This window comes from Lathyrus oleraceus, chromosome 6 (assembly GCF_024323335.1).
Source record: "Lathyrus oleraceus cultivar Zhongwan6 chromosome 6, CAAS_Psat_ZW6_1.0, whole genome shotgun sequence".
Lineage (NCBI taxonomy): Eukaryota > Viridiplantae > Streptophyta > Magnoliopsida > Fabales > Fabaceae > Lathyrus > Lathyrus oleraceus.
In genome coordinates this window covers 161,488,690-161,560,778 of record NC_066584.1, presented here as the reverse complement: position 1 = coordinate 161,560,778, position 72,089 = coordinate 161,488,690, and the positions used below count along the sequence as shown (strand labels likewise).

Genomic DNA, 72,089 nt, shown 5'->3' with positions numbered 1-72,089 from the left:
GTTTATCGACTGATGATCACATCTCATGGATCATGGATAAAGAGTTATCAAGTCTTAAACATAGGTATGAATATTAAGAGTAATATTTATACTGGATTGACCCTCTATGAGAATACTATATAGAATGTTATGCAAAGTTTCATAAGTTATTCTCATGGTGATAATGGTGTATACCACCCTTCGACCTAAAACCACTATGGACCCTAGATGTAGAGTCGAGTGCCTTATTGCTGATCAAACATTATCCGTAATTGGATGACCATAAAGACAGTTGATGGGTACTCCACGAAGCATGCTAAGGAGCATGAGTGACTGTCGCAACCTGAAAAATACAGTATGCGAAAAAGAGACAACCAGCGAAAGAAAATGACAGAAGAGTCGCCACCGTGCGTTATTCATCCCAAAGGAGGGAAAGGAAACGCTCGAAGTAAACCTGAAAAAGGAAAGGACAAGACGGGGTCTTGCAACCAAATCTTGGGTTCGGGAGTCGATTATGCGAAGGGAAGGTATTAGCACCCCTACGCATCCGTAGTACTCTACGGGATCCACTTTTGTAGTTCTTGTCTAAAGGGTGTGGGTTTATCTAATGTGTTATTTACTAAAAAAAAGGGTTAAATGAAAATGACTCGCGCGGATGTCGCATCCACTGCATACGTATCTCATCTGAATATGAGAATCAGAGTCTTCATAGCTCGGCTGACCTATAGGTTGGGGGGATGTGTGCTCGCTAAGACATCGCGTCTTATGCCTACGTATCTCATCTGGAATGAGAATCAGAGCAAGCCGTAGTTCGGCTAACTATGGGGTTATGGATTGGGTTTTGGATGAACGACGTCACTACGCAATCTACCGGATGCTCGACCTTTGGAGACTTACTCGCCTGTAGTAGAAGGAGTTAACGTGTTGCTTTGGGTTTTAGGGTTTGGGATGCTCAAGGGCAAAAAGGCAGTCCTTGACGAAGGAACTGCGCTACCTGCAGGGATACGAACACATACAAAACAAACATGTATAAAGTAAATGTGCCAACAAGGGGCTCAGAAGTAAATAAACAAAAGAAAACAAATGCCTCCTATCGAGGTCTTCCAGCTAAGAAAGCGATAAAATGCGGAAAAGAGGTAAAAGTACCACACGGATAAAGATCCGAAGTAACAGCAATTAAAGGAGTAAGAAACCCAGGGATCTCCCAAGCTAATGCCATCAAAGAAAGGTGAGTCAGTACAGGTAATCGAAATGAACCTCTAGGGGGTATCCCACAAATAAAGTGGGAAAACCACGCAAACCATCTCTGCAAGAGTCTGATGGGAGAGACCGATTGAAATCAAATGGCACGGCTGGGTTTGCAAGGCAATGTTAGGGTTTGCGTGAGATGAAAGTGTGTGAGTCAGATGGAATTTTTCAGAGCTGCCTGGGGGTTGCTCTGAGTTCTCTGTCAGGTTTCTCTTCAGGTTTTGTCCAGGGTTTTGTTCCAAGGAAACCTCAGAGTGTTTTTGCTTCTCTTCCTTTTTCTGTCTGATCTCCCTCTTTTATAACCTGTTTTTCATGGCTTTGTGGGCTCAAATGAGAGAGGTCCAAGTCCAAGTTTTTTCTATTTATATTTTATTTTATTTTATTTTATTTTATTTATTTATTTATTTGTAAAAAATTATTATTATTATTTCTTTTTTTTTTCGTTTTTTTTTTCGTTTTTTTTTTTTTTTTTTTTAAGTTTCTTGGATCTAATTCTGATTTACATGATGAAATACAATATGAAATGCTAAGTGAATGCATGAATGAGGAGGGCAAATTTTGGGGTGTTACAGCTGCCCCTATTCAATCATCAGCTAACCCGAGTAGGATGAAAGCGAACAACTTATCAGACAAACGGGGTGAGCTGTGATTGAATACCAAAGACAGACCGAAAATTTGCGCTCCGAGAACACCACACAAACGCGGAAATACACCGCGCTGTTTATTTTTCTTCCGATCCTCTGGCTGGATCTGAATCAGTCTTCTGGCTTAATCTGGAGTTTCGATCCTCTGGCCGAACCTATACTCAATTTAGTCCTCTGGTTGGATATTAATTTTGATCCTCGGGCTGGATACGATTTTGATCTTCTGGCTAGATCTTCTTCGATCTTCTGGCTAGATCTCCTTCGTTTCGATTCTCTGGCTGAATCTATTTTCTTTGATTCTCCGGCTGAATCTACTTCGATCTTCTGGCTAGATCTGAATTATTGCGATATTCGATCTTCTGGCTAGATCTTCTTTGTTTCGATTCTCTGGCTAAATCTACTTCGATCTTCTGGCTAGATCTGGATTGTTTTGATGATAAATTCCCATAATTAGGATCCCGCATCTGAGGCATGCGCTGGTTGACCCTCTTTTGAAATCTACACCCAACCTTCATATTAGATATGCAGCTTCGAGAATATTCCACTTTTGGGCTTCGTACATATTCTTCAGGCTAGAACATGTTGTAACGACTCCTCAATTAGACTTGGGCTTGCTGGGTAAATAAAGCTTGTAGGCGACTTCACTGGGGAATCTTCAAATTGAGCCTTAGGCTGGCTTACTGGAACACGATTCTCAGGCTGAATCTTCGAAATGACCCTCAGGCTGGATCACTAGAACACGATTCTCAGGCTGAATCTTCGAAATGACCCTCAGGCTGGATCACTGGAACACGATTCTCAGGCTGAATCTTCAAAACGACCCTCAGGCTGGATCACTGGAAAACGATTCTCAGGTTGAATCTTCAAAATGAACCTCAGGCCAGATCACTGGAAAAAACGATTCTCAGGCTGAATCTTCGAAATGACCCTCAGGCTGGATCACTGGAAAATGATTCTCAGGCTGAATCTTCAAAACGACCCTCAGGCTAGATCACTCACGCTTGATCCTCTGGCTGGATCTCATGACCTTGGTTGTAAAGTAATTCTTCAGTCTGCTTGGAAGAACCTGTTTATTAGCTTATGTGTATGCTTGATATGATATGCATGCAAATGAAAATGTTATGCATGGTCTAAAAAGAAATCTGCTTGGGGAAGCAAACTCCGGTAGGGAACAGATCGCTGTATCAATCCTTGAATGCTCTGTGGGGAATGATCCGTCCGCCGGGACCAATGAACCACCAAAAATAAATTGGCTGCTTGAAAAGTTGACCTTGCGGGGGGAGTATCAACTATGGAAACTTTGTTCGGCGAGGCTCTGTGAGGAGAGTCTGTGGGGAAAACACTTCCTGGGGAAATATCGTAGGAAACGACCTTTGCTGGGGATATGAACTTGCTAATCGCCCTCAAGCTGGAGATTAACAAATCTGTTAAAAATAATCTGCTGGGGAGTGAGATGAACACTGGGAACACCACCCTCTCATCTGTTGGTTATGCAACCACTCCGCTGTTGCTAAGAAGATACAGTCTGACATTGTCAACTCCGCTGGGGATATATAGTCTGGATACTGTCAACTCTGCTGGGGAACATGCTCTGCTGAGGAGAGACTTTGTCAACCGCTTGGGGATGAGGATTCATGACTTGGCATCCGGTTCCTGTGACCTGCAGCCAAAAATACACGTATGCCTCGGGGGAATTACTCGGTTTGAATTCACCGTCCGGGATTAAGCACATTCAAAGCAATTTTAAATGTTTTCCTGTGCAAATCATCTACAAAAGCCACCATTATGTTCATATGCAATATGTTTTATCAAAAATTCGGACATTTTTTCAAACAAACTGATAAATGAAAAATAAAGAGGCTCTTTAACTGAATTATTCGACTCTTACTGGGGAGAAAATTTGTGCCAGGAATAAGCGAGGGTATCAGGAAGCTGATCCCTAAAAAGAGGTGATCGCTATAAAAAGAGAACTATCCTAATGGCAATGGGGATACGGGGTCCTACCGAGTTTCGACTCTGCTATGGCTCGTATGTCCTCAAGACGCTCTGCTCATCTTGCTTTCTGAAGTGGATGATTAGTCGATCTTTAACCTTCGAAGATTTCCGGATTGAATGAAACGGTGATATAACACTGATGAACTCAGATCACAGTCATTCGCTTATTCCCTAACTTTTGCCTGGATCGCCCCCTTTTCGGGTTTTCAATCCACCGGGATACCCATTTTTTCCTGAGCCTCCCTTTGGGGTTTTCGACTCACCGGGTGTACGCTTTTTTTATATCCCTAATTTTTTCCCGAACCTCTTTATTCTTTTTTTTTGGTTCGTCGGGATGCCCTTTTTTTTCCTGGACTATTCTTTTTATCGTCCAACGGGTCTATTTTATGCGAAGTATTTTTTTAACTGCGTCTGAGTTAATAGGGGACGGGAATCCTTCGCCATCCATGGTTGTTAGCATCAAAGCTCCGCCATAGAAAATCCTTTTAACCACGTACGGACCCTCATAGTTCGGTGTCCATTTTCCCCTGTGATCTGTGTTGGGAGGAAGAAATCTTTTGAGTACTAATTCACCGAGTTACGTCAATTCTGGGTACGTAGTTCCAGCATAGCACCTTAATCATCGAAGACAAGGTAAACAAAGCATCAGCAAATTGGTTTTCTTCAAAAGAAAGTCAACAATCTTCTCGTGTAGTCTCTGTAAGGAGCCAGATGAGGCTGAGGTGTATACCATTTCCCGTTGGTTTGATTGATGACCAAAGCTGAATCCACGTATACATCCAGGGTTTTAATCTGTATATTGACGGCTTCCTCAAGTCTTAGGATACAAGCTTCGTATTCGGATTCATTGTTTGTGCAGGGAAAAGTTATTCTGGCACCAAATGGCATATGAACCCCCTTCCGGTGTGATCAACACTACACCAACTCCGTGACCATTGACGTGGACCGCCCCATCAAACATCATAACCCATTTGGATTCAGGGTCAGGCCCCTCCTCCGGGAGTGGTTCCTCTCAATCTTTCGATTTGAGAAACATGATGTCCTCATCAGGAAAGTCAAACCTCATAGGTTGGTAATCATCAATCGGTTGCTCTGCAAGATAGTCTGACAAGACACTTCCCTTAATGGCTTTTTGTGAAGTGTATTGGATGTCATACTCTGTCAGTATCATTTGTCACCTAGTAACCTTTCCGGTAAGTGTTGGCTTTTCAAAAATATACTTGACTGGATCCATTTTTGATATCAATAGAGTTGTGTGAGTCAACATATACTGTCTTAGTCGGAGAGCAGCCCATGCCAAAGCGCGACAAGTTTTCTCGAGCAATGAGTATCTTTGTTCACAGTCAGTAAACTTTTGCTAAGGTAGTATATTGCATTCTCTTTTCGACCTGACTCGTCATGCTGACCGAGCACACAACCCATTGACCTTTCTAACACAGTCAAGTACATGATCAACGGTCTTTCCTCTCGGCCTGTAGACTTGCCCCGATCTTGATCTCTTTCTTGTCGTCTGCGGTACTGATGTTGACGGTCTCAATCACCTCCTGATAAGGTGTAATAGCTCGGTCATCCTGTTTCAACAATCTGGCTAACCCTTCAGGCAATTCACAATCTTCCTCAACCCCTTCTTCGGCTTAAAAGATAGGATTGTCGAAGTCATACTTGGCCATAGCAGTGTCGTTAATAGTGAGATCCGGGTGGTCCGCTCTGCATGATGGAGGATCATGCTTTACCTTAGAATGAGAGATTTTTTTTTGGAAAGAAAGAAAAAACGAAAAAAGAAACATTGCCATTTTTTTTTGTAAAAGTAAAAAAACTGAAAGAAAGAGAACACAAAATTGTTTGCAAAAGCCGTCCTTTATTGATGATAAAAATAATTGCGAAATGTAACTAAATGGATGGCCCTACAAATGAGCCGTTACACCTTGGGCAAAGTGTAAGACTTTATTATGCATGTAATAAAGGAAAACAATAAAAATCACTCTTTCAGTAGAGTAACCCGGACGGTTTTTTCAGACGACCAATTGTCGAGCTTTTCTCCCGGGACACACGGGCGAATCCAGCTATCTAAGTCACAGTCGCTGTCAGCCTTGTCTTCATCTGCAGCATTGACGATGTGGGGAGAAACCAAACCCCCGCTGGAGAGAGTACCGGTTTCATTCTTCTGAGATCCCGGAGCATACCTCAATCCAAACTTGTCTTCTTTGATGACTGGCTCCACAAATTTGCCCCAGCCTTGGGCATTACCATCTTTAACCACTTCGACAGCTTGCTTGTATGAAGAGATAGAAGTCCCGACCTTCTCAAACTCAGGTGAAAAGACAGCTTCGGGCGCGACCTCATTGATGTTTATGGCTTCGAAGCCATGACACAGCATCTCGTGCATCTCGCCGTCCATCTCTACATACTTAAATGTAGACAGGTGGCTAACAAAAATATCCTCTTCACCACAGACAGTGACGACCTGACCTTCTAGTTCATATTTGAGCTTCTGGTGGAGGGTAGAAGTAACAACACCGACAACATGAATCCAGGGTCGACCTAGCAGACAGCTATAGGCAGGCTAGATATCCATCACATAAAAGGTACTCTTGAATACCTGCGGTCCAATCTTAACTGGCAACTCAACTTCGCCACAAACAGCTCGCTTAGAGCCATCAAAAGCCCTCACAACTAAGTTACTTGGCCTCAGGATGGTGTCATCGCAATCCAACTTCGTTAAGGCTTTCTTTGGAAGAACATTCAGAGAAGAGCCTGTATCAACCAAAACATGAGAAAGCATCACCCCTTTGCACTCCATTGTGATATGCAAGGCTTTGTTATGATTCCTGCCCTCAGATGTCAGGTCATTATCGATGAAACGTAGCCCCCAGCTAGCGTTTATATTGGAAACTACCGACTCCAGCTGGTGAACAGTTATCTCCGGTGGAACATAGGCCATATTCAGTACTTTCAACAAGGCTGCTCTGTGCGCCTCAGAGCACAGCAATAGTGAGAGAATGGAGATATTTGAGGGTGTCTGATTTAGCTGGTCGACTAACTTGTAGTCACTTTTCTTGATAATCCTCATAAACTCATCCACTTCTTTCTCGAATGCGGTCTTCGGAGGATCTTCCTCAGTAGTAACCTCTTCGGCGGCCATCTGTTTCCCTTTAGACTTGGCAGCTGCCTCGGCTTTAGTATTCGCGCGTAATGTTGATGGTGCAAATAGGCGTCCACTGCGAGTGAAGCCACCAACCCCTCCAACATTGTCTACATCGGAGCTACCAATGTCAATGTCTTCTTCGTTAGCTTTCTGCCCCTGGCAGTAGATATCAGCCCCATAGTGCCACGGGATAGCACTGTCTTTCTCATACGGAACGGGTCCTGGTATTGTGATGGTGATCGGACCAACCAAAGTCGGTTGAGGGCTGTCAGAGTAAATTGCAACTGGTGCTGAACTTTCGATGTTCACCGCTGCTGGTTCTGTACTTTCTGGGAAATATATTATTGTCGGAGCGAGTCTCTCGGGAACATATATTTCTTCAGGAGTGAAATAAAACGTCACCGTCGATACATCATTCTTCACTGGACGGGCCTGATCGAACTGAAGACAACCTTCATCTATCAGTTTTTTGAATACCCCTTCTCAAACTGTCACATCCGTTTTCGGCAGCTTGACAATTTCTGCATTCTTCCCCACAGCCCGGGAAAATCTTTCCTTTCAGAAGTCTGTCTTTAACCACCGATAGCGAAGTCTTCACCTTAGTCACATCAGAAACCAAATTCAAAGTTTCCCCACTATCAACAGTATTAATCCTCTGCCCGCCGTGAGCCAGCATCGGGTTCTGGATAACATTAGGCACCAGAGCAAACTTGATAGCCTGGGCATCTCTCAAATCTTGTACCTTTAACTGGAGAGCCTTGCAATTATCTGTAGTATGGCCAGGTGCGTTGGAGTGAAAAGCACATCTGGCGTTGACATCATAACCTCTAGGCAAATTATTGGGATCGATTGGTGGGGCCAGAGTTCTCAACGTAACCAAATTCATGTCAATCAGCTTGGGAAGTAATACTGAATAAGGCATTGGGATTGGCTCGATGACCCGGTCCGTCTGCCTTGGACGTTGTTGATAGTGTCTCTGCTGACCCGGATTACCTCCTTGTTGTTGATTGTTGTACCTGGGTTGTTGTTGCGGATGATATTGCGGTTGAGGAACAAGTGTTGGAATAGTGACTGCGGCCACTTGACCTTGATAATAATTAGGGCGTCCTCTACCCGTGCCTCTGCCGGCATACACAACGCTTGCCTCGCCTTCTTTTCTTCGCTGACCGTTACCAGCAAACGGTCTCTTGGGACCTGACGAGTTGGAAGCACTATTGTCTTGAATTCGGCCCATCTTCAACAGACTCTCGATTCTTTCTCCAGCAATTACTATCTCTGCAAAGTTGATTGACGGGCAAGCAGCCAATCTCTCAATATAATTGCCTTGAAGAGTGTTCATGAACATGTCCGCCATCTCCCTTTCAGACATAGGGGGTTGGACGGACGCAGCAATCTGTCTCCAACGCTGAGCTTACACTCTAAAGGTTTCCTTGGCAGTCTGATACATACCTTGCAACAAGGTCCGATTTGGAGCCATGTCCAAGTTGTATTGATATTTCTTGACAAAAGCCTCTGCCAAGTCTTTCCAGCTTTTGATGGTAGTACGAGACAAATGAGAATACCATTCACGAGAAGCTCTAGTTAGGCTGTCTTCAAAACAGTACATCCATAGCTTTTCATCTTCCGTGTGAGCTCCCAACCTTCCCAGATAAGATTGGAGATGAGTGCGTGGGCAAGAAGCCCCGTTGTATTTCTCAAAAGTAGGGGGTTTGAACTTGTGAGGAATCCTTACTCCCTGAACCAGACCAAGATTTGTGACATCAAAGCCTAAGGAATTTTGAGACTCCAAAGATTTGAGCTTCTCAGTAAGCTCATCCATACGGCGAGTGGTCTCGAGGGCCTCGTCGTGCAAAGAAAATTGATCATACTGATAATCTTCAGTAACGGGGCGCCCGTTAATCCGAATTCCTTGATTCACATTGTACCTTCCGCCAATACCATTTCCAACATTCCCTGTGTTGCCAACATTACCCGGGTTTCCATCAGCATTTGCGTTACCCGCGTTACCAGTGTTCACAGGGTTATCAGCATTCCCAGGGTTACTAGGGTTTCCCTCAGCATTTGGTATCTCCACCTCCGGATCGGGTCTCGGTTGCTCAACCAATTCCCTCAGCTTTTCCTGGCCTTCTGCCATACCAGTCATCAATGTCATGAACTGATCCATCCTTTCACGCATATCAGCCAGCTCTTTTTGTACTTGGTCCATCGTTAGCTGTGGACGATTTTCCTTTGTCGGGTACCTGTGGACTCGCATGGGACCAATAACGGCCTGATACAGGGAACAAACATTAGACACTGCGGTGGCACCTGCAAAACAGACAAGGGTTAATATGCATGGTATGCGATGCATTGCTTGTTCAGTTTTAAGGCACCCCCGTTTTGAAAGGGAATACCCTGCAAATGAATAAGCATGAGATGTTGGATGCAAATATGCAGATGATGTTATGCAATGCAAAGGCATGTCAATCAGAATTGACGGATCCGCTTGAATATCTGTCAAGTTGCACTGCTTGGAGAGAAATTCACTGAGGAATATAATACAAGACCAAAACTCTGCTCCAGAAAACCGGGTTGGTTGGAGGTTAAGGTTTCCTGAATTTAGCCCGCCCCTCACTGGTAGGTTCTAAGAACAGAAGTTCGTCAGCTTCAGCCCTTCAGTCGCGAATAATACGTTTACCACTGAAGGTTTGGTATTATTATGGGACAAAAGGCCTCCATTGACTCCCCTCAACAGGACATCCTAATAGCAAGTTCCCAGACTCGGGATCCTCGGATTGAGCAGCGAGAATGCACCCACCAGAGCTAACATAATCACGTCTCGGAGGAGAGGCCTCGACTGAGTTCTCGGGAAATGGTCACCAGAGTCAACGATTTCTAGAGGAACATCCTACCGTTACGGAACACCCGTAAGACATAATATATCCAAAAGAAACCTCGTCTGGGTGTGGTTCTTCACGAACGACTTAACGTAGCAACACGCCACGTAAGCCTCATGATTATCCACTATAAAACCTGTGTGTACACTCAAGCCTGGGTAATGGGCTTATCTCTCATAGAACACCCCATCCCAACAAACAAACAAACAGATCCAACAGATACAACAAATGCATGCAAGCAGGTAAGCAAATAAATGTACAAAAGCATGAACACCCAATAAACAAGAAATCACACTAGCTAGAAGGGACTCGCTTAGGGAAGATGGACCAGCAAGAGGTCAACTTCTTTCAATCCCCAGTAGAGTCACCAGCTGTCGCAACCTGAAAAATACAGTATGCGAAAAAGAGACAACCGGCGAAAGAAAATGACAGAAGATTCGCCACCGTGCGTTATTCATCCCAAAGGAGGGAAAGGAAACGCTCGAAGTAAACCTGAAAGAGGAAAGGACAAGACGGGGTCTTGCAACCAAATCTTGGGTTCAGGAGTCGATTATGCGAAGGGAAGGTATTAACACCCCTACGCATCCGTAGTACTCTACGGGATCCACTTTTGTAGTTCTTGTCTAAAGGGTGTGGGTTTATCTAATGTGTTATTTACTAAAAAAAAGGCTTAAATGAAAATGACTCGCGCGGATGTCGCATCCATTGCATACGTATCTCATCTGAATATGAGAATCAGAGTCTTCGTAGCTCGGCTGACCTATAGGTTGGGGGGATGTGTGCTCGCTAAGACATCGCGTCTTATGCCTACGTATCTCATCTGGAATGAGAATCAGAGCAAGCCGTAGTTCGGCTAACTATGGGGTTATAGATTGGGTTTTGGACGAACGACGTCACTACGCAATCTACCGGATGCTCGACCTTTGGAGACTTACTCGCCTGTAGTAGAAGGAGTTAACGTGTTGCTTTGGGTTTTAGAGTTTGGGATGCTCAAGGGCAAAAAGGCAGTCCTTGACGAAGGAACCGCGCTACCTGCAGGGATACGAACACATACAAAACAAACATGTATAAAGTAAATGTGCCAACAAGGGGCTCAGAAGTAAATAAACAAAAGAAAACAAATGCCTCCTATCGAGTTCTTCCAGCTAAGAAAGCGATAAAATGCGGAAAAGAGGTAAAAGTACCACACGGATAAAGATCCGAAGTAACAGCAATTAAAGGAGTAAGAAACCCAGGGATCTCCCAAGCTAATGCCATCAAAGAAAGGTGAGTCAGTACAGGTAATCGGAATGAACCTCCAGGGGGTATCCCACAAATAAAGTGGGAAAACCACGCAAACCATCTCTGCAAGAGTCTGATGGGAGAGACCGGTTGAAATCAAATGGCACGGCTGGGTTTGCAAGGCAATGTTAGGGTTTGCGTGAGATGAAAATGTGTGAGTCAGATTGAATTTTTCAGAGCTGCCTGGGGGTTGCTCTGAGTTCTCTGTCAGGTTTCTCTTCAGGTTTTGTCCAGGGTTTTGTTCAAAGGAAACCTCAGAGTGTCTTTGTTTCTCTTCCTTTTTCTGTCTGATCTCCCTCTTTTATAACCTGATTTTCATGGCTTTGTGGGCTCAAATAAGAGAGGTCCAAGTCCAAGTTTTTTCTATTATATTTTATTTATTTTTTTATTATTATTTTTATTTATTTATTTATTTTTTTGTAAAAAATTATTATTATTATTATTATTATTTTTTTAAAGTTTCTTGGATCTAATTCTTATTGACATGATGAAATGCAATATGAAATGCTAAATGAATGCATGAATGAGGAGGGCAAATTTTGGGGTGTTACAGTGACCTAGATGGAATTTGCCCATCCTGCGTAACAGGATAAATGTCTATGGGCCCAATATTGATCTGGACAAGGATGACACAGTCTATGCCTTATGTTCAATATAGACATAAGGGCAAAAGGGTAATTATACACATAATTATTATCACAGAAGGATTTGTCAGATCACATGACATTTTCGTGTCTTGGGTAGCAGTGATGTGTTGCTAGATACCACTCACTGTTTATTATGTTAAATACGTGATTTAATATAATTGCCAATGCCGCGAAAACCTATAGGGTCACACACAAAGGACGAATTGATGAGAGAAATAGTAATTAAGGAATACCGTAATGTACGGTGCCCTTAAGTGAATTATAAAACATTGTATGGTACAGTGTACTTAAGTAGAATACGAAATATGGTAAGGTACCACGCGCTTAAGTGATTTTGGCATATTATAAGATATGGGCCATATACACTTGAGTGGGCTTTTTAGCTTGCAGCCCACACAAGTGGTTCTGTAAATAGAACCCTTGTGTAAATGCATTGTCACACTTGCAATTTCGTTTCTCTCTCTCTCTCTCTCTCTCTCTCTCTCACTCAAAGCCTTCATTCGTAGCAGCTAGCACTGAGATTGAAGGAATCCGTTCGTGTGGACTAAATAGAGGCGTTGTCATCATTCAACGTTCGTGATCGCCACAAGAGGTAACGATTCTATCACTGATCATGCCCATTCATAAGGATCATTACAGGAGAAATTTTAAATTCCGCTGCGTTTTGGATCGCCCTTCTGCTTCAGTGGTATCAGAGCCACTTACGAAACCATGCATCTGATAGCTATTTATTTTCTGTATTAATACGATTAAAAGACAGAATGAATCAAAGAATAAACGAGTAATAAAATTAAGAATGATCAAGTTATATATATGATATAAGTAATCCTGATGCAAAATACGATATATATATGATATATTGTTTATGTTTCATTCATTCAAACACTTAATGGTTGTTTTCCTTTGAGCGATGAATGGTCGTTTGCTTCTTGATCCGACATTAGTATGGTGAAGCAATGACGTGTTCATCAATCATACTGAATCAACAATCGAGATGTGTTTGACGGTCTGAAATTGGTGCATTAGGGTTAATGACGGCACAAGGGTTGTGTTGTCAAAGAGTTATGCATTAGGGTTAATGACGGCACAAGGGTTGTGTTATGCATTAGGGTTAATGACGGCACAAGGGTTGTGTTGTCAAAAAGTTATGCGATTAGGGTTAATGATGGCACAAGGGTTGTGCTTTAAAGTGTCAAGTGTTGATGCGAAAAACGACGTCGATTGTAAATGAATTGTTCATTAAAATTTTCGGCCAGGGGCGCTGCCCCTTCAACCCTGCAAGGGGCGCTGCCCCCTTGACCCGTCCGCTGACCGGGCAGCAGAACACCCATTCCCGCTGACCGGGCAGCGGACCCCCGACTAACTCTGCGTAGTGTGATCGGTCGCCGAAATTTAATTTGGTTTTAATTAATTAAAAGAATTAAAATTAATAATAATAATGTTTTTGTTATTATTGTCTTATGGTGATCGGTTATGGCCTTAGTTTTCCTTCATTTTGTTTTGGGTTTTTAAAATACGACCTGCGTGTCGTGCCTCTCTTTTAATCTCATAATGTAACTTATTTTCTCATCTCACTCCCTCGTATGTAAAACGAGTTTCTTTTATGTAATGTAACGTTATGAAGAAAGAGAAGAAGTCAATATCAAAGGAGGACAACCTTGAAGATCTTGCTTGGAGAAGCTTAGATCGTTATTAGGTTAGCTTAGGTTCTCTCATTGGTTTGGGAGAACAATTGCGCTAGGGGTCATAACTGTTTCATTATGTATGTATGTTGATGCATGTGAATGTATGTTGATGCATGTGAGAGACGATTTATATGATAAATAAGTCGGTGAGATCAGAATAATTGCAAATTCCCTCAAATTAAATATTAAGTTTATGCTTTCCAAGTTTTAGCACTCATCAAGACTAGTATCGGATAATGTAGGTTTCTCCTACGCGAGGTGCATGTTCTATATTAGTAAGGTGCGATGGGATAATTGTAATATCCAATTGTTAAAACAATGGGTCAAACTTAACTAAACAAATTATAATAAGATTATATATGTTTAGAAGCAAGAGTTGGAAATGATCCATGTGATGGATTGGAATAAGGAGTTATTCACCCAACTAAAATATTCGAGAGTTGTATTAGATACAATTGGAAGGAGTTCCTACCTAAATAACCTAGTTTTGTGTAATCCGCCTACGCGGACTTAAAACAAAGTGAAATATGGATCTCGACCCACTAGAAAATCTTCCAACTGGATTTTTCGAATCAAATGGTGAAGTTCATTTGTTTTGAGTAAAATAGTGGGAGCATATTTAATTAAAAGCCTAATTAAATATGTTATTGATACTTATATTTTCATTATTTTCATGTAGATTACCATGACAACAAACACCTCTAACAACATTTTGCAATCAATCCTTGACAAGGAAAAATTATCTGGGACAAATTTTCTAGATTGGCACCGAAATCTGAGGATTGTCCTCAAACATGATAAAAAGCTGTATGTCTTGGAGAAACCTGTTCCTGAAGAGGAACCTCCTAGTTCTGCACCTAAGGCAGAAAGAGATGCTTATAAGAAGCATGTCGATGATGCCAATGAAACTGCTTGTCTCATGCTAGCTACCATGAACTCAGAGTTGCAAAAGCAACATGAGAACATGGCAGCGTTCGATATGATCGAACACCTGAAGATGCTCTATCAAGAGCAAGCAAGGCATGAAAGGTTTGAAGTTTCAAAAGATCTTTTTCAAGGCAAGTTAGCTGAGGGAGCCCCTGTAGGTCCCCATGTGCTCAAGATGATTGGGTATGTAGAAAACCTTGAGAGGTTAGGTTTTCCCCTCGGAAAGGAACTTGCGACTGATTTGATCTTGCAAGCGTTGCCAGATAGATTCAGTCAGTTTGTCCTAAATTTCAATATGAATGATATGGACAAATCTCTTCCTGAACTGCTAGCCATGTTAAGAACTGCTGAGTAGAATCTGAAGTCAAAAGGGAAGTCCATTCTGATGATCGGAAATGGAAAGAGACAGAACAAAAGGCCCACCAAGCAGGGTGATAAAGGGAAAGGCAAGGAAGTTTCCAAACCCAAACCCACTGTTGCTGCTTTGAAGCCTAGTGGAGGCATAGCAAAATAAGGTACCTGCTTCCATTGCGGTAAGACCGGACACTGGAAGGGAAACTGCCCAAAGTACCTGGAAGATAAGAAGAATGGAGTAGAGACTTCAACTTCAGGTATTTTTGTTATTGAAATTAATTTATCTACTTCTGCATCATGGGTATTAGATACTGGATGCGGTTCTCACATTTGTACCAATGTGCAGGGACTAAAAAGGAGCAGAGATTTGGCAAAAGGTGAAGTCGACCTACGAGTTGGCAATGGAGCAAAGGTTGCTGCTTTAGCTGTAGGAACTTATGTATTGACTTTACCTAGTGGTTTAATAATTCAGTTAGAGAATTGTTATTATGTACCTGCATTTAGCAGGAATATTATTTCCGTTTCTTGTTTGGACAAGTTTGGTTTTTCATTTATAATAAAGAATAATTGTTGCTCAATTTATTTGAATGATATATTCTATGCTACTGCACAAATGAACAATGGACTATATGTCCTTGATCTTGAAATGCCTATTTATAACATTAATACTAAAAGGATGAAACCTAATGATTTAAATCCAACTTACCTTTGGCATTGTCGATTAGGCCACATAAATGAGAAACGAATTTCCAAACTCCATAAAGATGGACTGTTGGACTCTTTTGATTATGAATCATATGAGACATGCAAATCTTGTTTAATTGGAAAGATGACAAAGTCTCCATTCACAGGAAAAGGTGAAAGAGCTAATGATCTTTTGGCCCTCATACATACTGATGTATGTGGACCACTGAACATACCAGCCAGAGGAGGTTTTCAGTACTTCATCACATTTACTGATGATTTCAGTAGATATGGTTATGTGTATTTAATGAAACACAAATCAGAGTCCTTTGAAAAGTTTAAGGAATTCAAAAATGAAGTACAAAACCAACTAGGTAAGAATATTAAAACTCTTCGACCAGATCGAGGTGGTGAGTATTTAAGCCTAGAGTTTGATGACCATCTGAAAGAGTGTCGGATCCTATCCCAACTTACTCCTCCTGGAACACCCCAATGGAATGGTGTATCTGAGAGAAGAAATCGAACCCTGTTAGACATGTTCCGATCCATGATGAGTCACACCGATCCTCCAAACTCCTTTTAGGGACATGCACTATTGACAACAGCTTACACACTTAACCGTCTTCCATCCAAAAAGGTTGAGAAGACACCATATGAGATATGGAGTGGTAAGAAACCACATATGTCTTACATGAAGATTTGGGGTTGCGTAGTTTATGTGAAACAACAAATTTCAACTAAGCTTGAGCCCAAATCTGACAAATGGTTATTTGTGGGGTATCCTAAAGAAACAAGAGGGTATTACTTCTACAATCCTTCTGAGGGCAAAGTGTTTGTCGCTCGAACTGGAGTTTTCCTAGAAAAGGATTTTATTTCCAAAGGAATCAGTGGGAGGAAAGTAGAGCTTGAAGAAATTCAAGAATCACAAAGCATAGATACACCTATGGAGGAATTAGAGCAGGAAACAAAAGTAGTTGTGGAAGAGCAACCTGCTCAAGTAGAACAAGACCAGCGTAGGTCAAGCAGGATACGTCACATACCTGAGAGATATGGATATCTCATAACTGATCAAGGTGATGTATTAGTCATGGATCAAGATGAGCCTGTGACCTACCAAGAGGCCATAACTGGTCCCGAGTATGAGAAGTGGCTAGAAGCTATGAAATCTGAAATGGATTCCATGTACACAAACAATGTTTGGACCTTGGTAGAGCCTCCTGTAGGAGTTAACCCTATAGGATGCAAGTGGGTCTTCAAAAAGAAGACTGACATGGATGGTAAGGTACATACCTAAAAGGCAAGACTGGTTGCAAAAGGATATAAACAAATTCATGGGGTTGACTATGATGAAACCTTTTCACCAGTTGCAATGCTTAAATCTGTTCAGATTTTACTTGCTATCGCTGCATATCATGATTATGAAATATGGCAGATGGATGTCAAAACTGCTTTCCTTAATGGGAATCTTCTTAAGGATGTGTACATGACACAGCCTGAAGGATTTGACATACCAGAAGAAGCCCAAAAGATATGTAAGTTACAAAGATCAATCTATGGATTGAAGCAAGCCTCCAGAAGCTGGAATCTTCGTTTTGATGAAACGGTAACACAATATGGATTCATCAAGAACAAAGATGAGCCTTGTGTCTACAAGAAGGTTAGTGGGAGCATGATCATTTTCCTGGTATTATATGTATATGACATATTACTCATTGGAAACGATGTCCCTACCATGCAACAAGTAAAGTCTTGGTTGGGGAAATGCTTTTCTATGAAGGACTTAGGTGAAGCAGCCTATATATTAGGAATCAGAATCTATAGAAATAGATCACAAAAACTGCTTGGGCTAAGTTAGAGTCCGTATATATTAATATGCATGATTCCAAGAAAGGATTCATACCTATGCAATATGGCATGTGTCTATCAAAAACACAATCCCCTTCAACTAAGGAAGAAAGGGATCGCATGATTCCAAGAAAGGATTCATACCTATGCAATATGGCATGTGTCTATCAAAAACACAATCCCCTTCAACTAAGGAAGAAAGGGATCGCATGAATAAGATTCCATATGCATCTGCAATAGGATCTATCATGTATGCCATGTTATGTACTCGACCAGACGTCTCATATGCTTTAAGTGCCACGAGTAGGTATCAATCTGATCCTGGTGATGCCCATTGGGTAGCTGTCAAGAATATCCTTAAGTATTTGAGAAGGACTAAGGACTCATTCTTGATATATGGAGGTCAGGAAGAGTTGGTTGTAATTGGATACATCGATGCTAGCTTCCAGACAGATAAGGATGACTTTAGATCGCAATCTGGTTATGTGTTTTGCTTAAACGGTGGCGCTGTGAGTTGGAAAAGTTCAAAGCAAGATACAGTTGCTGATTCTACAACCGAGGCCGGGTATATTGCTGCCTCAAGTGCAACAAAGGAAGCTGTTTGGATAAAAAAGTTCATTAGTGAACTTGACATAGTTCCTAGCATTGTAGATCCCATTGGTCTCTATTGTGATAACAATGGTGCTATCGCACAACCTAAGGAGCCTAGATCTCACCAACGATCCAAACACATACTTAGGCGTTATCACCTCATTCGAGAGATAATAGATAGAGGAGATGTGAAAATATGCAGAGTACCTACACTTGACAATACTGCTGACCCACTGACAAAGCCTCTTGCGCAGCAGAAGCATGATGGCCATACTAGATCTATGGGCATTAGGGGTATGCCTGATTGGCTCTAGTGCTAGTGGGAGATTGTTGGTGTAAGTCCTAAAGGCCAATACTTTTGGTACTTTTATCAAATTATTAATAATAAAAGGCTTTTTCTTTATTATGTTTGTTTAATAAAGTCCCTAGAATAGCTAGTCCGTTTAATGTATCAAGTATGACTTAATCATGAGATCACATTAAACATAAGGACACTATTCTTAAAGTATCCGTAGTCAAGCTTTATTGTGAAGTGGGATAACATTAAAGCATGAAGACTATTATGTTTATAGATTGATGATCACATCTCATGGATCGTGGATAAAGAGTTATAGAGTCTTAAACATAGGTATGAATATTAAGAGTAATATTTATACTGGATTGACCCGCTATGAGAATACTATATAGAATGTTATGCAAAGTGTCATAAGTTATTCTCATGGTGATAATGGTGTATACCACCCTTTGACCTGAAACCACTATGGACCCTAGATGTAGAGTCGAGTGCCTTATTGCTGATCAAACATTATCTGTAATTGGATGACCATAAAGACAGTTGATGGGTACTCCACGAAGCATGCTAAGGGACATGAGTGACCTAGATGGAATTTGCCCATCCTGCGTAACAGGATAAATGTCTATGGGCCCAATATTGATCTGGACAGGGATGACACAGTCTATGCCTTGTGTTCAATATAGACATAAGGGCAAAAGGGTAATTATACACATAATTATTATCACAGAAGGATTTGTCAGATCACATGACATTTTCGTGTCTTGGGTAGCAGTGATGTGTTGCTAGATATCGTTCACTGTTTATTATGTTAAATACATGATTTAATATAATTGCCAATGCCGCGAAAACCTATAGGGTCACACACAAAGGACAGATTGATGAGAGATACAGTAATTAAGGAATACCGTAATGTACGGTGCCCTTAAGTGAATTATAAAACATCATAAGGTACGGTGTACTTAAGTAGAATATGAAATATGGTAAGGTACCACGCGCTTAAGTGATTTTGGCATATTATAAGATATGGGCCATATATACTTGAGTGGGCTTTTTAGCTTGCAGCCCACACAAGTGGTTCTATAAATAGAACCCTTGTGTAGAAGCATTGTCACACTTGCAATTTCGTTCCTCTCTCTCTCTCTCTCTCTCTCTCTCTCTAACTCAAAGCCTTCATTCGTAGCAGCTAGCGCTGAGATTGAAGGAATCCGTTCGTGTGGACTGAGTAGAGGCGTTGTCATCGTTCAACATTCGTGATCGCCACAAGAGGTAACGATTATATCACTGATCATGCCCATTCGTAAGGATCATTAAAGGAGAAATTTTAAATTCCGCTGCATTTCGGATCGCCCTTTTCCTTCAGCTACATGGGAGAAGATCTATACCCGAGTTTGAGTATACACATGGGATAGACTCGTGGATAGTCATGTCAACCTGCGTTTCGCGCATTTGGTTGGCAGGAGATCCACACCCAGACGAGATTCACTTAGAATTACTTTTATCCTACGAGAATTCGCTAAGGTAGGGTATTTTCATCTTGGAATGATGATTGTGGGAGACCTTCTAGGGGTTACCTTTTGAAGACTAGTAGATATCTGTGAAAGGGATATGGGTTTTTCTGCAGGAAACCAAGACCATACATACGTTGATTCTCATGTATATGTCAGACCTTTGATGTAAGAACAAAGTTGGTTCTACAATATATCTCTAAGATTTTGATGATAACAAAGGATGAAACAAAAATGGTACTCTAACGAGATTTTTTCTTATTGTGCAGGACTCTGAGCACTTACGCAGGATTCTGACCATACATCAGATACAAAACTATGTCAGCTGCAAAATATTCTATGATCAGATTCCACTCAGAAAGGATACGTCCAAAAGGTTCTGACTCTGACCATTGTAGATACCAGCATAACACTTAGAAGTCAGAAGCTCCGTTAAAAGATTACTGAATCCAGACCCTGATACTTAAGAAGTCTAGAGCACTGAGAAGCTCTGATGAAGTTCGACATAATCATCCTCTGAAGACAAACTCTGATATATCAAGACTCTGATACAGACTCAACAGTCCAGAATGCGTAACCGAAAAGAATCTCAGTATGGAAAGAAAGTATTTAAAGAAAGGAATAATGAGGTGGACAAAATGGTTTTAGATAGAAACAAAGAGAATAATGACATTAATTATTCTTCAACAAGAAAGATTTTGTCATCACTCCAATGGTCCTTCACAACAACTATATAAAGGACATATTACCTCACTAGAGAGTACACCTGAGACACCCAGAAATTTCATTCATTCTCTCTCTTTTTCACGAGCTGCTGCTCTTACGTGAAAAGTTATTGCTCTCATACTTTCTGTAATACCTGCTTTTTATTAGAATCACTTTACATTACAATTTACTTTTGCTTAAAGTATTTCCTTAAGTGACTCTGCGCAGTCTGAATACTTGAGAGGGCTAAGAGATTATTCTCTTAGACGATTGATTGTGTAATCTTTCAAGATTAGTGGATTAAGTCCTTGTTAAAGGCGAAATCACCTTGGCCGGGTGGACTGGAATAACTTTGAATTTCAAGCGAACCAGTATAAAATTCTGTGTGTGTTTTGATTTCTGAAAAAAGTTTTTATTTCCAAAACAATTCAAACCCCCTTTCTTGTTTTTCTCAACCTTCAGTTGGTATCAGAGCTTCGGCTCTGTTATTGATTTTCTAATCAAACACTTAACAGTGTAGAGAGATCCAGCGTGAGAAAAACTATGGCCAACACCAACGAAAGAAATAGTTACAACACTAAACCTCCAATCTTTGATGGAGAAAAATTTGATTATTGGAAAGACAGAATTGAAAGTTTCTTTCTGGGCTACGAAGTTGATATCTGGGATATTGTCACAATTGGCTACACACCACCTGTGACAGACGCTGGAGCTGCTATTCCCAGAAGCAGAATGTCAGACGATCAAAAGCGTGAATTCAAGAACCATCACAAAGCCAGAACGATACTACTCAATGCTATTTCCTACAATGAATATGAAAAGACCACCAACAGGGGAACAACTAAAGAAATACTTGACTCCCTGAGGATGACTCACGAAGGAAATTCTCAAGTCAAAGAAACAAAGGCTATGACTTTAATCCAGAAATATGAAGCCTTCAAAATGGAGGGCGATGAAGCGGTAGAGGTAATGTTTTCTAGATTTCAAACTTTAATTGCAGGACTCAAAGTGCTAGATAAAGGATATACAATTGCGGATCACGTCAAAAAGATTGTTAGAAGCTTGCCAAAGAAATGGAGACCCATGGTCACAACCTTAAAGTTATCTAAAGATCTGAATAGTATCAGCCTTGAGGAACTCGTTAGTTCACTCAGATGCCACGAGGTAGAAATGGAGGAAGATGGACCTAAAAAGAAGATCAAGTCTGTATCACTAAAGTCCAGATCTGAAAGACGCAAACCAGATAGAAACAAAGTCTTCCAGGCTGAAGAAGAAGACAATGATGACTCTAAAAAGGAAGACTCTGACGACGAAGAAGAATTATCCCTTTTAACCAGAAGAGTAAAAAAACTCTGGAGAAAAAGGAATAATAACTTCAGAAGACCAAGACCCAAGGGAGATCGATCAGAATCAACTTCCAGAGGTAAATCTAACAAAGATATAACATGCTATGAATGTAAGGAAATAGGTCTACAGAAACGAATGTCCCAAGTTGAAGAAAGAAAGCTCTATAAGAGAAAATTTCAAGAAAAATTATTTCAGAACCAAAAAGGGACTGATGGCCACCTGAGACGATAGTGGATCTGATTCCTCATAATCAAACTCTGAAGAACAGGCAAATGTTGCACTCATGGATACCACCTCCAGAAACACATCAGATGGAGAATCTGAATATGAAGAGGTATTTTCTAATCTTTCTCGCTTTGACCTTGAATAATGCCTTTCTGAAACTCTAAACTCATACCAGAAACTTAAACAAAAATTTAAAGCTGTAAAAGAGGTTCTTGAAGAAACCATCGAAGAATGTGGTAAACTTGAGATGACAGTTTCAAATCTAAAAGATGAAAATCGAACCTTCATATTAGAAAGAGACTCCACAAATAAACAATGTTTAAAACTTGAAGAAGCGTTATCTCAAGCTCCACAAACTTCGAACACAGTAATTTATGAATATGAAAAATCTTTTCTAAAGTTTCTGAGGAATGGGATAGAGAGAAGAAGAATGACATCCATGATCTATGGAGTTAGTCAGAATAATAAAAGAGGAATTGGGTATGACCCTAGTGACGATAAATCTTCCACAAATGACAAACCTAAATCTCCGTTTTCTTATCCCTACACACATACACAAGCACAACGTTTTGATAATGCTAGAAAACCCAAAGTTTTAAGAAACTCTGGGAAAACTAATCATAAAGGACCCAAAAGATTCTGGGTACCAAAGGATAAGATTGTTTATGTTGCAGATATCTTATGTAGCAGAGTTAAGACACCAACCATGGTACCTGGACTCTGGTTGCTCGTGACACATGACGGGAAGAAAGTATATGTTCCAAAGCCTGGAACTTAAAGATGTTGGCTTTGTAGGTTTAAGAGGAAATCATAAAGGAAGAATCAGAGGCTTCGAAACTATTGGTAATGGAACTTTTCCCTCTATATCTGATGTTCTCTATGTAGAAGGATTAATGCATAACCTGTTATCAATAAGTCAATTAAGTGATAACGGCTATGATGTAATCTTCAATCAAAAAAACATGTAAAGCAATTAATCAGAACAATGGAACAATCCTATTCACTGGCAAGAGGAAAAACAATATTTACAAAATAAATCTTTCAGACTTAAAAGAACAAAATGTAAAATGTCCGATGTCTGTTCATGAAGAGAAATGGGTATGGCATAGACGCTTGGGCCACATTAGCATGAGAAAACTATCTCAGCTAAATAAACTCGAGTTAGTCAGAGGTCTACCCAAGCTGAAGTTTTCTTCAGGTGCTCTATGCGAGGCATGTCAGAAAGGGAAATTTTCCAAAACATATTTTAAAAAGAAAAATAGTGTTTCCACCTCTAAGCCTCTAGAACTTCTTCACATTGATCTGTTTGGACTTGTTAAAACAACATCAGTCAACGGAAAGAAATATGGACTAGTTATTGTTGATGATTTTAGCCACTGGACATGGGTAAAATTCCTAAAGCACAAGAGTGAGTCTCACTCTGTATTCACTAGCTTCTGTTCCAAAGTGCAAAATGAATTTGACTCTAAAATCATCAGAGTCAGAAGTGATCATGGTGGAGAATTTGAAAATAAATTTTTTGAGGAACTATTTAATTCTAATGGAATATCCCATGATTTCTCCTGTCCTAAAACTCCATAACAAAATGGAGTTGTAGAAAGGAAGCATAGGACACTCCAAGAGATGGCCAGAACTGATGGAGAATTGTCATCCAAGGCGCAGCGGAATTTAAAATTTTCTCCTTCAATGATCCTTACGAATGGGCATGATCAATGATAGAATCGTTACCTCTTGTGGCGATCACGAACGTTGAACGATGACAACGTCTCTACTCAGTCCACACGAATGAATTCCTTCAATCTCAGTGCTAGCTAGTACGAATGAAGGCTTTGAGTGAGAGAGAGAGGGAAACGAAATTCCAAGTCTTCACTTGAGTTTTAGTCTGAGTGACAATGCTTCTACCCAAGGGTTCTATTTATAGAACCACTTGTGTGGGCTTCAAGCTAAAAAGCCCACTTAAGTGTATTTTGGCCCATATCTTATAATATGCCCAAAATCACTTAAGCGTGTGGTACCTTACCATATTTCGTATTCCACTTAAGTGCACCGTACCTTACGGTGTTCCTTAGTTACTCTATTTCTCATCAATCTGTCCTTTGTGTGTGACCCTGTAGGTTTTTGCGGCGTTGGCAATTATATTAAATCACGTATTTAACATAATAAACAATGAGCGATATCTAGAAACACATCACTGCTACCCAAGCCACGAAAATGTCATGTGATCTGACAAGTCCTTCTGTGATAATAATTATGTGTATAATTACCCCTTTGCCCTTATGTCTATATTGAACACAAGGTATAGACCGTGTCATCCTTGTCCAGTTCAATATTGGGCCCATAGACATTTATCCTGTTACACAGGATGGGCAAATTCCATCTAGGACACTCATGTCCCTCAGCATGCTTTGTGGAGTACCCATCAACTGTCTTTATGGTTATCCAGTTACGGACAACATTGGATCAGCAACAAAGCACTCGACTCTACATCTAGGATCCATAGTGGTTTCAGGTCGAAGAGTGGTATAGACCATTATCACCATGAGAATAACTTATGACACTTTGCATAACTTTCTATATAGTATTCTCATAGCGGGTCAATCCGGTATAAATATTACTCTTAATATTCATACCTATGTTTAAGACTTGATAACTCTTTATCCATGATCCATGAGATGTGATCATCAGTCTACAAACATAATAGTCTTAATGCTTTAATGTTATCCCACTTCAGAATAAAGCTCGACTACGAATACTTTAAGAATAATGTCCTTATGTTTAATGTGATCTCATGATTAAGTCATACTTGATACATTAAATGGACTAGCTATTCTAGGGACTTTATTAATCAAACATAATAAAGAAAAAGCCTTTTATTAATTAATAAATAATTCGATATGAGTACCAAAAGTATTGGCCTCTAGGGCTTACACCAACAAGAACCATGATAAATGAAACAAATTTGGCTAAGCACTTTTGGGCTGAAGCAGTAAATACAGTATATTATATTCAGAATAGAATCTCTATAAGACCTATTCTGGAGAAGACTCCCTATGAACTGTGTAAGGGATGAAAACCCAACATTTCTTATTTTCATCCTTTTAGATGCTCTTGCTTTATTCTGAATACTAAAGAACATCTGAACAAGTTTGATTCGAAAGCACAAAAAGGTATTATGTTAGGATACTCAGAACGCTCTAAAGGCTACAGAGTATACAACACAGAAACCAAAATTATGGAAGAATCAATTCATGTTTGATTTGATGATAAGCTTGACCCTAAAAAGTCAAAGCTAGTTGAGAAACTTGCAGATCTGGAGATTACTCTTGCAGGTTCTGACGAAAAGACCAAAGCACCAGAAGTATCTGATAAACAAAGTCCAGATGCAACTAAAGCCTCAACTATCCAGAAGAAATCAAGAAGTCGCCCCAACATCTCTGAAGATTTGATTCTGGGAAACAAGGATGGACCTATCCGAACTAGGTCAACATTCAAGGTACCTGAAGAAATTCCTCTAGGACTAGTATCTCTGATTGAGCATACTTCTTGTGATGAGGCACTTCAACATGGCGACTGGGTTCTAGCTATGAAAGAAGAGCTAGATCAATTCTCAAAGAATGACGTCTGGGATCTTGTTCCAAAGCCTAAAGGCACTCACATTATTAGAACCAGATGGGTGTTCAAAAACAAACTGAACGAAAAAGGCGAAGTTGTCAGAAATAAAGCTCGACTGGTGGCACAAGGGTACAGTCAACAAGAAGGCATTGACTACAACGAAACCTTTGCCCCAGTCGCCAGGTTAGAATCTATCCGCTTACTTGTTTCATTTGCTGTAAATCATTCAATCAAACTATATCAAATGGATGTCAAAAGTGAATTTCTTAATGGTTACATATCAGAAGAAGTGTATGTCAATCAACCTCCAGGTTTTGAAAACTCAAATTGTCCAGAACATGTTTTTAAACTTAAGAAATCATTATACGGTTTAAAACAAGCTCCTAGAGCTTGGTATGAAAAACTAAGCAATTTTCTTCTGGAACATGACTTTATTAGAGGAAAAGTTGACTCTACACTCTTCTGTAAAAACATTAGTAATAACCTCATGATATGCCAAATATATGTTGATGACATTATTTTTGGTTCAGCTAATCCTTCTGTATGTCAAGAATTCTCTGAGCTAATGCAGGCAAAATTTGAAATGAGCTTAATGCAAGAACTAAAGTTCTTTCTAGGAATTCAAATCAATCAAACTTCAGAAGCTACCTATGTTCATCAAAGTAAATACATTAAAGACATTTTGAAGAAATTCGAAATGACGGAATGTAAACCTGCTAAGACACCTATGCATCCAACTTGCATTCTAGAAAAAGAAGAAGCTAGCCAGAAGGTTTGTCAGAAGCTCTATCGTGGTATGATAGGCTCTCTTCTCTATCTGACCGCTACACGTCCTGATATTCTGTTTAGTGTATGTTTCTGTTCCATATTCCAATCAGATCCTAGAGAATCTCATTTAACGGCTGTTAAAAGAATACTCAGGTATCTGAAAGGAACCCCTAACATGGGCCTGATGTATGAGAAAACATTAGAGTATAGACTTTCTGGTTACTGTGATGCAGATTACGCAGGGGACATAATGGAACGTAAAAGTACATCTGGGAACTGTCAGTTCTTGGGAAAGAATCTGATATCTTGGGCTAGCAAAAGGCAATCAACCATAGCTCTGTCCACTGCAGAAGCAAAATATATTTCAGCATCACTATGCACTACTTAGATGCTCTGGATGAAGAATCAACTAGAAGATCTTCAAATCTTTGAGAGTAACATTCCTATCTTCTGTGACAATACTGCTTCCATCTATTTAAGTAAGAATCTTACTTTTCAATCCAGAGCTAAGCACATAGAAATAAAAAATCATTTCATTAGAGACTATGTTCAGAAAGGGGTAGTAACATTAAATTTTATTGATACAAACCATCAATGGGATGATATTTTTACCAAACCCCTTGCTGAAGATAGATTCTCTTTTATCTTTAAAAATCTAAACATTCAAAATTGTCCAGAATGATATGTGCCTCTGAGATAGCGAAATAAGACTCTGAAGTAAGCAGCTGGATTCTGTATCTGACTCTGATGCTACTATCAGTCAGAAGTCATATGAGTTAAAAATCTCTAGGAACCAACCCTTTGGTATTCCTGAAGATCAGATAAAGTAACACGTGGTACATCTTGCGTCTAACCTTGGAACTTCTAGACAAATGTCTAGCAGTAATCAAGAAATAGACTCTTGATATCTCCTCGAGCAGTGTGCTGATTTTGGGATTAGACATCATTATGGGTTGTAATCGTTCTCCTCTATAACGTGCTTCATTTAATTTTCTATCTGTTAAACTCAATATTTCTGTGTCGTTTTGCATGCGCCCTAATAGTGTATGTATGCATTTCACAATCTACACTTGCACACTTTCACACTCACGAACTCATAAACCCCCTCTCTCTATCTCTCTCTCTCTCTCTCTCTCTCTCTCTCTCTCGTGCTTCACCTCCTTCAAGGGTTTTTCTGTAGTTTTCACCAAGTTCTTCAACATTCATCATCATATTCAACCTCTCTTCATGGATTCTCAACAACAGTCAGTGTACAATTTCTCCCAACAGATGAACTCAACAGAGCAAGCACCTAATTCTAGTTAACAAACCCCTGCAACCACCGGCGTCGTCTCAACTCCAATCTACAAGGAACCTCACATTCTTGATCGTGAGCCCCACATTCATCTAGCAACTCCATTTGATAAGTTGGAAGTTCTTTGTGAAACTTTGGTGGATTTTGATAACATGAAGTGCAATGGCGTCGACCTCACTGAAGAACTGAAAAAGCAAGGGTGGGAAAATTACTTTCAATGCCTCTATGGCCCCGTGTACACGAATCTGGTGAAGGAGTTCTGGCGTTTCGCAGACTCTGATGATCACTACATTGTCTCCTACGTTCTAGGAGCCAAGATAGTCATCATCGAGAAATTGGTTGCTTCTCTTCTGAACATGGAGAAGACAGGAGGAAGACGCATCTACAACATCAACCCTAGGGCAAAGTACTTGTCCCAGGAGATAAACCCTACCATCTTCCAACAGAATGCTGAAGGCAAGCATTCCAAGAATAAGGAACTACATCAGAACCTCCAGGTCGGGCTGAAGATTATCTTAGGCACCATCCATCATCGTCCAGCTTCAAACTCCTCTGATTACATCAACAAAGATCATAAGTGCATCCTGTACTGCATTAATAAGGGGTTGAAGCTTTGCCTACCTGCACTCCTATTCAAGTACCTCAGAGATTCTGTTAAAGACACCAGAAACAACATCACTACAACAAACAAGACCTTAGACAGCGCTTTTTTTAGCCTTAGACAGCGCTTTAAAGCGCTGTCTAAACCTCCGCTGCTAAAGGTTTAGACAGCGCTTTTTTAAATCTTAAAAGCGCTGTCTAAGCCCCCCCCTTAGACAGCGCTTTGGCCAAAAGCGCTTTATAAGACCCTCTTATTTTAAATTTTTTAGGTATACCTTAGACAGCGCTTTTGAAAAGCGCTGTCTAAGCCCCACCCCCTTAGACAGCGCTTTGGCCAAAAGCGCTTTCTAAGACCCTCCTATTTTAATTTTTTTAGGTATACCTTAGACAGCGCTTTTCAAAAAGCGCTGTCTAAGCCCCCCCCTTAGACAGCGCTTTTGCCTAAAGCGCTTTCTAATCCCCCACTTAGACAGCACTTTTTACAAAAGCGCTGTCTAAGGTATACGAAAATTTTATCTTAGTTATTTTTACTATTTTATGTTACATTATTTTGAAAATAAGCACACAAAAAAACTAATAAATATTATATTTGACGTCAATTTTTTAAGATAAATAATCGTTCATACATTTTAAAAATATTCAGAAACATCGATAAGGATTATATTAAAAATTCTCCGTTAGATAATATTTAAAATGAACGAGAAGAGTATAAATATACATAGTAATCATGTACAAAAATTTGAAAGTGAAGAGAATCCATCAAAATTGGCGCCTAATCTACCGTCTTTGGAAGTTGAAGAGTTTGATTGAGACAGCAAAAATACATGCAAAGAGCACTCCTGTCCCAACAACAACAGCTGCACAAACACCTATGAAATCATGCTTGATACCAAAGTAACTTGTTATGAATTCTTGAACTGTTTCATTTTCTGATTCCATCATGATGTTTATATCTCCAAATTGTGATGCTATCAATCCATATATAGTCCAAGCCACAGGACATGCCCACGGGTTGTACAGCCGATGAATTCTGGACCCCAAGGAAGAGAACAGCAGTATACATCGAACCGAACGCATTAAACAGATCTTGTCTATTTGAGCTGAAAATCAACAAAAGAGGTTAGAATTTGTTCAACTTGGAAAGAAAAACAGATTAATAATTGAAGTTTCACTTACTATTTCCTGCCAAGATCCCAGAATATTGTTCCAAACATCAAGCCTATGAAAGTAGTGAAGAAGAACCTCACAGCAGTATATGGCGGATTGCGCCAATACGACCAATGTTGTTTCCATAAGCAAGCCAAGCATTGGACCGAAAATGACTGTGAGTATTGGGTGGAGAAATGAAGATCCTTTGAACCATAAGCAGGTTTGCCTAATTCTTCTATAAGTTGCTTGTTTCTCCTAAACAACTCAGAGTTTTTGTATGTATCATTAAAATCAACACCTAAAGTAAGTTCTTGCGCCGAACTCGTAACTTCCAACATCCATGTTGCTGGATTATAGCCATCTTTGATTTTACTAACCCCTTCAATGCTCTCAAAATACTTGATCAGTTGACTCGAATGACGACCCAACGGCCCAACGTATACTTCTTGTCCTCCGCGCTTCATCAGGAATAACTAAAAGAAATCATATATGTATGATAAGATATGTCATTTCAATTTTCAAGTCCAGAAGATGAAGAATCAGAAAACACTTGTTTTTTTTATCGAAATCATTTCTTACCTCGTCAAAAGCTTCGAATATGTCGATACTTGGTTGATGAATGGTGCAAACAACTGTTCTTCCTGTGTCAACTGTGTTTCTAACGGTTCGCATAACAATTGCAGCAGCTCTAGCATCTAAACCAGATGTAGGCTCATCCATGAAAATTATGGAAGGGTTGGCAACTAACTCAACTGCTATAGTTAGCCTCTTACGTTGTTCGGTTGAAAGACCGTTCACGCCAGGCAAACCAACCAAAGAGTTTCTCAATGGATTGAGCTCCACTAGTTCCATTACTTCCTCAATGAACATCTACAACCATTTATCAGATATCTCGATTAATGAATCAAGTATAAAAGAAAATCGCAAAGTGTCCCAAGCTTTAAATACGAACCTTTCTTGTATTGTAATCAACTTCGGCTGGTAAGCGAAGCCATTCCTCTCGAATGTGGTTCGAAAGGAAGAACCATTCCTCTTTTCTGTCTGCGGCTAGAGGATTCTCCTGAACTTGCTGCATAACAACTGCAAGTTTGTTAAGGTTCTAAAGACATTATGAGTTGCGTTTTCACAAGTGGTATGATAACAATAGATCACCTATACGCGGTAATTCAACTTCTTGGTGTGTGCCATTTGTTGTGCTGTCTTCTGATTCTTCATTTATAGTTGCTTGTGCCTTATCAAATGCTGTAAAAATCATTCATCTTTGTTAATGAAATATTTTCACTAACATAAGAAATTTAAATAACCAAATATGAAGATAGATACTCACGATTGAGATGCGTGAGAGCCACGGTGAATATAATGTTATAAAGAAACATAAATCCTACTAATGCACCAACCCCTATCCAATACCAATATGCGTCTGTGAAGAATCCGCGAGATTCCAAAACTTGAATTCCTAGTGTTTTATTCGAATTTGGTGTAAACTACAATCAATGAGAAAACGAATTAGGCCTGCGAGTTAACTAAAAGTTCTAAAGTTGCAAGTTTAAGAAATTACATGGTTCCAACTATCTCCGAGGAATTCATTCACCATTATAGCATTTTGTCCATACATCAAAGGTGAAATCCAGTAACCCCAAATCCACCAGCTTTTGATATCCTCTGCATCATAATATCATCGCCAACGAAATCGAAAGAAACATTAATATGGAGTTCCATTATATGATATCATGAGCAAATACTCTCTTGAGAAGTTAGCTTTTAGTAGTTCCTTCTTGTTAACACCATACTTTTCAGTGGTTAATGCTGCTGGATGATTCTTAGACTTGTCGAATGGAATTGCGAGCTTGTCTCCTATTTTCCTTCCAACATGGTATGATTGAAATGTCTCGGCGAATTGAGTAACTGTTACAAATCTGTATGGTTTTTCTCTGTGGAACCAATACTGTTCTTGATCCTTCTTTGAAGTTACCTGCAAAAAGAAATCGGTTATACGGATGACTAATAAAACGAAAAAGACTGAACATGGTTCAACCCGATTCGATCCGGTTCTAAGAGACTGAGAGCCGAACTCAGTTAAACTTTGACTTACTTCTTGAAGAAAGTCAGCTGCACCTTTTCTCTCAGGACATTTGAAACCAACAAATTCAAAAAAGTCGAGAACATGTTCGCGTGGTCCTTGGTAAACAATTTGACCGTCAGAAATAAGAATAATGTCGTCAAAAAGTTCGTAAGTGGGCCACAAGTTAGGTGTAGGAGTTGATAGAGAAACACCTGAGAACTCAATAAGACTCTTAATACACTTGTATTTACCTTGAACATTTCCTCAGGGTCATTATTATGAAGCATGTTTATGAGGCGAGCAACAGAATTTTGTTCCTCACTGAAATCTTCCTCGTCGATCTATGGGTAAGATAAAAAAAAGTATTAAAATTGGGTCAAGGTTGAGCAAATAATATGCTTATTAGAGAAATACACAGATATAATTGTTACATAGAGTATTGTTACATAGAGATAAAATTGTTATGATTAACCAACAGCAAGGTAATGTAATGTACCTTATCAGCAGTGGATATGTAAGTGTTATTCTTCATAATGCTTTGGATTATAACCAGAGCCATGACTTTATTTGTCACGTTATCAAGATGATCCATTACATGAGGATAATTAGAAAGTGTCAGTGCAGTCACAACATCATTGTATTTATCAAGTGGGGCGCTTAACAGTGCAACAACTTGCTTTGTTGCTCTACTGTCATCAAGCTTTGGTTTTCCAGACAGCTTCTTGACACATGATCCCTGCATTAATTTCAGAAAAGAGGCAGTTTAGCTACTAAATGAAAATGCTATCCACACAATATCATATGAAAATAGCAGATCAAGAAGATGTTGTCAGTGATGTTTGAAAAATAACATACCAGTACTAGATCCACATAATCAAGTCGGTCTGGATGAACACGGAGAGTAAATGTAAGAAGAGATACATGTAAAGCTATTGCACCCACAATAGGCATGTCAACCTGTGCTTCTATCACCTGCAGTCAAATGCAGGTTATGGTCTTGGACTACAAATCCACAGCCCACACAATAAAAAGCATAATTAGCAGGCACAAAGAAGAGACACTGTCCCTTTCTTTCTCTCCGACTTTTCTCTTTTATTTGGGAGGTTGGTCCAAATGGAACATGGTGTAATCCTATTAAAACCAAATGACTATAATGTGACACCAACTGAAAGCAGGATGACAACATTATATAGCTTTGGCTTACTCCATGAGTGCACTGCCAACCCATACAACTTCTAATACTCCCTCCATTCCTTTTAAGTTGTTGTTTAAAGATTATTTAGACATACTAGGACAATCAATAAATTTTGTTACTTTTAATGGAATTATTTGTTTTTCCTATGATACCCTTAACTATATCATCTCATTTCATTGATTTCTCTCTCAGTAATAAATAGTTAAGGGCATTATTGACAAACTAATAATTAATGATGCAATGAATTTTGAACGACAACTAAACAGGAGCAATTTTTTCCAAACTCATACATCCAAACTCATTGCATTTTCTTTTCTATTTAATTTTCACTTAAGATAAATCAAATACTGTTTTCTCAAGACAACCTATATGAAGAAAATTATTTCCAGAGATTCAACTAAACCACAATTCTCAAAATTATAGCAAAAGAAACCCAAGATCCAATTAAAACTAGTGGAATTACACATCTATTTTTTCATTACTTATCCATATAGTACAAATATTCTAGGGTTAATGATTGGACAGAACGATATATAATTTAGGGCATGAAGATTAGGTTATAAAATTTCACCTGGATTGAACATCTTCCTTTCCTCTTAATCTTTTCAAAACACAAGAAATACCAGCATTCACTCCAGTCATAACAGCAAAGTTCCGAGCCTGAATCAAAGGACCTCCAGCAAGAGCCTATAATAAACAAATCAAATAAAAATTATCATTTATCAAAAGCGAGAAACCCTAACTTTTCAAATTAGGGTATCGAATTACTGTAAGACAGTGAAAAAGGACTCAACCTGTGCTTGTTTAAGAGAAGCCATGGCTTGAGGGCTGAGAGTCGCGTTAGGAGGTGGAGCGAAAGCAGCGGGAGCGTTGCTGGTGAAAGTACCCATGCAGGCACCCATAACAGCGCCTTGAGCGGCGCTGGTGGTGGCAACGACGGCGGCTTCAACGGCCATAGACTGTTTGGAGAGCCAAAGCTTGACACCGTTTTCGATGTTTTTAAAGCGTGTTTGAATTTGGGTGATTGGGTTTTGAATTTGGTGCGGTAAACCCTTGGACGACAACGACAACGCCATCGTTCTTTGCTGCTGCTTTCCTTGTTCCATGCTTGAAGTTTCAACGCCGCAGTGGAGTTGGAAGATGCAATGGATGGAATGGATATTTTGGATTGATAACGTTTTTGTTTAATACTTTGCCTTTTTATATAATTTTATTTATTTATTAGTTACTTTGAATTGGAAAATTCATTAATTCAGACAACCGGCCTTTTTAACTGGAAAATGTTATTCAATTAATTCAGACTTTAGACAGCGCTTTATCAAAAGCGCTGACTAAGGTCTATATTTAAAAGTGCTTTCTAAAAGCGCTGTCTAAGGGGGGTCTTAGACAGCGCTTTTAGAAAGCGCTGTCTAAGACCCCCCCTTAGACAGCGCTTTCATTATTCTTTTGGAACATTTTCCGTGTTTTATTTTAATTTTAACCTTAGACAGCGCTTTCTTTTAAAAGCGCTGTCTAAGATGCGCTGTTAAAAGTCATTTTTGGCGTAGTGCATGAAGATAAGGAACTACATCCCTCTGAAGAGACTGATATCTGATGTGCTGATCAAGAGTGGCCTCGTGGACCATCTGATTCAGCTCAGACTCATGGAAGATGTCATGATTGATACTGGAAGACCTCTGAATGCTCAAAATCTGAAGAGCATGGGAATCATTGATAAAGTGAGAGCCAAACCAACACTTGATACCTCCTGGGAAGCACTTAAAGATCAGAGGGAGATTCCCATCGGACTCTACTTATTCTCCAAGATCGACCCTCCAGAGGTAATAGCCTACTATCTAGAGGATTTGTACAAGCAAGGGGTGGATATCACAGAATTCTTAGTGGAATGGTTGCCTGAGTTTCCACCAAACTTCCAGAATAGGATGCGAGAGCCCTCTAAGAAGACCAAGCAGGCGAAGAAAGTTAAGCTGGGAGAAACATCAGGATCAAGACCCCTAGTTCCCCTGGTTGGCTCTCCAGGTAAGTTTGTATCTCTGCCTCCCTCTGTAAAAATTAAACCCATTGCTTCTTCTCTTCCTCAAACAAACCCTATATACACCACTGCTGACACTCCTCCCTCAACCACCAGATCCTCTAACCCATCATCTCAAAAATTCAACCTCGCCACCACAACTTTACCTATTTCAGAAGCAGAAATGCTAAATGAAACCACCTCACCATCATCATCACCATCTCCTCAATCCCCACCTTTCTACGAACTTTCATCTGACACTGAACCATCTGACCCTCAATCCCCCACTCTGGCTCAGCTCCAAGACCGTGCTCTGGCCTCTCAAAAGCCATGACATCCTAACCCTGAACCTGAAGTCACTTCCCCACCTCCGGAACATCCAAATCCAACCACATCTGAACCTCAACCATCAGAACCAACCCACTATGAACCATAACCTTCAGAACCAATCCACCCTGAATCACAACCATCTGAACCAACACACTCTGACATACCACAACCCATCACTTCCTCTGACTCAACAACTCCCACACTTAACCTAAGTGTCCCCACCTCACCCTCCCAAGCCTCTTCCAATGAACCCGAAACTACCCTTCTGACCCTTGAAGAAGCAATTAAGGTTGAAAAGGTCAAGTCTCTGACCATCAACTCTGGTATCAGTGATGATCCTTCTGCTGTAAGGACTCACTGGAACAGAGTGTTAAGTTGGATGACCTCTGAAGCCTTCAAGTTGAATGGCCTCTCTAAAAAAGTCCGCAACGAGTTCATCAGAGACGTTGAGATCAGACTCCAAGAGCGCCTAGCCAGAGAAGCTGAGGAACTAACAAGACATGAAGCTGAAGAGAAAGCGCGTCAAGAAGAACTTCAGAGAATCAGAGAAGCTGAAGCAAAGGCTATTGCTGATATTGCTGCTGCTGAAGCTGAGGCAAAAGCCAAAGCCGACGCTGAAGAAGCAACGTGCCTTGCTGAAGAGTTTGCTGCCAAAGCCAGAGCTGATGAACTGACTCAGGGGGAGTCCTCCAACTCTAGATTCGTCCCTCTGGTCTTGAAGACTCTTGAAGAACTGCAGAAAGTACAACAGGTAGTTTGAGCCAGACTGGATCAATAGGACTTTGTCAACATAAACATTTAGAACATGCTGTCCCAACTGCTCTAGAGGATGCCTCCACCTCCAAACCCCTAGGCACCTAGGCTATTTTTATTTTTTCTTTCTATGTTTTGATGTTTGTTTCTTGCCTTCTTGCTTTTCTGCCTTCTGATTTATGTGCGTACCTGTAAATGCTTCTATATTAATTTAAATCCTTTTTGCTGCTATGTCTTTTTGATTCTGACAAAAAGGGGGAGAACTAAAACAGCTCTGATGAAAACATAACTAATTCCTCTCAAGCACTGCAAACATGTTCAATAAACTATTACAAAATCAATGACTTAAGATTTGCAGAAAAGTAGCTAAAAGCACCAAACCAAGGAAGGTCCGGTAAGAACTTCTGAGCTCTAACTCAGGGGGAGTCCACTGCCATATCTAATCTAAGAGTTTCCTTTAAAATGTTTCATCTTAAATCTGAACTATTTTGTCATCATCAAAAAGGGGGAGATTGTAAGAACAAAGTTGGTTCTACAATATATATCTAAGATTTTGATGATAACAAAGGATGAAACAAAAATGGTACTCTAACGAAATTTTTTCTTAGTGTGCAGGACTCTGAAAACTTACACAGGATTCTGACCATACATCAGATACAAACCTATGTCAGATACAAAATATTCTATGATCAGATGCCACTCAGAAAGGATACGTCCAAAAGGTTCTGACTCTGACCAACGTAGATACCAGCATAACACTTAGAAGTCAGAAGCTCCGTTAAAAGATTACTGAATCCAGACTCTGATACTTAAAAAGTCTAGAGCACTGAGAAGCTCTAATGAAGTCAGACATGATCATCCTCTTAAAACAAACTCTGATATATCAAGACTCTAATATAGACTCACCAGTCCAGAACGCGTAACCGAAAAGAATCTTAGTATGGAAAGAAAGTATTTAAAGAAAGAAATATTGAGGCGGACAAAATGGTTTTAGATAGAAACAAAGAGAGTAATGACATTAATTATTCTTCAATGACCAAGATTTTGTCATCACTCCAACGGTCCTTCACAACAACTATATAAAGGACAGATTACCTCACTAGAGAATACACCTGAGACACACACAAATCTCATTCATTCTCTCTCTTTTTCACGAGTTGCTGCTCTTACGTGAAAAGCTATTGCTCTCATACTTTCTGTAATACCTGCTTTTTATTAGAAGCATTTTACATTACAATTTACTTTTGCTTAAACTATTTCCTCAAGTGACTCTGCACAGTCTGAATACTTAAGAGGGCTAAGAGATTATTCTCTTAGAGGATTGATTGTGTAATCTTTCATGATTAATGGATTAAGTCCTTGTTAAAGGCGAAATTACCTTGGCCGGGTGGACTGGAGTAGCTCTGAATTTCAAGCGAACCAGTATAAACTTATGTGTGTGTTTTGATTTTTGAAAAAAGTTTTTATTTCCAAAACAATTCAAACCCCCTTTCTTATTTTTCTCAACCTTCAAAGCTCTATACCCGAGTTTGAGTATACACATGGGATAGACTCGTGGATAGTCATGTCGACCTGCGTTACGCGCATTGGGTTGGCAGGAGACCCACACCCAGACTAGATTCACTTAGAATTACTTTTATCCTACGAGAATTCGCTAAGGTAGGGTATTTTCATCTTTGAATGATGACTCTGGGAGACCATCTAGGGGTTACCTTTTGAAGACTAGTAGATATTTGTGAAAGGGATATGGGTTTTTCTGCAGGAAACCAAGACCCTACATACGTTGATACTCATGTATATGTCAGACCTTTGAACTTGCATCGAGCAGTATATGCAAATTATCCAGAATATGTTGCGCTTTTAACATACATTATTGCATACCATTCTTGCATCATTGCATATATGCCAAAGTTTTAAATCTGAATTATTGCATCATCAAGCCTTTGAATCAAGAGATGTTGAATGTATATTTGCATTCTACCCACAATGTATGCATACATTCATTTGCATTTCATGCATACCAACCAGAAAAATCTCAATATGTCCTTGCCTTAACCAGAAAGACAACGATTCTACGACGCCTATCATCAAAGAATCATGGAATAGGTTAAGCAAGGGAATATTGTGCGCAAGAAGAGCTTGAGTCACAGTCAAGGCAAGGCTGACATGGTCTTGGTCTAGGACAATTTGACAATGGACTTCTTAGATCGAGTTACAATTGGTACACTAACTGAGAAGGGACAAAAGAGGGATAACATACAAAATGAAATTGCATGCATTCTGCCATTTCCTCCCCAAGAACTGTATATCCTTCCGCATCAGAAGCTCGCTCAAAGCAATCAGAAACAAAAGCAGAAACAAATCAGCAAAGGGAACAACGATCAAGGAAGGAGACGTCCTCACTATGATCCAATCCCGATGTCTTATACGCATTTGCTGCCTATACTGATTAATTTTGGGGAAATTGTTCCCAAAGAGATCAAGCCTTCTAAGTTCCCCTACCGTACTAAGCATGATCTTAATGCCACATGTAGATATCATGCAGGATACATAGGGCATTCTACAGAGGCTTGTTGCATTCTTAAGACCCAAATTCAGGAGCTCCTTGATCAAAAGTTGATATGCTTCACAGAGAAGCCTTGCCATATCATCCTCAATAATGATCCTCCTCGGGCTTAGACTTTGCAACATTAGACTGTCCAATCATTTTTCGTTTGTAATCTTTTTTGTTGTTAAGTGTTGCTCATTTGTAAAACCTGCATGTTTTCAGATAATAATAATAATGAATTGAATGTGCATGTTTTGAATAAATCCATTCGTGTTCACTCATATTTATTTTATTAATATCAAACTTTTGTTCAAGAAAAATCAAAAGAGAATTATGAAAATCAAATACACAAGATCATTAATTATATGCTTTGAATAAAACCTTGCTGACGATGTAAGGCATTGTTTCAATCCCTAAACACCAGAGGTATAATGAAGATAATCCCTAGTCAACCACTTTGGGCCTTTGAAGTTGGACTTTATTTCTATATATAAAACCCTTTATCTTAACCAGGGGCAGGGTAGTCTTCAGTTAGTTTGACCTTGCGTTCAAATTTCAAAAAGGAAGCATCCCATCTGAGGATCAACCATATTCTATCCCTCACAACAGATCGAAAATCATAAATCCACAATGGTTTTCTTCCACTAAGAAAAGGAATGAGTCAGTCACAACTCTTTCGACAAATCAAACAAACGTCACACAATTTGTTCCAACGCGAGAAAAATGGGAAATGCAAAAATAGAAAAATGAGCAAAAGAAAATTCCGCTGTCGAAAACATGAAAACAGATGCCTTATGAAAAAATTAGGGCATGTTGGTGGACTGCAAGATCGAAAAATCAGTCCAGTTAAAAAAAAGGGAAAGCAAAAACAAAGTAAAAATAGAGGAATCAAAAGAAAAATCCTCAGCAAGAACAAGTTTCTGTGTCTACAAATAAAGTAGAAGGTGAGTGACTACCACTTCGAAAACCTCATGGTTCTCTAACCATCACTTTTACCATTTAAAATCCTTTTTGAAAGATGAACGCTTGTGTTAAGATAGCTGAACGTAGGACTGGAGATATCAAGGAGAATGAATGGGTATAATAAATTTTGAGCCTTATATCCTTTCTTTATGAAACCGTGAACAAGGACACGTTACAACCCTCAAAAGACCTGATTGAAGCAGGGTTTATTTCGAAAATCATACTACGGTAAGATCGCATTAAAGCCGACTCCTAAATATTTTCTTATCATTTGTGTTGGTATTGATATGGCATTCTAACTAGCGATTCTTTCAGTATATCATAATCTTAGTGAACATACTTGGATTTAAAAATTGACATAAACATAACATTACAACTATCATCTTCAAAATGAGCATTTTTTACTTTCGAATAAGCACTTGACATCAAGAGAGTGTAACGGTAAATTCATGACCATCAAGCTATGGATAAACTTGACATCAATAAAACCAGAGTCGCCACCGCGCTTTTATTGTTTCCAAAGGAAAAGGGAAAATTATGAACAAAACCCAAAGATAAAAATTTTTCAAATCAAAACTAATAAAATGTCAGAGATTACAGGTAAGGGGGTTGGTTACACAGAGGGAAGGTGTTAGCACCCAAAGTGTCCTAGGGAGCCCTTTTTTATGTGCAAGTGATTTGGTCAAAATGATGTTTGATAAAAACATAGAGTGGGGGGGATGAGAAAAGAATTCATTAATTATATTTTTGTGTTTGACAAGACCTTCGGTCTTATGCCTACGTACCAACATAAAAATGAGGGATCAAAACCCCGTAGGTCGTGGTAAAAATTTTAAAGAAAGTTGGTGACTTGGTTTTAACAAAAGTTTAAATAGAGAAAGGAACAAAGATGGCCAAAGATGTGAATGGGGTTGTTAGTTCTTTTTGTCTTTTTGAAATTAAAGTCAATATGGTTAAGTTCATTCACAAGTTTGATTTAAGAAAAGTTTGAAAACTCAATGGCATAAGGCTAGGGTTTCTAATTGTTAAAACATGTCCGAGTTAAGAAACACAAGCAAAGAAGATTTTTGAAAAGAGGAAGAGATTTTGAAATTAAATAAGTGGGAGGAGATGAGAGGCTACCCTAGACAAAAATTTAAAAGTTAAGAGTTGAAAAGATCTGACCAATGGGATGCAATCCACAAGACAAGAATGTCAGATAGAACTCCATTTTCCTTTGGACTTTAGCAAGCAACAATCATAAGCGATATCCAAGCAAACCATATGAAGACCAAGGCATCAAATAAAAATAGCCATAATATCCAGGCAAGCATTCCAATAGCTAGTAGTCTTTAATGTCTTTCAATCTATCAGATGAAATATTCTTTGATCAACTCAGAATAATCATCAGAGATAAATAATAATAACAACATACAATCAAAGATAGAGACAAGGTAATAAATGAATCAGGAGCACTCAAGGCTTGCATCAGGTGAAAGGCACAGTCGGGGATAACTCAGTCTCAGATAGTGGCATTGGCCAAGTCCTAAAAGCATATGGAATGTTGCCTACTCTAAGTCCAAAATCTCAGATAAGTGCAATAGTCCACCAAGATGTTTTTAGGGTTTTTGTTGTTATTAAGTATTTTAAGGTCCTAAGACCACAAACAGAACAAAATCACAAACAAACAATATATACAATCACAAGATATGGCTCAAGTGAGCAAAGTGAAAAGGACTGAAACATAAACAAGTTGCATTAAATGTAAATGGAAATGAATGATAAAGGTGCTGAAATTTAAATTTCATTAAGTAAATGACTTGAAAGTAAAACAATGTTAATAAAAGGTTAGTCAAATGTTAGTGAAGAGTTCCATTTGTTTAAGTTATTCTTTGGAGAACACTAACCATCCATTCACAAGTATGAAGACATAAACCAAGACATCATCCATGAGAAGGGCTCCAACTTGGATAAATCAACAAGTATGCCACTGGCTCTCATGAATGGAAAAAAGGTCAAGTATTCATACAATACCATGAAGAATGGGAGACTTACAATCTCACTTACTAGAATGCTATGCCTTTTTGGACAAATTTAGCTCTATGTTAAGTAATCGTAATTGGACTTATGTAGAAGTCACAACTATCTGAGGTCGGGCAATAAAAATATAGGTGTTAATGCATGTTAGAGATTTGATACAAAGGACCAAACTCCTAAAACATACCACAAAAAAATGGGAGAGACATATCTCAGTCAGGCTCATGTTGATTCATCTGACACAAGGTCATTGATGAATCAACTAGCATTAGACATGGAGAGAATTCATTGGTCAATAATGGATTGGGGAAGAATAGGGATGAAGATGAAGAGGGAAGGGGAAATAAAAACCCAAATTGATCATAGGAAGAATTTCATCTGATCAATACTGTCCATTCATTTTGGGGGATGAAATGTACATTTCATCAACCCCCTAAATCCAATAGTATTGGTTAAGCAAAAGTCAAATCAACCATGACCAAGGCTAAAAAGAAAGTCAAAAATCACAAGATCAATTAAGTGGCTCAACACAAATTTTAAATCATTATTCAATTAAAAATCAAATTTAAAAAGAATTAAAATGCATTTTTAAATGGAAAAAACCTCAAATACCTTCAAACACCAAATAAATGGCCAAAGGATTTATCCTAGGTTAAAGGACCTTAGACAATTTTTTTTAGAATTTTCGGAAAGTCAAAAGTATTTTAAAATATTTAAAAACAAGTCCAAAATCATTTAATTCACAAAAAATAACAAAATTAATCCAAAAAATGATTTTAATTCAGAATATGAAAGAGAAAAATATTTAAATATTTTTGGTGAAAGTCCCATATTTTTTGGAGTAAAAATGAAATTTCTATGAATTAAATAAAATAAGAGGATTAAAAGGAAAATTAGAAAATTAAAAGTTAATAGAAAAAACACGGGCCATTAGATCTCCCTCATTAATTGAGGTGATAGATCTGATGGCCACAAGCATGCGCTCCATCATGCACCACAGTCAACGTGTGTACACGCTGGGTAATTAGAAGCAAGGACTAGGATTAAAATGTTCACATGATATCAAATGGTTGGAAAGACGCCAACGTAACACTGAAGCCCTAACACTGGTCTTCTTCTCCGGTGGACCTCACCGGACTGGTCCACCACCAACCTCCATAAAAATGGAAAATGAATACACTAATCGAAAGGAAAAATGCTCAAGATCTCAAAGCTAACCTCAATTTCTCCCAATTCAAAGTATATTAAAAGATACGTGGATTTGAAATTTGAGGTGCATGATTTGAGTTGCTTCGATTTGGCCTCAAAGCAACCCAATCTTGTTGTCTACATTGGTAGGTCTTCAGACAACCAAATATCAAGCAAAATAGTTGAGAAATGAGGGAGAATCAAAGAAGAGAAAATCCAAAAAATTCACATTCGGTTTGACTCGCCTCTAACAACTTGCTTCCACTTTGCTTTGGCTCGCCTCTAACAACTTGCTGGAAGTGAAATGGATGATTAAGAAGCTTGGATTCTTGGAGTTTCAAATCCAAAACAGAATGAGAATTGAAACTCGATTTCAAATGAAATCTTCAAGTTTATCCTTTAATGGAGGTTAGAGAAGCCGCAGTGTAAAGCTTGGGCAAGAGGGGTCCTTTTAATGATCAGCAAGGGCATTTATTTATAGGCTACACATTGCTTTCCACACCTTTCCAAAAAATTATCAAAAATAGAAACTCCATGGTGAATGCTTGAATGGGCATTTGATAAGCCCATTAAATGATGCCAAAAGGTCCAACATTATGTTCTAATCAACTTGAAATGCTAACATGTGATCATGCATTAGGGAAATGGAAATTGGACATTGAGCTTACCAAATGAAGCCATGCATTACACCCATGCGCAAGTCCTTGAAAAATGCTCCAAATGATATGATCTTTGATGTTTTCGAAAGCTAACATGAAGGAGAGAAAATTTTATGTTGAATAGTTTTCTATTTGGAACTTGGATCATGATTAATTTTAATGTGGAAGTTGGAGAAATCAAACATGGTTGAAAATTTTCTAAGTATAAAGTCAAATGACCACTTCTTCCACTTGGATAACTTTTTCTATGAGCTTCAAATGAAAGTGGTTTATTCACCCAAGTTGTTTCAATTTCATTCCTATTCAATTTGGTCACAAATTTTACACCATTTGAATCTTGCATGAGGGAGTTATGGATTTTAGAAGTTGAGGAAAATTGTTTGTTCAATGGTAATGGCCCAAAGTGACCTATAATGTTTCCTCTTGGCACATGCCCTTGAAAGTAGAATTTGACATTTCTCAAACAATACAAGTTGGATAAAACATCTTAAATTAATCATGGAACTTGGATGGCCTTCATATCATAAAAATTGAGCAAGTTATGGTTCTTGGAAGTTGATCTTTCATCTAGGGCATAAACAAAATGACCTATAATCGTTTACCATAAAAAATGACTTTCAAAGCAAAATTAGCTCTTGATGCCAAAATGAAAGTTGTTTGGAATTTCATAAAGAGTAATGTTTCTCTTGGAATAATTTTTATATGACAAAAAATGTAGGAGATTTGGTCTAGGGAACCCCAGTTTTGACCAATTGACTTTCCCAGGTCAACCTCTTTGAACCAACTCGCAAACTTGAAGTTCTATAGCTCTTTGGGGCTCATGGAGAATAATATATGAATAAGATGATGTATAATGAAGTATCCCATAATATCTTTTATCAATTGATGAAGAAACTTGATGATGAAGTCACATAAGATACCCTTTTGATGAATTATTGATCAAATATCAAATAATGAACATAGGGATACATATATGATGATTATAATCAATGTGAACCTTTCCTTGATTGATCCCTTGCCTTGAGGGTATTAAACCCTATATATGACCTTGATAGGGCACATATAGATGCACACACTACCTACAAAAAAAATGAAACTACAGTAGACATATTTTTGTATTTTGGTTAGTAAAAAATGAAAAATAAAGTATGATACAATCAAAAGTGCTTGGTGATATCTCCCAATGCAAACCCAATTAATGGGGGGTAAGGAGGATGCCAAGGTGTGATCCCAAACCCAATGCAAATGATGAGATAACATGAGGGATCTTAGGGTCAAAATAGGGGTCTTACAGCTGCTCCCATTTTATGGACATTCTAGCCGAGGATGTGAAGGTTAAAATCTACGTATCAACTCAGTTGAATGGACTTAAGTAACAACACCAAGAAATAAATTTTGATCCCTAAGAGACCTCATGATGCATATAATGTGCAGAAAATAATCTTTATGGAGAATACATTTCCATAAAAGAAAAGAATCCAGAGAGGCTAACAGTTCGTAGGAGCACAATGCATTCCATAAGGAAAAACTCACTGGGGGAGACAGAGACTCTGGGGATAAAAGTTATGCGTAGGCCAGGCTACGACTTGGAAACTGCTAGAGACACGAGGGGATTTTCCATGAAAATTAATCAGTGGAAAGACTCGGTTGGGGAAAAAGGAAATATGTATGTATTGGGATAACACCAATGAAGCAAGAAACACCCGCCGAGGAATGTGTAAATCAGAATGAGGTTGAAATACTCAACCGCAAAAGGGAATTCAATTTCACAAAGAAACACGAAACCAAACTCAAATGGGGAAGAAAAAAACTTCAACATAGGAGTAAAAGAGATATATTATCTACTATCGGTTACTGGGTAGGAAGATAATACACTCTGACAGAGGGTCGTCCATTACCGGTTAGGGTAAACATATCAAGGATGACTCCCTGAGAGAAATGAGGCATATTCATTACCAGTTACTGGGTAACAATAACCTATTGGGGAAAAGAAATCAAATATGAATTACAACTACCTGCTACTGGGAAGAAGATCAAAGAGAGAGTATCTGTCACCAATTAAGATGATCATATCAAGAATAAACTCAAAGGAAGAATATTCGTCACCGGTTAAAGTGAATACATCAAGGATAGACTGCTGGGGGGAAAATAGGATTTACAACTACCGGTTACTGGGTAGAAGACCGAAGAAAGAGAAAATACGTCACCGGTTAAAGTGAACATATGAAGGATAGAATCATAAGGTAGAATATGATTTATATCTACCATTTATTGGACAGAATACCGGTTGGGTAGAATACCAGAAAAAGAGAAAAATTCGTCACCGGTTAAAGTGAACATATCAAGGATAAACTATTTGGGAAAATAAGGAATTACAACTACCTTTTTACTGGGTAGAATACCAAATAGGAAGAATATCTGTGATCGGTTAAGATGAACATATCAAGGATAAACTTACTGGGGAAACGAAAGAAAAACGGATCCGTGGGAAAAAGAATCAAAGAAGTAAATTACCTTTTATCGGTTACTGGGTAAATTAATACAGGTAAAGTACTCAACACCAAGAAGAATATTACCAGTTACTGGGTGATAAACTCTTAGGGGACCAAAAGATCTATCTAGGTAAGAACTAGAAAGAAATGGTCAAACAAGACTCAACCCAATGAGGGTATAGCTCAAGGGGAGTGGTTCTATCCAGATAACGAATTAGGGAGGGAACAAAAATTATAATCATCCACGAGGAAATAACTCAGTGGGGAAGAAGAAAGGATAAACTTTTCTACTTAAGGGGCTGACCCTCTACAATTAAAGGAGGGCACACACACCAAATCTGCATGGGGAAATAATATCACCGAAGCAGGGGATCAGAAGAATGGTCAATTTGATAATAATGGATAATGAAATACCTGATGTTATGTTCTATTCATGTATATGGGTGAATATGTATATGATTATGCTGACAAACGAGCACAAAGGATACATACGACGAATATTCGAATGATCACAACTAGATACTCAACTAATCTCAACAAGATGGAAACACCAACTGGAGAACCTGCTAGGGATGAAAATAAATCACCGAGGATGTAAATCCTAACTCAAAATAATATTCAATCAACTCTGGATGGGAAAAGGCATGGAAAATATGCGTCCAACCTAAATTATTATGGGCAAAGAGGGATCTGCTGAGGATCCTTATCAGAACAACAAGTCATCACTGTGGGGAATTTTAAGTCAACACCATATCAAATGGGAGACAACCCTACAGGGGACACCAACAATACTGCTCAGAACCAAATACTGCATGAAAGAAGAAATCTTCTATCAGAAGATGGAATTCCACTGGGGTCTCAAGTCACAATAAGAGGTAAAAACTCTGAGTGGGGAGAACCAAACGATCTACTGGGGATTCCATCCAAAAACATCTTTGTGGGGCTTTGATAACGCGAAAACACATCAGATATTTGCCTTGATTTGCACTAAAAGACCATACCATTTTAATTAATATCCCGATTATTCCGCAAGTATTCGAGTTTTTTTGCAGGTATTTAAGTCTCCAAGCATTAATGAGAAAAATGAAGAAAAGGAAGAAAAAGAAGAAGAAACAGATGAGAAAGCACAGGAAAAAGCAGAAAACCAGAATGCAGAATTTGTTGATGTGACGACCGTCACAGATTCATGACGACCGTTACGACCCAGCCTGTGACGACCGTCACAGGCCCATGACGACCATCACGCGGCCACAATTTACGTTTTGAAACAGTCAATCACAGGCACCTAAACGTGCCTAAATTCCCTCCAACAACTTGACTCCCCCGGATTCCTCATTCAAACCAAGTCCTCCTTAAATATCTCAACCACCAAGACCTAAAGAAGCACTATATAAAGGACCAAATTTGGAAAAATTGGGGATGCTTACATTTACACTGACGCCTACATTTACACTGACGCCTACATTGACCCTTACGCTCTGCAATTAATTTTTACAGCTTTCTATCTTTTTAGTTTATTTTCTTTTCAGCAACTTTGTTTCCGTTGCCTTAATTCATTCGCCATTCTTTTTAGAATTTTCCCTTTTCCTTTTTCCTTTTCGTTTCCCAGTTAGCCATAGTAGTAGTTTCCTACACTGGGGAACTACTACACTTTATTTAATTTTAGTTAGCAATTTGTATTGAAGAAGCAGAAGCCTACCGACTTGTGGAGGACTGCTCAAGTACTTTGAGATTCACTATACTCTGTTACTTCGATTGCCAGGTTTTTATTGAATTATTATTATTATTGCCCAACTATTATTATAATTATGTTTGCCGCAATGTTGATCTGTTTATGCTCTGTGTTTGCCTTATTTAGCATGTCCGACTAAATTACCGGTATCGGTATCTAGCAATTTACTTTGATGGGATTTAATAATAATCAATGAAAACTCTTTTTCTCAAACAATCTTTTAGGCTGAAGTTTTTAATTTTAATTTAATTAACTTTATCACAAAAGCGTGAAAAGCTATTTAATACGGTTTTGCCACGAGAGTGGGAAATTAACTAAGGTGAGAACCAACAATCGCGAGAGCGTGAGGCTCGAGCTTGATAGTAAAAATTAGGCATTGAGTTTAAAAACAGCGAGAGCACTTTAAAAGCAATTAGAACTTATTTATTTTCAAAAAGTAATTTTAACTTCAAATGGGACAGCGAGAGCGTACATTCTGACTTAAAGCTATAGGCCGAATCAACAATCACGAGAGTGTGAGATAAAGCTTTTTAAATAAATATTTTCTACTGAGAGATATTTGGCATTTAAACTATTCACCGGTGACTTATCGAATCCCTGACAATTAATGCGCTGCATACTGATTCCTTCCATCAATTATTTCTTAAAACTAAAATTCCCCTAGATTTACTATTCTACAACCGAACTTCTACTAATCATTCCCTTAGCTAAACATAGTGACGTCAGTAACACTAGTTTGACCATAGGTCCCTGTGGGATCGATATCTTTTAAAGCTAAAGCGATTGGACTGTGCACTTGCAGTCAAGTACCCGATAGACTATATTTTATATATAGTCACGACAAGCATCAAGCTTCACTGGGAACATAACAATCTGCCAGGAAAAATCAAAGACCACAAGGGGATACAAAGATCAACAAAAACATCCTCAAAAGGAAAGCAATAGTCATTAGACTCTTCTTGGAGATCGAGAAATAAACCTAATTCCAAGGTACCAAGATATCAACCGGATCCGCAGACTCACACAGGGGAGAAACTATCATAGTTATGCGACACACAAATAAATGCGTCGGGGGATCTGGAGACCAAATAAAGGTTCCAAGATAATCCAGGATTCATTCACCAATATACATACTGAGAAATATGCAAAAACATGAACGCCTCAACTAGGGAAGGATGAATTGCAAAGGGAGAAACACATCAGCTCCTCCGGAGATGAAAAATTGCTTGGGGGTGGCAACTCATCAATCATGCCGGGGATGAACAACAAAATGTTGTGGAGGTAAAGTCACCAAACCACTGCTCGGGAAAGACCAACAATATTTCACATATCAAGACTTACCTCCTTGAGATTGCTGTTGACATTCCTTTTTTTGTAATTGACCGTTCATAAAGTAAATGCCTTATTATTTGGGAAAAATGTTTGTTCATTGATTTATTTATTTCAAAATTATCATCATAAAATTTCGATTTTAAAACAGAAACAAATAAGGATAACAAATAATTGGATAAAGGCTCAACTTTATTTAATAGAATGGTAGTCCGCAAATGGCGCGACTCCATGGATCTTTACAAAGTTTGAAAATGGTAATTTACCTGGAAAATGGCTACATTAAATATAACTACTCTTCCTACCAACTTTGAAATCTATTGTGCTTGTCTTTGGTTGAGAATGATGAATTAGAACCAAATGACCGCTCAAAACTGCTTCAAAGATTAGGACCAACTGAGTGCAGTTACTTGCCATAATCCCTAATTTTTGCCTAGATTGCCCCAAGGTGGGGTACTCAATCTACTGGGATAAATTTTCTGTTTTATGTCTGTAACTTTTTCTTGGATTTCCCTTTCGGGGTTTCAATCCACCGAGACGCTCATTTTTGCCTAAGCCGCCATTTTGGGTTTTCGACTTAGCGAGATGTTCTTTTCTTTTTTACGCGAAGTATTTCTTTACTACATTGGCTTTCACAGGACGCATGAACTCTTAACCATCCATAGTTGTAAGAATCAAAGCACCGCCTGAAAAGACTCTCTTAACAACATATGGGCCTTCATAATTAGGAGTCCATTTTCCCCTAGCATCAGGTTTGAAAGATAAAATCTTCTTGAGCACGAGGTCACCTTCTCGGAACACACGAGACTTGAACTTCTTATCAAATGCTTTCTTCATTCTCTACTGATATAATTGTCCATGACACATGGCAGTCAATCTCTTCTCTTCAATCAAGTCCAGTTGATCAAACCTGGTCTGATACCATTCAGCCTCTGTCAACTTGGCTTCCATCAAAACCCATAATGATAGGATCTCAACCTCCACGGGGAGAACATCTTCCATTCCATAAACAAGAGAGAAAGGGGTTTCCCCTGTTGAAGGGCGGATGGATGCACAATGTAAGACCCCAATTTATTTGACCCTAAGATCCCTCATGCAATTTCATCATAAGCATTAGCATTGGGATCACATCTTGGCATCCTCCTCACCCCTCTTTCATTGGGTTTGTTTTGGGAGAGATTACCAAGCACTTTGTGATTATATCATACTTGTATTTTATCATTGCACTAACCAAAATACAAAAAATATGTCTTTGCATTTTCTTAACTCTTTTGTACGTAGGGCATGGTCTCCATTGATTCATAAAGTTCCCATCTAGGGTTTGAGACCCTCATGATCAAAGAGCACAACCAAGAATTGATTCAAGAATGGTTATGAACATCATATATGAGTCTCAATTATCTCTACATGTTATATTGATCAAGTTTTCTTCAAGAGTTTGAAGGTGATTTGCCTTGGAAACCCTAGTTTGACTGGGTATCTTGAGTAACTTCTCCAACAAGCTATCTCACCAATTGATCAAACTTCTCAAGGGACACTTCAAATTTAATCATCCTATGCATATATGATCTACCATGAGCCAAGAAAGTCAATAGAATTGGAAGTTAGCAAGTTGGTTGATGGTGGTTGGCCAGATGAATTCATCTGATCAAAGCTGGGTTTCCCTAGACCCTATCTCCTACAATTTGCACCATATGAAAATGATTACAAGATAAAACTTACTCTAAATGACATTCTAAACAACTTTCATGTTGATACGTAGATCTATTTTTTCTTGGAAAATGATTTTCTATGTTGAAACATTATAGGTCATTTTGTCTAAACCCTAATTTTAAAGTCAACTTCCCAAGGCCATAACTTGCTCAATTTTTATGAGATGAAATATTTACAAGTTTCAAAATCCAATTCAATGTGTCTAATTCAACTTTGATGTTTGGAGTGGGAGCTAATTCAACTTTTTTGAGCATGTGATATGAGGTTACATTATAGGTCGCTTTTGACCTATACCATTGATCAAGTGATTTTACCAAACTTCAAAAATGCATAACTCTATCATTTCAAATCCAAATGAAATGATATTGGTGACAATTTTTAAGGTCTTTGAGAGAGATAAAACTTTGATGAAGACACTTTTCTCATTTTAAGCTCATATAAAAAGTTAAGCAAAGTGGAATATTGAGACATATGACTTGACACTTAGAAAAATTTTGATATGTCAAAAATTTCCAAACTTCCACCTCAAATTTCTCCAAGTTCCAAGCTCCAAATGAAAAAATGTTGAACATGAAAGTTGTTACTCTTGATCACACCTTTCCAAAGAGCTCAAATTCATTCATTTTGGACAAGAAATGCATAGGCTGTGCATGGCTTAAACAGGGTGACATCACTTGGCAAGGATCAAACTTCAAACATCAATGTGCATTTGCCTTGCAATCCAAGCATAGTTCAGAGCATCTGATATTCATCTGAGGACCTCAAGCAATCATTTCATAGGCCTGTGCGCGCCCATGCACCATTGCATCACCATTTGCCAAAATTGGAAAGTAATTGGAAGTGTGCAATCATCAACCATTTCAGCTATAAATAGAGCTTCAATTGCTCAGAAATGAAAACACATTCGTGGCAGGTTTGATCCCCTATCTCAAACCCTCACTTTGCAAAGGATAAGCCTAAAAAATTCTCTTGAATTTGAGCTTGAATTTCCACTGTTTTGAAATTCAATTCTCCAGGAATCTGTAGCTTCTTAACCATTCAATCCTTCTCCTGCAAGCAAGTGGAGTGAGATCAAGCACAAGCAAGATCAAGATCAATTGAATCCAGACCTCCATTGAAGGTATTTTCCAGAAATTTTAAACTCTTCGATTCTCTTAAATTCTTGCTCAATTCTATTGATTCTTTGGTTGTCTGAAGTCCTATCAATGTAGGTAAGAAGATTGAGTTGCTTTGAGGCCAAATCGAAGCAACTCAGTTCATGTACCTCAAATTTCAACTCCATGTATCTCTCAATATACTTGGAGTTGGAGTGAATGGAGGTCAGATTCGAGCTCAGTGCCATTTTTTCTTTAGGATCATGTCCTTGTTTTTCATTTTGGTGATGGTTCATGGTGGACCAGTCCGGTGAGGTCCACCGGAGAAGATGACCGGAGCTCTGGCTCCGACGATGAGTTGGCAAAGCTCTGAACCACATGATCCGTTCCTTTTGTTCTAATCTTGAGCTTTGGTTTTGATTACTAAAGTTGCCACGCGCTGACTAAGGTCTATGGTGGATAGTGCGCTCCTGGCCACTTGATCTTCCACCTCAATTAATGAGGGAGTTCAAGTGGTCCACGCATTTTTGATTTTTCTGAATTTTTATTTTAATTGCATTATTTTCAATAATTCATATTAAATTCAATATTGATCCAAAAAATATGGGACTTTCACCAAAAAAATTCAAATATTGTTCTCTTTCATATTCTGAATTAAAATTATTTTTTGGATCATTATTAATATTTTTCATGAATTAATTGATTTTGCATTTGTTTTTAATTGTTTAAAAATATTTTTAAATGTCCAAAAATTATGAAATTTTTTCTCCAAGGTCCTTTGACCTTGTTTGACCTTTGATAAATCTCATGGCCATTTCTTTAGTGTTTTGATGAGATTTTGTAAATTGGACCAACCATATTTGATTTAAATGCACTATTTTATTATTTTTAATTGAATAAATGCCAATTATTTTTGTTGACCACTTGTATTGACTTATTTGAGTTTGCTTGTTATTGTTGGGCCTTGGTCAAGGTTGATTTGACTTTTTCAAATTAATATCATTGGATTTAGGGGATTGATGGAATATACATTCCATCTCCCAAAATGAATGAACGATATTAATTTGGTAAAAGTCCTCCTTTGACCAATTTGTGATTTTCATTCATCCCCTTCCCACTTCATCTTATTCCACTTCTTCTTTCCTTCCTTTGGAAGATGTTTTGGTTCAAGGATCCATGCTTGTGATAAGTGGGTTGAGTGTTCTCCAAAGAATGTCTTGAAAAGCAAAAGCAAAAACAAAACAATACTAACTTCTAACCTACTAACTACTAACTTTTAATTTCAAGCTTTTACTTTAATGCAATTTACTTTTAGCACTTTATTTCACTTGCCATTGTTCATATCATTCTAATTGTTTATGTTAATATAATTTTCACTTTGTCCATTTGGACCATATTGTGTGATATATTTTGTTTGTGTAAACTTTGCTTGTTTGTGTGGTATTTGACCATTAATGTACATTGTCGCGGCGGGATTTTTCACGAGATTAAGTATTGATTGAACTTAACCCGTTTGAAAAATATTTTAAATGCAAGAGTCGCCACCGTCTTTTATTTTATCCAAAAAGAGGAAGGGAAAAATAACGATAAATCCCTTTAGAGTTACGGGTTCGGGGGTTGGTTATGCAAAGGGAAGGTATTAGCACCCTCTACATCTGCGGTACTCCACAGGAACCTTTTTGCTTATGTTTATGTGAATGCTTTGCTTTTTTCGCTTTGATCGTTTGATTGGGGAGATGAGAAAAGAACTTGATTTTATTGTTTTTGGACTCGATAAAGTCGTAGACTTCATGCCTACGTATCTCCAAGGCGCAATGGAGAAATCAGAATCCACGTAGTTCTCCCAAAAGAAAAGGGGAAAGTCTGTTTTGTTGATTTTAGATTTGAACGAGCCTAGACCCTAAAGAAATAAATAAATGGGCTCATTACAGGAAAGCCCAAGAGTAAGCTTATGAGTGTGTGAAAAGGGTTTCTTAAACGGCGACCGTTGGAATCGAATCGGTTTTCTTTTTGGATTTTTCGATTTTTTAACATAAAACGTGAACAATACGATTAAACACACAATACAGAAAATAAAAAATGCGAGAAAGTAAATTATTACAACACAGTTAGCTATGAATAGTTAGTATTACGAATAGTTAGTGGAGTGAATCGAGCTGAAACTGAAACGAAACGGTTAGTAACAACATAAACAAATATAAAAAAACAATATAAACATTTACTTTAGACAAAATAAACATTTGATATAAATAAACATTTAATTAAAATAAACATTTAAACAAATAATTAATTTAACTAACATTTAAATAAAACATATATGCAAAATAATAATAAAAGATAAACAATATTTAGTAAACAAAAGTAATATATATATATATATATATATATATATATATATATATATATATATATATATATATATATATATATATATATATATATATATATATATATATATATATATATATATATTATTTATTATTTTTAGACAATAAATATATAGTAGACAAAAATAATATATATGTACATTTAGACAAATAATATATAATAGACAAAAATAATATATATATATATATATATATATATATATATATATATATATATATATATATATATATATATATATATATATATATATATATATATATATATAGACAAATAATATATAATAGACAAAGATAATATATATATATATATATATATATATATATATATATATATATATAGACAAATAATATATAATAGACAAAGATATATATATATATATATATATATATATATATATATATATATATATATATATTTATTTAGATATATAATAGACAAAAATAATATATTAAAACACATGTCGGCAAGCCGGAACTTTGCCGATTTCAGAGATAAGTGAAGAATATTACCTTGTGTGAAGAGGATGAACTTCTGATCGTCCAAATGATCAACCGAAAGCTGGAAACCGTCACCGACGCAGTGCTGGTTGCCTTCGTGAGTACCTGACTTCAACGTCGCTTTTGATCGGTGAAACGACGGCGGAATGAAATGAACCTTGGATATTTGTGACCTGGACTCAACGAACTTCAAAGATATGAAATCGGTTTTGTGTTTCGGTGAATAATCGGGACGATTTTGGGTTACCGAAAATGAAGAACAAGTGAAATACGGTAATGCTTTTGGAAAAATATTTCTTTTCAATTCTCTGTTTCTCTCACCACACGTTTTTTTCCTTACAGATCCACCACCCCCTTTTTCTTACTAACAACATCTATATATATATATATATTTAGATTACTTAAACAATAGGAAACCTAAAAAATATCTAACATAAATTAATAATATATATTTAGATTACTTAAACAATAGGAAACCTAAAAAATATCTAACATAAATTAATAATATATATTTAGATTACTTAAACAATAGGAAACCTAAAAAAATATCTAATATAAATTAATAATATAATTTAGATTACTTAAACAATAGGAAACCTAAAAAAATATCTAACATAAATTAATAATATAATTTATATATTATATAATAATAATAATAATAAACTAATATAATATTAATCCTAATTAAATAAACTAATTAACAACTAAACACAATTAATATTAAGCACAAATAATATTAAACGACACACGATTAAAATACGATAAAATCGAGCGACACGAACGCGATAAAAACGATGACAATTTGCACAGCAAAACAGACAAATTGATAAAACCAATAAACCAGTAAACCGGTAAACCAGTAAAATCAACAACACGACTCAAACAGACTCGATTAAATCACACGGCACAACACGTAATTAAATAAACAACCCTAGGCAATAATAAAATCAACACGACATCACGAAAACGCTGACAAACACAATCACAAATAATCGGACAATACGAAAACTCTAATATATTCGAAATACAGTCAAAATACCGACAAACAAACAATTAAATAGATAAAAACGCACAAAACCTAATCGAAGCGATGCCACGCACAAAAGAGATAAGAGAGATAAATACGAGGCAACGATATCAGCCAGGTTTTGCTAAAACAACGAAATACAACACGGTAAGCAACGAAAACACACAAAACCTAATCAAACCAGTTCTCACACGAAGTTTAAGAAATTGAGATGAAAACGAGACAACGAGATTAATCAAGATGTGGTCAACAAAGCCAAAGTCAAATTTTGGGGTGCGACAGATGCCCCTATTTAATTAATTTAGGCCAGATAGCCGGAGGCTATCGAATGGCGTAAGGTAATTAAATATGACAAACGCCACAAAATTTGACCGCAAATGCATGTATGCATGATGCAAAAGACAGACAGACACAGAGACACAGGAGCGCAAACTCTACTGGGGAAGGACATACACCGACTCAATGCATGAAGGTAAACACTGAGAATACTCAGTTGGGGAAGATTCACTACCTATTCATAGATGGAAAATAGGAGGAAAAGAGATATCGACTCAATGTTGACGATACATCACTATCTCATAGATGAAAGTGGGAAAAGATCAATATAACAAGAGTACTGATGTGACAGTACATTACCAACTCAAAGATGGAGGTAACAGAAAAGATGAATACCAACTCAAGGATGAAGGTATAACAAGGGCATAATAAGAATCGAACTGCGTTAACTCATGGTTGACAGCTCACTACCCACTCATTGATGAGGTAAACAGGACATGCCAACTCAAAGTTGAAGGCAAGCTTCAAAAGATTGATAATAACACTGCTAGGGAAATCAAACTCCAACTCATTGATGATGGTGTAGATGAAGAATCAGATCTAAGGATCATTGTGCAGACTTACAGTTGAATGCACACTACCAACTCATTGATGAGATAGACAGATAAATGCCGACTCAAAGTTGAAGGCAACCACCGATTCATTGACAAAGGTGTTTAGAAGAATTTAGAACATATTCTCTTGGAGATGTTTATCATTACCGACTCAAAGATGACGGTGGAAGGACAAAATGTACCTAACTCATAGATGAAGGTACTCCGTCAACTCAAAGACGAAGATGGAATCAGAAGTTATCTGTGGAGACTCAAAGATGAAAGCACACTATCAGTTCAACAAGGATCAAACATACCCTACTCATAGATGAAGGTACTCCATCAACTCAAAGACGAAGATGGAATCACAGGAAAATGTGTGAACTTAAAGATGAATGCATACTACCAACTCATAGATGAGGGCTCACTATGTACCTAAATCATAGATGAAGGTACTCCATCAACTCAAAGACGGAGATGGAAACATAAGAAAATTATGCTGACTCAAAGATGAAAGCACGTTACCAGCTCAAAGATGAAGGTAACAGGATAAAGTGTACCTAACTCATAGATGAAGGCATTCCATCAACTCAAAGACGAAGATGGAATCAAAAGAAACCTGTGCAAGCTCAAAGATGAATGCACACTACCAGCTCATAGATGACGGTACTTCACCAACTCAAAGACGAAGGTGGAATCAAAAGAAATCTTGCTAACTCAAAGATGAATGCATATTACCAGCTCAAAGTTGCAGGTACTTCACCAACTCAAAGACGAAGGTGGAATCAAAAGGAATCTGTGCTAAACTCAAAGACGAAAGCACGCTACCAGCTCAAAGTTGCAGGTAGAACCATGGAACTTTCTGTGAGGATGTTATCAACTCATAGATGGAGATAGTAATTAATTTATCCGAGGGATAACAAAGGTTACCACTCATGGATGTAGGTAACTCAAGTTTGTAATGGGTACCAACTCAAAGATGAAGGTATAAAGGACTTGGACACAATATCTGTCATGTCTGTTTTACTGAATGAGAGTCACAAAGACTATATTGTTGCCTTCTTTTACTGGCAATTTCTGAGCTTTATCTGGAGACACGAGGTTCAAACTAGGATAGAACTAGAATGAAACGGTCAAACAAGACTTCAACTGAAGAGGAATGAACTCATCAGGATTTACAACTGAAACAACCATCTTCCATGAGGCATAGATCTCTGTGGGGAACATGACCAATAAAAGGTATTTTGCTGCTTATGAGGATACTCTATATGGAGAGATTGACTCAACCCACAATATAAACAAGGAAACAAGGTGCATATGAATGCAAGCATGATATGTCATAGATATGCATGAATATTTAGTAATGAATGCATGATGGACAGACAAAACTAGGAATAACTAAAAATGTTAATAGCTGCATAAGGACTTGCTGGAGATTTGCACTGAGACTCGCTAGGGAGTAGTACAAAGACTTGCTAGGGAATTGGTACAAGAGCACCATATCCAGGTTTCTTTAAAAGTATGTCTCTGCTGAGGATTCCGTAGAAGAATGGAGATGCCTTCTACTTCAAAAATGCAGGAGATTCCCTGTGGTTCTTGAATTTGTGAGGTATATGAGGATTGGACCTTTTTGAGGACTCCGCTGGGGATACAAGGTGTTATCCTCTGGAAATAAGATGATATTGTAAGAGAAGTCCTGCAATTCTTGAATTTGCTGATAATGCAGAAGGGATTATTCTTCTGGAAGACTCTGCTGGGGATAAAGTCCGCTGGGGATAGGTGGTATCTTTCCAGGGAATAAGAATATAGGGGAAATCTATCCTTGATTTTTTTGCTTTAATTATCATGGAGACTTTCTGTATCTGAAGACTCTGCAGGGGATTATGGTGTCTGATATCTGGTTACGAGATCTTTCCTCTAGGAGACTCTGCCGGGGAACAGTGATGTCTGACCTTTGAATATAAATGAGAATTTAGGAGAAATCCTGCAATTCTTGAATTTGCTTAAAATGCATAACACACTCTTCTTTTACTACAAAACATTACTGAGGAGGAGACATATCCTTCTATTGAATGGACAGAGAACAACAGGAGATTCCCTGTACTTTCTGAATATCAACTTTCTTCACTCGCTGAGGGATGGAGACCTCTGTATTACTCCTGCTCAGGGAAATCAAATCTTCCTTCTCATCCTCTGCTGGGGACATTGCTGATCCCGCTTTAATAAATTACTGGGGAAATACCTGTAGTAATCCCATAGGCCAAATCTGTAACTTAAAACCTGGATCAAAGTCTTCATGATCAATTAACCGGGGAGTCTTCATGATCAATTAAACTGAGGAGTCTTCATGATCAATTAACTGGGGAGTCTTCATGCCCCAAGTGAAGGGAATAAACTTCTTGAAATATTTCTTGCATGATCTCTTGAGGAAAACTAGGAAGCATAGCTGGGGATATCCAGAATCACAACCTCTGCTGGAGAAATATTACTGCCAAGACACCTGTGGAGATTTTTTCATCATATACATATAAGGATAGTAATATGAACATGTCTAGTTGGAATCACATGATTTCAGAATTACTGGGACCACATGTCTCAATCCTTTTATTGATGTCCACAAATCAAAATAAATAATCTTCATATTTTTCAAAAACTGTTTTTAATTCAAAACTTTTGTTTCAAAACATATCTGTCAAAGTAAAAGAACTTTCGTAAATTGAAATGAAAATTAAGAGTGCCAAGAAATATAGAAAGGCTCAAATTGATTTGATAGGATGGTAATCAGCCAACAACGTGATTCCATAGATCTTTAACAAATTGGAAAATGGTAATTTCGTGGAAAAAGGGTACGTTGAACTACAATGACATCATTCTCTCTTCCACTTTTGACCTGTATTGCAGCCTTGAGAAAGTTGGAGAACTGTTGAAAATATTCTGATACTTCAATGATCTTATCTCTGTTATGCAGTTACTTGCCTGAAATCCCTAACTTTTGCCTAGATTGCCCTTTCGGGTTTTCAATCTACCGGGATATATTCTCTTTGTTTTTTTATGTCTCTAATTTCTGCTTGGACCGCCCTTTCAGGTTTTCAGTCCACCGAGACGCTCATTTTTGCCTAAGCCGCCCTTTCGGGTTTTCAACTTAGCAAGCTGTTCTTTTCATTTTTTAGGCGAAGTATTTCTTGACTGCATCTGTATTCACGGGACGTGGAAGCTCTTCACCATCCATGTTTGTAAGAATTAAAGCACCGCCTGAGAAGGCTTTCTTGACAACATAGGGTCCTTCATAGTTAGGAGTCCACTTGCCCCTAGAATCATTGTGAAATAGTATCATCTTCTTGAGCACAAGGTCACCCTCTTTGAATTCTCTCGGCTTAACCTTCTTATCAAATGCCTGCTTCATTCTCTTTTGATATAACTGTCCATGGCACAAGGCAGTCATTCTTTTTTCTTCAATCAAATTCAACTGATCGTATCTGCTTTGACACCATTCAGCCTCTGACAACTGAGTTTCCATTAGTATCCTCATTGATGGAATTTCAACCTCTATCGGTAACACAACTTCCATACCGTATACAAGTGAAAATGGGGTTGCCCCAGTTGAAGTACGGACTGATGTTCTATATCCGTGTAGTGCAAAAGGCAGCATTTCATGCCAATCTTTGTAGGTAACAACCATCTTTTGAATGATCTTCTTGATATTCTTATTTGCAGCTTCAACTGCCCCATTCATCTTGGGACGGTAAGGAGAAGAGTTATGATGCTCGATCCTGAAACTTTCACATAATTCATCCATCATTTTGTTGTTCAGATTGGAGCCATTGTCAGTGATGATCTTGTTTGGAATGCCATATCGGCAAATGAGATTATTTTTGATGAATCTGACCACCACTTGCTTTGTCACCTTTGCATACGAAGCTGCTTCCACCCATTTGGTGAAGTAATCAATTGCCACGAGAATGAAACGGTGTCCGTTGGGAGCTTTGGGTTCAATCATACCGATCATGTCAATGCCCCACATTGAGAATGGCCAAGGAGCAGAAATCACATTCAAAAAGGTTGGTGGTACATGAACCTTATCAGCGTAGATCTGACATTTGTGACACTTCTTTACAAATTTGCAGCAATCTGATTCCATGGTCAACCAGTAGTAACCAGCACTCAACATCTTTCTTGACATAGAGTGGCCGTTTGCATGAGTACCAAAGGACCCTTCGTGAACTTCTTTCATCAACATTTCTGCTTCCTTTTTGTCAACACATCTGAGTAAGACCATGTCATAATTCCTCTTATAGAGCACATTCTGATTAAGGAAGAAACTGCCTGACAATCTTCTCAAAGTCTTTTTATCTTTTTCTGTTGCTCCAAGAGGATACTCCTGAGTCTGAAGGAAATGCTTGATATCGTGGTACCATGGTTTATCATCAAAACTGGCCTCAGCTGTAAACACATGCGCTGGTCTATCAAGTCGCTTGATCACAATTCTGGGTACTTTGTTTGGAAAACCCACTTGATACATTGAAGACAACGTAGCTAGAGCATCCGCCATATGATTCTCATCCCGAGGAATGTGATGCAATTCAACCTTGGTGAAGAAAGTCAATAATCTTCTTGCATAGTCTTTGTATGGGATCAAGCCAGGGTGGCGTGTTTCCCATTCTCCTTTGATCTGATTGATAACTAACGCTGAGTCACCATAAACAGTAAGATTTTTGATGCGGAGGTCAATGGCTTCTTCAAGACCCATGATACAGGCTTCATATTCAGCAATGTTGTTTGTACATTCAAAGCAAATTCTTGCCGTGAAAGGAATATGAGAACCTTCTGGAGTGATAATGACTGCACCTACTCCATGTCCATAAACGTTGGAAGCTCCATCAAATACTAAACCCCATTGAGAATCTGGTTCAGGCCCTTCTTCAGGAAGTGGCTCTTTACAATCTCTGGATTTTAGGAACATGACATCTTCATCAGGAAACTCATCCTCATTATCATCGTGATCTTCAACGGGTTGGTGAGCAAGGTACTCAGCCAACACACTGCTCTTGATAGCTTTCTGGGTATGATACAAAATGTCGTATTCTGATAACAGCATCTGCCATCTTGCAATCTTACCAGTGAGTGCAAGCTTCTCAAAAATGTACTTGATTGGATCCATTTTGGATATCAACCAAGTGGTGTGACTTAACATATACTGCCTCAATCTCTTAGCAGCCCAAGCCAATGCACAACATGTCTTCTCGAGTAAGGAGTATCGTGATTCACAGTCAGTAAATTTCTTGCTTAAGTAGTAAATGGCATGCTCTTTCTTTCCAGTTTCGTCTTGTTGACCCAGAATACAGCCCATGGAATTCTCAAGCACTGTCAAATACATAACCAACGGTCTTCCAGCAACAGGTGGTAACAAGATAGAAGGCTCCATGAGGTACTCTTTGATACTGTCAAATGCTTTCTGACAATCCTCTGTCCAAACACAATTCTGACTTTTTCTCAGCAATTTGAAGATAGGTTCACAAGTGGCAGTCATGTGAGAAATAAACCGGGATATGTAATTCAATCGTCCTAGAAAACCTCTCACTTGCCTTTCTGTTTTTGGTGCGGGCATCTCTTGGATAGCTTTTACTTTATCTGGATCAACTTCAATGCCTTTTGGCTGACAATGAAGCCCAAGAGTTTACCTGACCTGACGCCAAATGTGCATTTGTTCGGATTGAGGCGAAGACGGAACTTCCTCAATCGTTGAAACAGCTTCAATAGATCTACTAAGTGACCTTCTTCTGAACGAGACTTCGCGATCATGTCATCCACATAAACCTCAATCTCTTTGTGCATCATGTCGTGAAAGAGCGTTGTCATGGCTCGCTGGTAAGTAGCACCTGCGTTCTTCAACCCAAACGGCATCACTTGATAACAGAATGTTCCCCATGGTGTTATGAATGTAATTTTTTCCATGTCTTCGGGAGCCATTTTGATCTGGTTATACCCGGAGAATCCGTCCATGAAGGAGAATATGTCAAACTTTGCTGTATTGTCTACCAACATGTCAATGTGAGGCAGGGGGAAATCATCCTTTGGGCTTGCTCTATTTAAGTCACGATAGTCGACACACATTCGTACCTTCCGTCCTTCTTAGGAACTGGCACAATATTTGCTATCCACTCTGGATACACTGAAGTGGCAAGAAAACCAGCATCTATTTGCTTCAGAACTTCTTCTTTAATTTTGACGGCCATATCTGGATGTGTTCTTCTTAATTTCTGTTTGACCAGTGGACATTCTGGCTTCAAAGGTAGCTTGTGCTCTACGATGTCAGTGTCGAGACCAGGCATATCTTGATAAGACCAAGCAAACACATCTACATACTCTTTCAACAGGCTGATCAATTGCTCCTTGACCTGTGGGGATAACAATGCTCCAATTTTGACTTCTTTCACATTTTCTTCCGAACCCAAGTTGACTGTTTCCAAAGGCTCCTTGTATGGCTGAATAGTGTCTTCTTCATTTTCAAGCTGGCAGGCGACCTCTTCTGGAATCTCATCCCACTCTTCCTCTTCAGCTTCGAATACAGAATGTTCAAAGTTGGGAGAGGGCATGATGTCATTGTGTTCAACGGGTTTAAGTAACCTGTACAAACAATTATTTTTAGAGGACTGACCATGACATGCAAAAATGTGTTCTTTTTAAGGTTTTTTTTTGTGTTACCATTTTCCGAAAAAGCTGAAAAGATAAAAGGACAAAAGTGTATAGGAACACAAAAGATCTTTTTCATGGATAGTACGTTTTTGACAAAAGTGCCCATTTTACAAAATTAATGCTTCGCGCTTTGGGCTAAAGCGGAAGATTTTTGAAAACTGGAAAGCTTAATTACTTTGATATGTGGACACAATGTGGGATGTCAACTGCGGTCCAGTTCTTCATAACTACTCCTGGTGTCACAAATCTGGGGCCTTCGTCTTCTGTCTTTCCCTCAAAAGTATCCTCCTCAACTGCTACCATGTTGATAAACCCACCGCTGTGAAAGATATCTTTGAAAGGTCGCACCACTGAAGTCTGCACTTGTTTTCCATCAACAAAGCCTAATCTTGCATGGTTAACGTTTTCTGGCAACTCTATCACCTCGCCCCATATTTCTGTAGGACCTGTCTTGACAATCTGCTGGGCGTCTTTGAATGACGCGATTGAACCTTCACTTTTCTTGTAATCATCGATGGTCAGGGCCTGAAATGGAGTTTGAACAGCCGTCTCGTCTACTTCTATCACACTAAACGATGAAAGGTGGCTAATCAGCATAGCCTGCTCCCCATTAACCGTCACTATTTGCCCATTCTTGACAAACTTTAACTTTTGGTGTAACGTGGATGTAATGGCACCCGCCTCGTGAATCCATGGGCGTCCGAGCAGACAGCTATAAGCTGGCACTATGTCCATAACCTGGAAAGTGATCTGGAATACGTGTGGTCCAATACCAATAGGAAAATCAACTTCTCCAATGACTGTTTTTCTTGATCCATCGAACGCTTTCACAATAATTCCACTGTGCCGCATTTGCCCCCCTTTGTACTTTAGCTTCAACAAGGTAGACTTGGGCATGACATTCAGAGATGAACCGGTGTCAATTAGGATATTAGACAAAGAATCCCCTTGACAATTGGCTGAGATATGGAGAGCGAAGTTGTGATTCTTTCCTTCTTCTAGCAGTTCTTCATCACAAAAGCCTAAGCCATTGCACGAAGTGATGCTGCCTACAACATTGTTGAACTGCTCTGCTGTTATATCCTGTTCTACAAAGGCTTGATCAAGCACCTTCAGTAGTGCTTCTCTGTGGACAGTTGAGTTCAATAATAAGGACAGGCTCGAGATTTTTTACGGTGTCTGTAGCAACTGATCTACCACTTTGTAGTCACTGAGCTTGATAATTCTGAGTAGTTCATCTGTTTCTTTGTCAAGGGTTGAATTGCTTGTTTGCCCTTCTTCTTCTCTTGTCACTGGTACCACGACTACTGGATATTTCTCAACATTTCTACTTGGGATAACCGATGGAGCGAACACGCGGCCACTGCGCGTCATTCGGCTATTTGCTGCGATATTGGTAACTGAGGCTAAGGTTTTAATCTCGACCTCTTTACCGTTCTCAATAATAGTTGCTGCATAGCGGTAGGGGACCGCTTTATCTGAAGTGTAAGGCATTGGGCCCGGAGGGCAAATCACCACTGGCTCCCTCGGATGATAAGCTATCTCTACTTTCTCTAGAATGTTGAAGCAAGGAATGATGACATTCACCTCTTGTTCTTGTGATTCTGGAGAACTCGCTTGTCTAGAAATCTGAATCAAACCCTGATCAAGGACGCCTTGCAAATCATCTTGAATCTTTCTACAACCTCTTGAATTGGCTGAACATGTACCACAGATCTGGTGGTCATGTTGGAATAGACCATGAGCACATAAAACAGAATGAATTTCAACCAAAGACTGTCGAATCTCCTCTATCTTCGTAACATGTTGTTCATTGAGACAAACTTCTATATTGTTCACTGATGAAGGACCATGACTTGGCATTGGATTGTCCTTCACATTGGGACCCATGTTCTTGAAGGTCAGGATACCTGCTCTTGTCAACTTCTGTACTTCCAACTTTAAAGCAAAACAGTTGTCTAAGTCATGACCTGGAGCATTCTGATGAAAGGGATGAAGGTGAGAAAAACAAGAAAGGGGGGGTTTGAATTGTTTGAAAAATAAGCGCTTTTGCAAAATGAAATCACACAATGATTTTATACTGGTTCGCTTATAACACAAAGCTACTCCAGTCCACCCGGCCAAGGTGATTTCGCCTTCAACAAGGACTTAATCCACTAATCTTGAAAGATTACAAACAACCCCTAAGAGAGAAGAAAATCTCTTAGTCCTCTCAAGTCTACAGACTACAAAGAGTCACTTGAGGAAATCAAAAAAAAAAGATACAAGATGTGTAATCTAGAGTGCTTCTAAGAAAGCAAATATTACAAACTTAAGAACAAATTTTTCACTTGATAAGCAAAAGCTTAGTGAAAATCTTTGAAGAACAAAGATGTTTTTCTTGAGCGTGATATGATTTCAGTATAGTTTTGGCTAGTGATTTCTTTGTTTCCTGAATGAGATTTCTTCTCTTATTTATAGGAGTTGAAGTAAAGTTGAAGTAGCGTTGAATCTGTTGGATATTGAGATGTAGTTACGCCATTCCATTAATAGCTTCTGCAGTAGACTTTTTCTCTTAGAAGTGACTACTTACCACAATTAGTATCTTCTCTCTTGGAAGTGGAGATTAACGTCTCTTTCTAATTGAGGAAATCCATTTGCAGAACTTTAACTTGGCTTAAACGTTACTTCATCATGATTAACAATTCTGATTAGAGTCTTTGTGTATCTGGAGAAACTGGCTTCTGATGTTATCTCTTGAAAGTTCAGATGGCGCTAATAACTTCAGAGTTTACAGAAGGCATTTGTTCAGAGTCAGAGCTTCTAGACTTTACTTCATGTTCAGATGCTTCTGATACTTTGTAGTTTTGTCCAGAGTCAGAGCTTCTTGAAACGAGATTCCACTTTAGATGCTTCTGATACTTGAGATTTTGCATCTGATCTTGTTGTGCATCTGATGACATCATCAGATTTATTTCTTCTTTCTTTAGAACCCTGCACACTTAGAAACTTTTCGTTAGGGTGCCATTTTTGGTTTCATCCTTTGTTATCATCAAAATCATGGAGTCTGTCGTAGAACAATTTTTGTTCTTACAATCTCCCCCTTTTTGATGATGACAAAACAAATAAAATTATCAGATGAAACATGAAAAATATTAGATCAGATAGACAAAAGCTCCCCCTGAGTTAGCACTAGGGAGTTCAGAAGTTCTTACCAGAGCTTTCCAAGCAATGAGATTTCTGAAAAACTTTCTGCAATTTCTTAATTTTAATGTTAGAGTTATTTAATCAGAGCTATTATTTAATCAGAGCTATTTTTTAATCAGAGCTATTTATATCAGAACTATTTCTATAATTGTTGCAGAATGCTTAAGGTTTTAGACATAATTTTCATCAGAGCTATTTAATAATTTCTCCCCCTTTTTGGCATAATCAAAAAGGCATAAAAAGAATAATAAAGAGAAAAACACTTCATTAAAAAGCACAAAGGCAAACATCAGACAAAAACATCAGAATCAAGGACAAATATCAGAGCTAAAAAGAAGTCAGAAGCAAAAACACTAGGAAAGCAAACAAACTAAATCCTAAGTGCCTAAGGGTTTGGAGGTTGAGGAAGTCTCTGAAGCAACATGGCAAACATGTTCTGGATGTTTTCATTCAAAGCATCTTGCTTGTCCATCCTGGCACGAAGCTCATTCTGATCTTTCTTGATCTCTTGCTGATCTTGCTTTATCTCTTTCAGAGTGTTAAGAATCAGAGGGATCGCAGAGGAAGACTCCCCCTGAATCAGAGCCTGCTGAGCTTCAGCTTCAGCAGCAGCTTGGGCTTCTGCATCTGCCTGAGCCTTGGCTTCAGCTTCCTTAATCCTTAGAAGTTCTGCTTCCTTAGCAATTCTTTCTTCTTCTAACCTCTTAGCTTCTTCTTCAGCTTCCCTAGCCAATCTTTCTTCCTCTAATCTCTTAGCCTCAGCTTCTCTAGCCAGTCTCTCTTGGAGTCTTTCCTCAGAGTCTCTGATGTAGCCATTTCTGACTTGTTCAGAGATACTCTTCAGCCTATAAGACTCAGAGGTCATCCAACTAATGACTCTGTTCCAGTGTGTCCTAACAGATTTAGGATCATCACTAACTTCAGAGTTTTTAGCCAGAGACTTGATCTTCTGGACTGAAGCTTCTGCAACCTGTATAATGGCCTCCTCAAGGGTAGGTATGGTAAGTTCAGGTTCAGGTTCAGGTGAATGAGGTGGAGAGTTTTGAGGGCTGAGATTTAGAGGTTGAGGTTCAGTTTGTTGAGGTTCAGATTCTGCTTGAAGTTCAGAATCTGCGTCTGGTTGAAGACTAGGGGATGAAGCATATAGTGGATTTAGGTCTAAAGGGTCAGAGTCTGGTCCAGGTACAGCGGGAATAAATGGTGGAGTGATATTAGAGGTGAAGGGATCAGATGGTTGAGTTTCAGAGGGTAAGGTTGTTGTTTGTTGTGGTGGAAGTGAAGTTTGGAGGGGTGAGGTTACTTCAGATTGTGTTGAGGGTTGTGGAGCGAAATTTTTAGCATAAATTTCAGCTATTGTTGGGGAGTTTGGGTCAGAGTGTTCTTGGTCAGAGGACTCTTGTTCAGAGAACTCTTGGTCAGAAGAAGGGGAAAGGTAAGGGGGTGATTCATATTCAGAGGATGAGGAAGAGCTGTGGTGATATAGTTGATTAGGGTCAGAGGTTGTTGTGAAATTACGAGCAATTTTTAGAACAGGTGGAGGTTGAGAGGTTCTGATGGTTGAAGGAGGGATTTCAGAGGTTGTAAATATGGGAGGTGTTGGGAGAGGAGTAGAAGAGGCCATCATAGGTATTACAGAAGTAACAGGAGGAATAGACTTACCAGAAGAAGAGATTTTCAGAGGAGCTTTGGTTCCAGAAGATTCTCCAAGTCTGGGTTTCTTTGCCTTCCTTGCTTCCTCAGCTATCTTCTTCTCAGAAAGACCTCTTTTGTATCTGACCAGATCTTCTACAGAGTCCAGACAGTCTTCAAGGCGGAAATCAGAAATATCAATGCCTTCATCCAGACGATCCTGAAGGTAGATAGCAATGGCATCTCTGGGTTCATTCTTGAAGAACCTTTCAAGGCCATGAGGCATCTTCCTCTGATCTTTCAGAGCTTCCCAGGTCACATCCATAGTGGGCTTGACTCTAATGTCTTTGATGATTCCCATGCTCCTCAGGTTTTTGGCATTCAGAGGCTTTCCAACGTCAATTGCCAGATCATCCATACATCTGGTCTTCTCCAGAGCATCTACCAGCCCATGCTCAATGAAGATGTCAGAGAGCAATCTACCCAGAGGAATGTAGGATCTGGGCTTCATGTTATTCCTGGTTTCTCTGACTGAATCCCTCAGATATCTGAAGAGGAGAACAGGGAGGTTGATCGGGATACCCTTCTGAATACAGTAAAGGATGCATTTCTGATCAGCATTTATGTAATCTGAAGAGTTGGAGGCTGGACGATGATGGATTGTTCCCAGAATAATCTTCAGCCAAACTCGGAGGTTCTGATGAAGCTCCTTGTTCTTAGAGGGGTTTCCTTCAGCGTTTGCTTTGAAGATTGTAGGGTTAATGACTTCTGTGATGCGCTTGGACCTTGGAGGAATGTTGTAAATCCTCTTACCTCCAGCTTTCTCCATGTTTAGCAAGGAAGCAATTGATGCTTCAGTGATGACAATCTTCACACCCAGAACAAACGAGACAATGAACTGGCCATCAGCATCTGCACATCTCCAGAATTCCTTCACCAGAAGAGGATAGATTGGACCATAAAGCCTGTCGAAGTAGGTTTCCCAACCTTGCTTGCGAAGATCTTCAGTAAGATCAACACCGTTTCTTCTCAAGTTCTCAAAATCTACCAGCGATTCACACAGTACATCCAAACCTTCAAAGGGAGTTGAAAGGTTTATGTGTTGTTCACGTTCAAGAATGTGAGGTTCTTTGTAGACTGGGGTCGTGGTGACGTCTATAACCATGGGTGTTTGAGTGTTTGAGGTTTGGGGATTAGAAGCGGCTTCCATTTGTTGGGAGAAGTTAAAAACTTCTTGCTCTTGAGGATTCATGAAGAAAATTGATGAAGAAGATGAAGAACTGAAGGAGTTGCAGAGAAAACTTCGAGAGAGGGTTTAGGGTTTAAGAGTGAGTGAGAGTGATAAGTGTGTGAAATGTGAGAAAAGTGTTTATATACCTAAGTAAAAGCACATGCAAAACGACACACATACCAGCGTTAGACACAAAACCCAAAATGGCACGCTTGGGGGGAAAAAATGATTACAGCTCATAAATGAATGTCTAATCCCACAGTTTGCACACTGCTCGAGGAAAACTCAAACGTCTGCCTTTTGAATTTCTTGACAGCTGTCTAGAAGTTCTAAAGTTTGACGCTTCAGAGTTCCACGCATTGATGTATCTGATCTTCAGGAATACCAAGAGATTGGTTCTGAAGATTTCTAACTCAGATATCTTCTTAACAATGTAGAAGCATCAGAGTCAGAGGCAGAAGTGTATTTGTTTTTATCAGATTCTCATTTTACATGTTCAGAGCCAAATTTTACTCTGGGCAATTTTTAATGTTCAGATTTTCTAATATAAAACGAAATCTATCTTCAGCTAGAGGCTTAGTAAAAATATCTGCCCATTGATGTTCTGTATCAATGAACTTCAGCGTTACTATTCCTTTCTGAACATAGTCTCTAATAAAATGATGTTTAATTTCTATGTGTTTGGCTCTGGAATGTAGAATAGGATTCTTACTCAAACAAATAGCAGCAGTATTATCACAAAGGATAGGAATGTTACTCTCAAATATCTGAAGATCTTCTAGCTGATGCTTCATCCAGAGCATCTGAGTTGTGCACAGTGATGCTGAGATATATTCTGCTTCTGCAGTTGATAGAGCGATAGTTGACTGTCTTTTGCTAGCCCAGGAGATTAGATTGTTTCCCAGAAGCTGGCAATTTCCAGAAGTACTTTTTCGTTCTATTCTATCTCCTGCATAATCTGCATCACAATAACCAGAAAGCCTATACTCTGATGTTTTCTCATACATCAGGCCCAGGTTAGGAGTTCCTTTCAGATACTTAAGAATTCTCTTAACAGCTGTTAAATGAGATTCTCTAGGATCTGATTGGAATCTGGCACAAAGACAGACGCTGAAGAGAATATCAGGACGAGTAGCAGTCAGATAGAGAAGAGAGCCTATCATACCTCGATAGAGCTTCTGACAAACCTTGTTGCTTACCTCTTCCTTTTCCAGAATGCAAGTTGGATGCATGGGAGTCTTTGCAGAGTTGCATTCAGTCATGTCAAACTTCTTCAGAACGTCTTTAATGTACTTGCTTTGATGAATGTACGTGACTTCTGGAGTTTGATTGATTTGAATTCCCAGAAAGAACTTTAGTTCTTGCATTAGACTCATTTCAAATTCTGCCTGCATTAGCTTAGAAAATTCTTGGCAAACAGAGATATTAGCAGAACCAAAAATAATATCATCAGCATAAATTTGGCATATCATGAGATCATTATTAAGGTTTTTACAGAAGAGTGTAGAATCAACTTTCCCTCTGATAAAATTTTGTTCCAGAAGAAAATTACTTAAGCGTTCATACCAAGCTCTGGGAGCTTGTTTAAGTCCATACAAGGATTTCTTAAGTTTGAAAACATGTTCTGGAAAGTTTGAATTTTCAAAACCAGGAGGTTGATTGACATACACTTCTTCTGAGATATAACCATTAAGAAATGCACTCTTGACATCCATTTGGTATAATTTTATAGAGTGATTAATAGCAAATGATACAAGAAGACGAATAGACTCTAACCTTGCGACTGGAGCAAAAGTTTCATTATAATCAATACCTTCTTGTTGACTATAACCTTGAGCTACCAGTCGTGCTTTGTTTCTGACAACTTCTCCTTTCTCGTTCAGTTTGTTTCTGAAAACCCATCTGGTTCCAATGACATGAGTGCCTCTGGGTTTAGGAACGAGATCCCAGACATCATTCTTGGAGAATTGATCTAACTCTTCTTGCATAGCTGCCACCCAATCATTATCTTGAAGAGCTTCATCACAGGACGTAGGCTCAATCAGAGACACTAGTCCCAGAGGAATATCTTCAGAAGTTCTGAAGGTAGATCTGGTTCTAACAGGTTCATCTTTGTTTCCCAAAATCAAATCTTCAGATACGTTGCTACGACTCTTGACTTTCCTTGGAATTTCTGGAGATTTAATTTCTTCAGAGTCTGGAGTGACAGTTGCTTCTGGAGTTTTCTCAGATTCTACCAGAGTGATCTCTAAATCTGCAAACTTTTCAACTAGCTTTGACTTTTCAGGGTCAAGCTTATCATCAAATCTAACATGAATTGATTCCTCCACAATTTTGGTTTCTGTGTTGTATACTCTGTAGCCTTTAGAGCGTTCTGAGTATCCTAACATAATACCTTTTTGTGCTTTGGAATCAAACTTGTTTAGATGTTCTTTAGTATTTAATATAAAACAAATGCATCCAAAAGGATGAAAGTAAGAAATGTTGGGTTTTCTTCCCTTACACAGTTCATAGGGAGTCTTTTCCAGAGTAGGTCTAATAGAGATTCTATTCTGAATGTAACACGCTGTATTTACAGCTTCTGCCCAAAAGTGCTTTGCAACATTTGTTTCATTGATCATGGTTCTGGCCATTTCTTGGAGTGTCCTATTCTTCCTCTCTACAACTCCATTTTGTTGTGGAGTTCTAGGGCAGGAGAAATCATGGGATATTCCATTAGAATCAAATAGTTCTTCAAAATCTTTATTTTCAAATTCTCCACCATGATCACTTCTGACTCTAACAATTTTAGAGTCAAATTCTTTTTGCACTTTAGAACAGAAACTGGTGAATACAGAGTGAGACTCACTCTTGTGCTTTAGGAATTTTACCCATGTCCAGCGGCTGTAATCATCAACGATTACTAGTCCATACTTCTTTCCATTGACTGATGCTGTTTTCACAGGACCAAATAAGTCAATGTGAAGAAGCTCCAGAGGCTTGGAGGTAGAAACAACATTTTTCTTTTTAAAAGATGTTTTTGAAAACTTTCCTTTCTGACAAGCTTCACACAGAGCATCTGAAGAAAACTTCAGTTTAGGTAA

The 72,089-nt window shown here is 38.6% G+C and overlaps 3 protein-coding genes across 3 annotated transcripts; all 3 read right to left on the bottom strand.

Annotated features, from left to right (window-relative positions):
* Positions 1 to 28,916: 28,916 nt before the first annotated feature.
* LOC127094543 (pleiotropic drug resistance protein 1) lies at positions 28,917 to 32,414 on the bottom strand. The gene is made up of 12 exons (XM_051033365.1): positions 32,319 to 32,414; positions 31,960 to 32,199; positions 31,786 to 31,804; positions 31,494 to 31,726; positions 31,112 to 31,373; positions 30,960 to 31,063; positions 30,729 to 30,885; positions 30,554 to 30,643; positions 30,354 to 30,481; positions 29,981 to 30,271; positions 29,429 to 29,874; positions 28,917 to 29,352 (listed from the first exon to the last, which is right to left on the bottom strand). The coding sequence occupies exons 1-12, from the start codon at positions 32,412 to 32,414 to the stop codon at positions 29,175 to 29,177; spliced, it is 2,244 nt and encodes a 747-aa protein (XP_050889322.1). The 3' UTR covers positions 28,917 to 29,174.
* Positions 32,415 to 33,225: 811 nt separating this feature from the next.
* LOC127092203 (chloroplastic import inner membrane translocase subunit HP30-2) lies at positions 33,226 to 33,823 on the bottom strand. Its single transcript, XM_051031035.1, has 2 exons — positions 33,453 to 33,823; positions 33,226 to 33,345 (listed from the first exon to the last, which is right to left on the bottom strand). The coding sequence occupies exons 1-2, from the start codon at positions 33,762 to 33,764 to the stop codon at positions 33,226 to 33,228; spliced, it is 432 nt and encodes a 143-aa protein (XP_050886992.1). The 5' UTR covers positions 33,765 to 33,823.
* Positions 33,824 to 35,025: 1,202 nt separating this feature from the next.
* Positions 35,026 to 64,850, bottom strand: LOC127094542 (uncharacterized). The gene is made up of 3 exons (XM_051033364.1): positions 64,135 to 64,850; positions 63,192 to 64,086; positions 35,026 to 35,139 (listed from the first exon to the last, which is right to left on the bottom strand). The coding sequence occupies exons 1-3, from the start codon at positions 64,848 to 64,850 to the stop codon at positions 35,026 to 35,028; spliced, it is 1,725 nt and encodes a 574-aa protein (XP_050889321.1).
* Between the last annotated feature and the right edge of the window lie 7,239 nt (positions 64,851 to 72,089).

Excerpts from the sequence above, each read along its gene's own strand:
- LOC127094543 (XM_051033365.1), bottom strand. The coding sequence starts at position 32,414 with ATGCCTATTGTGGGTGCAATAGCTTTACATGTATCTCTTCTTACATTT. Across the intron at positions 30,644-30,728 it reads GGCTCTCACGCATCTCAATC|CATTTGATAAGGCACAAGCA; the intron begins GTGAGTATCTAT and ends TGATTTTTACAG. Across the intron at positions 29,353-29,428 it reads TGGGATCTTGGCAGGAAATA|CTCAAATAGACAAGATCTGT; the intron begins GTAAGTGAAACT and ends GTTGATTTTCAG.
- LOC127092203 (XM_051031035.1), bottom strand. The coding sequence starts at position 33,764 with ATGGAACAAGGAAAGCAGCAGCAAAGAACGATGGCGTTGTCGTTGTCG. Across the intron at positions 33,346-33,452 it reads CTTCTCTTAAACAAGCACAG|GCTCTTGCTGGAGGTCCTTT; the intron begins GTTGAGTCCTTT and ends TGTTTATTATAG.
- LOC127094542 (XM_051033364.1), bottom strand. The coding sequence starts at position 64,850 with ATGGGTCCCAATGTGAAGGACAATCCAATGCCAAGTCATGGTCCTTCA. Across the intron at positions 64,087-64,134 it reads GATCAGTTGCTACAGACACC|AGAAGCACTACTGAAGGTGC; the intron begins GTAAAAAATCTC and ends AACTGTCCACAG. Across the intron at positions 35,140-63,191 it reads CCAGATTTGTGACACCAGGA|ATGGTTGTGATTCAGGGTGG; the intron begins GTAGTTATGAAG and ends GTGTTGGTTCAG.